This window comes from Leucopleurus acutus, assembly GCF_964270905.1.
Source record: "Leucopleurus acutus genome assembly, chromosome: 12".
Classification (NCBI taxonomy): Eukaryota; Metazoa; Chordata; class Mammalia; order Artiodactyla; family Delphinidae; genus Leucopleurus; species Leucopleurus acutus.
In genome coordinates this window covers 15,125,453-15,194,304 of record NC_139154.1, presented here as the reverse complement: position 1 = coordinate 15,194,304, position 68,852 = coordinate 15,125,453, and the positions used below count along the sequence as shown (strand labels likewise).

General features: G+C 48.6%; 1 protein-coding gene across 2 annotated transcripts; it reads left to right on the top strand.

Annotated features, from left to right (window-relative positions):
• Positions 1-12,942: 12,942 nt before the first annotated feature.
• FBLN7 (fibulin 7) lies at positions 12,943-56,794 on the top strand (the record flags this gene model as incomplete). Of its 2 annotated transcripts, XM_082852134.1 has the most annotated exons (8): positions 12,943-13,017; positions 33,642-33,801; positions 38,418-38,588; positions 50,663-50,788; positions 52,870-53,007; positions 54,016-54,153; positions 54,868-55,006; positions 56,422-56,794. In XM_082852134.1, 8 exons carry the CDS (start codon positions 12,943-12,945, stop codon positions 56,792-56,794), a joined length of 1,320 nt encoding a protein of 439 aa, XP_082708260.1. The 2 variants fall into 2 exon arrangements, with proteins under 2 accessions (XP_082708260.1, XP_082708261.1); XM_082852135.1 differs by lacking the exon at positions 52,870-53,007.
• Between the last annotated feature and the right edge of the window lie 12,058 nt (positions 56,795-68,852).

Here is a 68,852-nt window from a genome sequence, read left to right as displayed (position 1 = left end):
AGGGTTGTCCTCAAAGTCCTGGGGAGAAGGGAAATTTCATTTAACAAACATGTGATTGCTTGTTAGAGGATTAAGATATTGTATCTAAAGTGCCTGGTGCGGACTTCCCTGGTGTCGCTGTGGTTAAGAATCCGCCTGCCAATGCAGGGGACACAGGTTCGAGCCCTGGTCCGGGAAGATCCCACATGCCACGGAGCAACTAAGCCCGTGTGCCACAACTACTGAGCCTGCGTTCTAGAGCCCGCAAGCCACAACTACTGAGCCCACGTGCCACAACTACTGAAGCCCGTGTGCCTACAGCCCGTGCTCCACAGCAAGAGAAGCCACCACAGTGAGAAGCCCATGCACAAAGAGTAGCCCCACTCACCACAGCTAGAGAAAGCCCATGTGCAGCAACAAAGTCCCAACGCAGCCAAAAATAAATAAATAAATAAAATAAAATAAAGTGCCTGGTGTACAGGCCTTCCCAAGACAGATAAGGTTAGTATAAAAAAAAATGCAACAGTTAAAAAAAAAAAGCAACAGTGATTGTGGTAGATGCTACTGAGACTCAGTTGAAACAAACTCCATACGGAATTCAAACACATTCTAAGGTTTCTTTACGTGCATTAAAATGAAGTTACCCATGGTAGTGTATATATGTCAATCCTAATCTCCCAGTTCGCCCCACCTTCCCCTCCCTTCCCTGTGTCCACATGTCTGTTCTCTATGTCTCCCTTTCTATTCCTGCCCTGCAAATAGGTTCATCTGTACCATTTTTCTAGATTCCACATATATGTGTTAATATACGATATTTGTTTTTCTCTTTCTGGTTTACTTCACTCTGTATGACAGACTCTAGGTCCATCCACATCTCTACAAATGACCCAATTGCATTCCTTTTTATGGCTGAGTAATATTCCATTGTATATATGTACCATGCATAAAATAGCTAGCTAGTGGGGACATGCTATAAAGCACAGGAAGCTTAGCTCGGTGCTCTGTGACAACCTAGATGGGTGGGAGGGAGGTCCAAAAGGGAGGGGATATAGATATACATATAGCTGATTCACTTCATTGTACAGCAGAAACTAACACAACATTGTAAATCAATTATACTCCAATTAAAAAAAAAAAGATTGTTTCCCAACTGACTCAGAGAGAGATGTGACTACAGGACATGAGTCAGAGAGATGCGTTATGAAAAGCCCTGGAGCCACCATGGCTGGCTTTGAAGATGGAGGAAGGGGCCATGAGCTAAGGGTTGCAGGTGTCCTCGAGGAGCTGGAAAACTCAAGGAAACAGATTCTTCCCTGGGACCTCCAGAAGGAGCTCAGCCCTGCTCACACCTTAATTTTAGCTCAGGGAGACTCATATTGGACTTCTGACCTCCAGAACTGTAAGATAATAAGTTTGAATTGTTTCTGACACCAGTTTGTGATAACTTGTTACAGCAGCCATAGAAAACTAATACAGGTTCTGAGTCTCTCTGGCAGAGAAATGTGGGATGAAGGAAGCACACGGAAGTTTTGGTGCTCCAAAGCACAAGGGCGCATTTCCCTTTCACCTGACCTTCAAGGGAAGAGTGCACCCCTGGGAAATGTGGAAGAGTTGTGGTATTCCATGAGCAACCGTGGTCTCTGGCAAAATCATGTGACACCACTTTTGGCACATGGTGGACATACATTAATACTGAATAAAAGAATCAGCAACTAAATTTAAAACAATATGAAGTTACCCAAGGTATGTCCTGTGCCCCTTCAGTGATAGTGGATTGACAGCTAAATTCCTACTAACATAAGCTGGTATGGTACTGAATTCGGATGTAAATAATTTTGACAGTATTTCCTTTAAATCATTTGGGAAATAAGAAGAAGCTCCAGGCAAGGTTATGTACAGGAACGCTTTTAAACACTATCCAGCAGATGGTGCCAAAGTAATGTCTCTGAAGAAGGCTCATCTCTATTTTTGGCCTCTAATTCTTGCCTTCAAAATTTTTATTCATTTACTTTTACTTACCAAATGCCAATTTAGGGATAAAATTTTAAAAAAATTTTTAAATGTAAACAAAGAGTACCACCATCCCGGTAAAAAAAAAAAAAAGACTTTTCAGGTAAACTTTTCAGGTCTCCCTGGTGGCGTAGTGGTTAAGAATCCGCCTGCCAATGCAGGGGGCACAGGTTCGAGCCCTGGTCCGGGAAGATCCCACATGCCGTGGAGCAACTAAGCCCGAGCACCACAACTACTGAGCCTGCACTCTGGAGCCCGTGAGCCACAACTACTGAGGCCACGCGCCTAGAGCCCGTGCTCCGCAACAGGAGAAGCCACCGCAATGAGAAGCCCGCGCTCGGCAACGAAGAGTGGCCCCAGCTCGCGGCAACTAGAGAAAAGCCCATGTGCAGCAACGAAGACCCAACGCAGCCAAAACTAAATTAAAAAAAAAACCTTTTCCTTTAGGTATATTTCCAGTCTCTCTCAGAATTAGAACTTGAAAGCTCCAAGGGACCTCTGAGCTCATTACACAGATGAGAAAATAAGGAACCAGGAAAGCTTCCTTGGCCCCAGGTCTCAGGCCAGAGTGGGAGCCTGTCTCCTAGATTGCTCTTCTCAACTCTGGATCCTCAGGGTCAGAGGGAGGGAGGTGCCACAGGCAGGTTGAACTGCACATCAAAGCTTGAAATGTACTTTCTATGATTTGGTTATCCCTTGCTACGTCATTTTATAGTACTGTGCTGTCTTTCACTCTAGCCACCACATTCTTGTCTCTACATAAAGAGTCATAATTCTGATTCTCTGGTTCTTAATTTGATAAGTGGACATTTCCTTGAGGCATAGTAGACTCCAGAGAGTTAAAGACAGTGTCTATTTTATTTTTAATGCTACTGAACATACTGATAATAAAATATTCTATTCTAAATGTTATCTTCCTTTTTTGTTTTTTCAATTTATTTTTTATTTTTATTTTTTTGGCCGTACTGCATGGCATGCAAGATCTTTGTTCCCTGACCACGGATCAAACCCGCACCCCTTACAGTGGAAGCGCAGAGACTTCCGCCGCACGGGACTGCCAGGAAAGTCCCCTTTCTTTTTTAAAAAAAGAAAATTAAGCGGGGAATGAACAAGCTGGCCTTTTCACTAAGAAATTGCTTTTTAAATAATGGATTTATTATTATAAAATGTATTTGTGGATTTCAAGTTCTGATAATGGAGAATTACCTTCTGTTGAACCAACCTTACCCGCAGACAACAACTCTAGATAAAATTTAAATAACAGCTACTTTGAAGACATCGGAGAGAGACAGAAACAGGGAGACACTGGAAGGTACTCAACACTTGGATGAAGGGAATTGTACTGGGTGCATTTCCCATTTTTATGGCTTTTACACTCAGGGCAGGCCACAGTTTGTGCCGAGTGGAGATTAAACCCAGATATAAAACCTGAATTTTACTTGAGCTGGAAGACAGAAATTAGAAGAACCACAACAGCTGGAAAGTGAAAGAATTACTGAAAGAGAGAACCAAAGAAAGTAAGAACCATATTCTGTGTATAAACCTCCCAAATCACTGGCTTTCCCTCAACTATGCATATATGGTGGTACAGACTCCATGCACCCATCTAAGGCTAAAAAAAATGAAACTAAGATTTCTGCTAACATAAGAGACAAGTTTGGCTAGAGTCCAACCATGTAAACTGACTCCTTAAAAACATAATGTGGGGTGACATCAGAGAAAATGGGGACTAAGGACCTCTGAAAATGTATCATATAAACAATGGAAATCCTCATGAAAACTTTCAGAATTAACCTTTTTTGAACTTTGGAAATTGACCAGTCTTGCAGCAACCTAGGGAGCATTTATTCAATAAAAATTCCTGAATTTCAGTAAGAATATCAAGCTTGGTGGTGTTCTGGTTTGTCCTACTACCATACAGCTCAGCGGTAGCCTTCACAATTAAGGGTCTACTTTCCCAGTACTGCAGGGGGGCAGAATGGATTAAAGACCTAAGTTAAGACCTGAAACCATAAAACTCCTAGAAGAGAACACAGGCAGAACATTCTTTGGCATAAATTGTAGCAATATATTTTTTGGATCTGTCTCGGAAGGCAAAAAAAAAAAAAAAAAGGCAAATATAAACAAATGGGGCCTAATTAAACTTAAAAGCTTTTGCACAGCAAAGGAAACCATCAACAAAACGAAAAGACAACCTACTGAATGGGAGAAAATATTTGCAAATGATATGACCAATAAGGGGTTTGTATCCAGGATATATTAACAGCTCATACATCTCAATATCAAAAAAAAAAAAAAAGAAAAAAAAACCTGAGTAAAAAATGGGCAGAAGACCAGAACAGACACTTTTCCAAAGAAGACATGCAGATGGCCAACAGGCACATGAAAAGATGCTCAACATCACTAATCATCAGAGAAATGCAAATCAAAACCACAATGAGATATCGTTGTCAGAATGATAACCTGTCAGAATGGCTGTCATCAAAAATACCACAAATAGAAAATGTTGGTGAGGATGTGAAGAAAAGGGAACCCTAGTGCACTGTTGCTGGGAATGTAAGTTGGTGCAGCCACTATGGAAAATAGTACTGAGGCTCCTCAAAAAACTAAAAATAGAACTGCCATATTATCCAGCTCTTCCATTCCTGGATATACATTGGAAGAAAATGAAAACAATAATTCAAAAAGTTACATGCACTCCAATGTTCATAGCATTATTTACAATAACCAAGATACAGAAGCAACCTAAGTGTCCATCAACAGATGAATGGATAAAGAAGATGTGGTACATGTGTACAATGGAATACTACTCAGCCATAAAAAATGAAATTCTGCCATTTGCAACAACATGGATGGACCTAGAAGTGTAATATCAAGTCAAAGAAAGAGAAATGCTCTGTTGTCACTCACAGGTGGAATCCAAAAAATAAAACAAATGAAAGAATATAACAAAACAAAAATGGGCTCACAGTTATAGAGAACAAACAAGTGCTTATCAGTGGGGAGAGGGAAGGAGACAAGGGCAAGATAGAGGTAGGGGATTAAGAGATACAAACTCTTAATTATAAAACATAAGCAACACAAGGATATAGTGTACATCACAGGGAAATATAGTCATTTTATAATAATTTAAAATGGAATATAATCTGTAAAAATAATGAATCACTATGTTGTACACCTGAAACTAATATTGTAAATCAGCTATATGTCAAACTTTTTTTTAAAGGTTTTTTTGTTTTTTGCTTGCGCTGGGTCTTAGTTGCGGCAGGCAGGCTCCTTAGTTGTGGCATGTGAACTCTTAGTTGCGGCATGTGTGTGGGATCTAGTTCCCTGACCAGGGATTGAACCTGGGCACCCTGCATTGGGACCGTGGAGTCTTATCCACTGCGCTGCCAGGGAAGTCCCCTATACTTCAATTTTTTAAAAAATCCAAAACCCATGAAATTTAAACAAACAAAGTTAACAAAGCTAAAAGTTTGTACTTTGAAAAGATAAACAAAATCAATGAATGTCTACCTATACTAGTAAAAAAAAAAGAGAAAAGAGATTGATGGGCTTCCCTGGTGGCACAGTGGTTAAGAATCCACCTGCCAATGCAGGGGACACGGGTTCGAGCCCTGGTCCAGGAAGATCCCACATGCCGTGGAGCAACTAGGCCCGTGCGCCACAACTACTGAGCCTGAGCTCTAGAGCCCGCAAGCCACAACTACTGAGCCCGTGTGCCGAGAGCCCGTGCTCTGCAACAAGAGAAGCCACCGCAATGAGAAGCCCACGCACCGAAATGAGTAGCCCCCGCTCGCCACAACTAGAGAAAGCCCGCATGCAGCAATGAAGACCCAATGCAGCCAAAAAATAAATAAATAAAATAAACAAATTTATTTAAAAAAAAGAAAGAAAAGAGAGAGCCCTGATTACCAATATCAGGAATAAAAGAGGGGCTATCACTACATATCCAACAGATTTTTAAAAGATAAAAAGGGAATAATACCAATAATTTATGCTAATAAATTTGAAAAATTAGATAAAACGGGAAAAGTTCTTGAATATTCTCATTTACCATAATTGATATAAGATGAAATTTAAAAATCGAATTTTATAACATACAGACATGCTTCTTTATCCTTTTGAGGTAATTTTAAATTTACAGAAAAGTTGCAGAATTAGTCCAGTTCCCTTACTCCTTTCATCCAGCCTCCCCCTTTGTGAACATATAACCACAGAACACTTGTCAAAGCTGTGAATGAAACCTTGCTACGATACCTTTAGCTAAAGCACAGCATGTATGCATATTTCATCAGTTTTTCCACTCATGTCCATATTCCGTTCTGGAACCCACTCCAGGATCCCACACTGCGTTTACTACGTCTTCTTCGGCGCCTCTTATCTGGGGCAGTTCCTTGTCTTCCAGACCTTTCATTGCCTGATAATACCAGTTAGATATTTTGCAGTATGTCTCTCAATTGGGGTTTATCTCATTTTTTTCTCATGATTGGATTGATGCTATGCATTTTGGGCAAGAGTGTCCCAGAAGTGACGTACCTTTCTCTGTGCCTCAGATCAGAGGGTACATGATATTGATGTTGATATGCCCCATTGATCCACTGTAAATTTAAATTTTTCCCTTTCTAATATTTGTAAATATCTGGGGGGAGATACTTTGAAGCTATGCCAAACTCCTGTTTCTGCTTAAATATTTACCCACTAATTGTAGCATTCATCGGTGGATCTTACCTGCAGCAATTATTACTGTAGTGTTCTAAAGGTGACTTTTCTATTTTTTACATTTTTTCTACTTTTACTGATTGTAATTTTTCTGTAAGGAAGAGTTGTTGTCCCCCCCCTTTTATTTATTTAATCATTTATATATTTATAACCCAATGGACTCATAGATTTGGGTTCCACTGCATGAAACAGAACTCCAACTACCAGTGGCTTAACCAAACAGGGATTTACGTTTCTTAGCAAACAAGACATCTGGAAGTAAGAGGCCCAAGGACTGGCATGTCTCAAAGAAATCATTGAGGGAGCAAGCCCCCTCTGCCTTCTCTCTTTCTTTTTTTTTAGTTTATTTTATTGAACTATACTTGATTTACAATGTTGTGTTAATTTCTGCTGTGCAGCAAAGTGATTCAGTTTTATATATATATTCTTTTTCATTATGGTTTATCACAGGATGTTGCATATAGTTCTCTGGGCTATACAGTAGGACTTTCTTTATCCGTTCTCTATATAATAGTTGCATCTGCTAATGGCAAAATCCCAATCCATCCCTCCCCCTTGGCAACCACAAGTCTGTTCTCCATGTCTATGACTGTGTTTCTGGGTTTTTTTTGCGGTACACGGGCCTCTCACTGTTGTGGCCTCTCCCGTTGCAGAGCACAGGCGCTGGACGCGCAGGCTCAGCGGCTGTGGCTCACGGGCCCAGCCGCTCCACGGCATGTGGGATCTTCCTGGACCGGGGCACGAACCCGTGTCCCCTGCATCGGCAGGCGGACTCTCAACCACTGCGCCACCAGGGAAGCCCGTGTTTCTGTTTTGTAAATAAGCTCATTTACGTCACGTTTTAGATTCCACATATAAGTGATACTATATGGTATTTGTCTTTCTCCTTCTGACTCACGTCACTTAGTATGATAATCTCTAGGTCCATCCATGTTGCTGCAAATAGCATTAATTTATTTTTTATGGCTGAGTAATATTCCATTGTATATATGTACCACATCTTCTTTATCCATTCATCTGTCGATGGACATTTAGGTTGTGTCCATGTCTTGGCTATTGTGAATACTGCTGCTATGAACATAGGCCTTTTCTCTTTCTAAACTTCCATCTGGTCCTCATGGTCATGGGGTGGCTACCGCACCTCCAGGCATTGGGCCCATGCTCCAGGCAAGAGGAAGAAGGACACACACCCGTTGAGTCTGTTTCTATTTATCAAGAAAGTGGCTTTCCTGGAAGCCCCACTCACCAGACTTCACTTATATCCCATCAGTCAGAACTGGGTCACGCAGCCAAGGGAGTCTGTATTTAGGGAGTCTGAAGAGGTGGTATAGGGGTATTTTTAACTGGGTATATTACAACCTTAGACAAAAATAGTATTGTATTACCAAGGGGAAAGATTGTCAGGAACCTCTTCGTGCCTCGCCCAGAGAGTGTGTGTGCACAAGCTTGATCGTGTGTGTGTATGTCACCTCATTTCCTGTTAGAGCCACAATTCTGGAGAAAAAAGATATTTTCAACGTATTGCCAATGGTCACTCTATCGGTCAAAAGCCGAGAGATGGCTCGCTCAAGTTAGTATTATGTGCAGATGATTTATTAACAGGATATGAACAAGATGTACAAACGCCAACCAGGGGAGTGCCCTATCCCAGAGCTTCTAATGCAGGTGCTCTTCCTATCTCTGGACCCCGGAGGATGAGAGGGAGAGGGGCTGCTGGAATCCCAGAGAAAGAGAGGGATGGAGAACAGATCGCCTTGAAAAGAGCGGTGATCTTCTATCAAGGGACACAGCCAGCTTGAGTCAAGCTCAGGACCTCACCGTTCTCTGTCTGACCTCCCACTGAGCACCTCCACCTGCTACACACAGCCAGAGGACAGAGCACCCAAGGGTGTTGATGCAGTCCCTACAGGTTGGCATCGAGGCAGAGGGTAGGGTGGGAACGAGTGCGGAGTGCATCTGGAGGGATAAATAGAGTCATCTGGCAAAGCCGTCCTGTTTTGAAGAATATTAAGTATGAAATTCTAGACCCAGGAATTAATTTCAACAATTTCTTGGAGGTTATTGTAATCAGGCCTAATCGTATAGGTGTAATCTCAGTTTGCAGTAAAATTGTATCCCTGAAAAATTACTCCTGAAGCTAATTTTGATAAATCTGCCTTAGAAGATATCAAACATGGGCTGAGGAGAACGGTGAGCAAATTCTTGCGTTTAGTTTCTAAGGCAGCGGAAAGCATGCTCCTCGGGACCGGACACACCCACGTGTAAATCCTGTTTCTCCCGATTACTAACCTGATGTGGATCTTGGGTGATCAGGCATTCTAAGCCTCAGTTTCCCAATCTGCAAAATGGGAATAATAATAGGACCTATTTTGCTGGGTTGTGAGGGAATAAATGAGAACATTCATGAAACGCTTAACGGAGGGCCTGGCACACAGCAGGTGCTAGGGAAATGTTGGTTCCCTTCTTATGTTGTCCCCGTGTGGAGGACCGTGAGTCCGTTTAGGCAGAGACTCTTTAACTAAGCCCCACTATACGCTAGGCACTGTGTCAGGCACTTTATATTCATCATTTTGAAATCCCTCAATAATTCTTCAGATAAATGCTGTTTCCATACATAGTTGAGGAAACTGAGACCTGCCAAGCTTAGGAGAGCTGCAAGGTCACACTGGCAACATGTAGTGGGTAAGATCCGGCCCAGGTGTGTCTGATTTCAAGGGCTGTGTGTCCTTGGCTGCGTCCATGTTCTGCCTCTCCCACAGGGACTTGGACTTCACTGGGGGACGGCATTCATGGATTTGCAGCACTTCCTCCTTTTGGCAGATGTTAACTAGTGTTTGGTCTTTAATCAAGGCACAATTGAATCTGTTTTCCTACAGATTTTCATTTTATAAAATTGGAAACGGTTTTGTAGGGAGGAACGTCTCTTCTAGCTGTCATGACATCACACATAAGCGGACAGTCTTTGAAGTTCAACACAGGAGTACACGATCTGGTTGGCTGGGGCTCGAGATTTAGTGTGAAAGCCTCCCGTAGCCCCTCACAAAAGGGCCGTGCTCAGAGCTAGCACCTGATAGATATTTGTGTAAAGAGTAAATTAGACTAAGTCACTGCTCCTGCTAGACCATCCTCCCCCTGTTCCTACCGTTATCCTGGCTCGGGCTCACATGCTGGGCTGCGTTCCTGGGCCCCTTTGCAGGTGCTTAGTGGGGGTCAATTACACTTAGAATCACAGATAGAGGTGAGTGAAGGAGACAAAGAGGGAGAAGCAGCTCAGAATGAGATGACAGAGAAGATTCAGCCACAGAGATGCCCGAGAAACCCGAAAGAGAAAAAGTGGCGTGTCAGTCACTGTGAGGGTCCCAGGAAACCGCGCTGGAATGGCTGATTTAGACTGGGTACTGCTTCTGATCGGGTCTTTTTTTTTTTTTTTTTTTTTTTTTTTTTTTTGCGGTACGCGGGCCTCTCCCTGTTGTGGCCTCTCCCGTTGCAGAGCACAGGCTCTTGGACGCGCAGGCTCAGCGGCCATGGCTCACGGGCCCAGCCGCTCCGCTCCTCCCCCATTTTGTATTCCCACTTTACACAGGGAATGTGAGTGTATCAGAGAGACAGCACTGAGCCCAGGAGATGGCAACCGATTCTGCCGAAAGGCTTTACCAATATTTTCTTTAGACATCTAGACCCCCTTCATCCCCTGACATTTCAGAATAGTCTCTTGAAAATGAGATAGAGAGGAAACAGAAGAAACAATATCGAGGTAGGCCCGTCTTATTAAGTCAAAGGTTGGTTTCCGGAGCCCTGAATAGAGGGCGCTTGGCTTCTTCTCACAGTCTGTCTGCTCTTCGCAGCCTTGGCAGGTCAGGCTGTGGAGGGTGTGCCTTGATGACCACAGGTCAAGGGCAGCTGAGGACAGAGAGAGAAGGGACGGTACTGCTGGGGCAGTGGGACCTTAGAAGGTTAACTCGGAGCAGATGCCAGAGCACTAGATAGAAGTCAGCCATAGGACAAGGGAAACAAATGGAAATTGATAATAGGAAAAAAAACTGTGTTGAAACTTAGAAATGCTTGAAAAGTAAAAGAAGAAGAAAAGAAAGAGAAGAAGAAGAAACCAAAAAAAAAAAAAAAAAGAAAAGAAACAGGAAAAACTCTGTTCCTGTAAATAAAGTTCCTGAAATCCTATGATCGCATTATTTAAGTAAAATGTGGGATAAGGTAGCCTGTGCTGGAAGCAGCCCTGCTCTGGAGACCTTTGGGTTTGCAAACCATGGGCAAGTCACTCAGCCATTCCCGGCTTCAGTTTCTTCACTGGCGAAATCGGGAGTGCCTTCCAGCTTTACGAATCCATTCAGAGGGCTGAAGAGAACAATAGGTCTTGTGCACATCTGGCTGGTTCCAGCGCACATCTGTCTGGTTCCAGCACACAGCCGGAACACGCCTGAGAAGGCTTGGCTTTGGGGGCTGCCATGTAAACACAAGGTAGGATAAAATACAAAATAAACACAGCCACGGTGACCAGAAGGAATCCTTCCTTGGGGGTAGGGGTGGGGAGAGTGCAGGCAGAGAGGGGGACGCTGGGCTTTGGCACAGAGAGCAAAGGCAGAAAACCACTATTCCCACAGGCCGCCCGGGCTCAGGTCACTGCTGCCCAGCGCCCTCCACCTGGACAGGGAAAAGCAATCTTCTGCCCAGGTCTCTCTCAAGCCGTCTCCACAGGAATGCAGATAGGAGTACCAGACCTGCTCTCCTTCCTCCGGCAGGAAGGTGGAGGGGGCAGCCCAGCAGGATTTCCTGGGTGACTCCTGCCCAGGTGGCCAGGCTGCACCAGGCGCCACCGGTCCCCTTTCCAGGGGTCTCCAACTTTCCTTTCCAAAGGAAAACGGTTCCTGCTTTGAGGCTGCAGCCTTCTGAGCTCTGTGCCTTGAACTCTGAGAGGGCTCTGCTAAGTGAAATTCGGAAAAGGAAAAATAGATTTGAGGCTTGGCCAGACTTGGTGTGCACCATGACATCTGCAGTGTTGCCTTCTGAAAACATTCTTCCAGTAAGAACTTAAATAATGTTTTCCAGGAGCTTGGGGCTGAGGCCATCTGGTTCCTCCCACAGCCCCTGGATGCTCAGACTGCTCATGTCTGCCCTTCCCAGCGGCATTTCCCACCCGACCTTAGCAAAGCATCCAGTGTTCCCATAACCCGGCCTCCAGTCCAAACTGAGTTTCTCCTTCCGTTTGGGGAACGGAGGACAGCAAATGAGGAGGGCTGTCGATTCTGAGTCACCGTGCGTGTGTGTTCTTGTACCCCGATAGCATTGTTTAAAAAGACACTAGTCTGGGCTTCCCTGGTGGCGCAGTTGTTGAGAGTCCGCCTGCCGGTGCAGGGGACACGGGTTCGTGCCCCGGTCCGGGAGAGTCTCGCCTGCCGCGGGGCGGCTGGGCCCGTGGGCCGTGGCCGCTAAGCCTGCGCGTCCGGAGCCTGTGCTCCGCAACGGGAGAGGCCGCAGCGGTGAGAGGCCCGCGTACCGCGAAAAACAAAAAACAAACAAAAAAAAGACACTAGTCTACTCGGGTGGAGAACTTGGTCTGAGTTCATGAAGCCCATCTCCTGGCCAGTCTAGTCCTGTCTTCCGAGGGCCGTGGAGGAAGATGTCCTCACGTGAGCTCTGAAGTTGGACACACCTGGGTTTGAAGCTCCACTTTCTGCTGAGTGATGTCAGCCTCAGTATCCCCAGCCGGGAAAGGGGCGGGTCAGGAGCGGCCCGGCGCGGGGTGGGCTCCCGGGATCCCGCACGCACGTGCGCGCCGCCTCGGCCGCCTCCCCCGCCAGGGCGCTGAAGATGCCCGCGCTCGTCCTCGGCGTCGCGCCCGGCCTCCTCGGGGAGCCGCGCGGGTTGGGCGCGCTCCCAGGCGCATTCCTGGCCGGGCAGCCCCTCCTCCTCGGCCTTGGCCAAGGGGCTGGCGCCTCCCCGCCTCGCTGCGATTGTCTCGTGCGGGCGGCTGCGGACGCTCCTGGACGCTGCGGCTGCAGGTCTGCGCGCGGCGCACCTGGACCCAGGACTGCGCCTCCCGAGCGCGGCGGGCCCGGCTGCGCTCCGGGGCTCCCGCCTCCCTCCCTGCCCGAGCCGCTCGGGGCCGCGCGGAGCCCCGCTCCCCGCAGGGGCGGCTGCGGCATCGGCTTGGGACAACCTCGGCAGGGAAGGCAAAGTTATTTCCCCTTCCCAAGCAGAAAGGTTCCGATTGGCAAGATGGTGCCCAACTGTCCCCGCGCGCTCTTCCTCCTGCTGCTTTTCCTCGCCTGCCCCGAATCGCGGGCTTCCCAGGTCAGTGTCCCTCCCGCCCCTCCCCTGTCCCGCTTGCAGGGGAGGCCACGCCAAGGCCGGAGGACCTGGGCTCGCCACATTCCACCGGAATGCTCGGGCTGGGGGCTTGGAGCGAGGCTGGAGCTGGGGTTCAGTTTTAAGAGGGAAGCGTGAGATCCCCCCCCATCTGTCATCGGATGCATCGCGGGCCGGGCGTCTGGGAGAACCCGGGCTGGTCTAGCCGAGCAGTTTGTGCGAAAGCCTCGGTCCGCTGCGGGGAGGGAGAGAGAGGGCTCCGCGTGAGAACCGTGCGTTGCAGAAAGATTGCCCTGGGATTTATGAGACATTGGTCTTCCTCAGGTCTCCAGAAGAGCTCCCTGCTCGCCCAATTAGGGTAGAGGTTGTCCCCTCCCCTCCAACTTCCAACATTTAAATTTCTAACTGAAATATCATTCTTACCACCACCAACTTTTAAATTTACTTATTTAATTTATTTTTGGCTGCGTTGGGTCTTCGTTGCTGCGCACGGGCTTTCTCTAGTTGTGGCGAGCGGGGGCTACTCTTCGTTGCGGTGCGCAGGCTTCTCATTGCGGTGGCTTCTCTTGTTGCGGAGCACGGGCTCTAGGCGCACGGGCTTCAGTAGATGCGGCGGTGGGCTCAGTAGTTGTGGCTCACGGGCTTAGTTGCTCCCTCGGCATGCGGGATCGTCCCGGACCAGGGCTCGAACCGGTGTCCCCTGCATTGGCAGGCGGATTCTTAACCACTGCGCCACCAGGGAAGGCCCACCACCAACTTTTAAAGGCTCAGAACTTTCTTAGCAGTTCGCCACGTTTCCCAGGCAGAGACAGGTGGGAGGTTTCTGAAGCAGCCTCACCTGAGCCTAGGGGACCTTAGATTTGGGACTGCATTTCTTTCCCACACTTGCAGGCAGCTCGCCGTTTAATTTTTCTCTCCCTGACGTTTGTGTCTGTTGGAGTCCCACTGGATTTATGTGCTTGACCAGGTTCACTTTTACATTAAGCAGTAAAAACTCATGGTTAAAATTAAGATAAGAATGCAGATAAAAATGTGTCTTCCAAAGGTGAGACTGGAATTGCTCGATTCAGAGCCAGCTATCACCAGACTGGCTCTGGAAACTGGAGACCCCTCCCTCTGTGATGGCGTGTCCCGTGGGCTGTGGGGCAGCTACCCCAAGAATACCGTCCATAACAACAATAGTAACGGCAGATGGAAAGAAAGCTCACTGAGTGATGAGTGCTGTATTCTTTGCTAAGCATCTTGCAGGCTCTTTATTCTCAGAGCAGCGCTGTGAGTCGGGAACTATTGTCATCCCCATTTTGCAGATGAGGGAGCTGAGACCCAGGGAGATTCTGACTTACTCAAGTTTCACATGGCCAGGAAGGAGTGGAGTAAATTTAATCTCTCTCCTTGGTCTCCAAGCCTTTTCCCTTCCCCACAGACTCTCACCCATGGACTGAATACCTGACAGGCACAACCGTGGCCACCTAGAAGCCCTTGGGGCACAGGAAGGGGTTCCAGGCAGGCAGAACTCAGTTCAGACCAAACACGGCCCGTGTGAGTGCAGAATGCGGTGAGTTGCCACTGCAGGAAGTCACTCAGCCACCAGGCAGCAGAAGCCTGGTCTAGGGCCACAATCAACCCACCCAACAGAACAGTGGGGTGCCCCACGCACGATGCAGATTACATAACAGAACCTGAGGCCCAGAGCTCAAAGCCAGAAGCACAGGTAGGTGCATCCCTAAGCCGGCTCCCCACCCAGGCCAGGAGAGGGGGCAGGGTGGATAGGAAGTACCAGAGGAAGCTGAGGGGCTCTGCACTGCCATTATCCGATCTCTGAAGGTTACCTGGAAAAGTGGTGACACCTTGGCAGTTCTCAGATGTCTGCAGCTGCTGTTCAAGCAGGGAAGTAAGCTCTCTCAGGCTCTGTTCCGGGGGGAGATCTGGGTCCCATCCCTGCCCTGCCACGTCCAGGCTTTCTCAAATTCCTTCTCCTCTAAACCTTGGTTTCTTTACCTGCGAGAGCACCTGCCTCACTGGGCTTTGTGAAGGGGAAAGGGAGCAGAAGGGATTCTCCATAGAAGTTAGTTTAAAAATTCTAGTGAAACTGTCCTTCACCCAAAGTCCTATGTAGTCGGGGGAATCTCACCCCTAATCCTTGTCTGACTTTTCAGCACATCTGTCCTGGGTCACTTTGCAAGATTTCTGTGACCTGCTGTTGGAGAGCCAGTGGTCCTGGGGAAGGAGGGAGGTTGAGCAATGTGGGGATCCCGTAAGTGGGAGCCCTTTCCCAACACTACTGCCCACTCTGTGTGGCCTTCCCCCAGGAAGAGAAACAGCCTTGCTGGGGAGACAGGAAAGGGAGAACATTTAACACACCCCACGCCTCACCCTCTTCCCCCACAATGGCTCTCGGCCTCCTTGTTGCCTGTGGGGAGGGGGGGCTATGGTATTTCAGAACGTTTCCCCTTCTCCAAAACCCCTCCTTGTGATCACATGTCACAGGGTTCCAAATTCCACCATTAGAGATTCATTCTTTTGGTTGTCTACTCCCAGTTGATACATTGCTTTTTACAGTGTAATGGGAAAGAAATGTTTTTGGTGTACATTTCCATGATTTTAACCATAGAACTATGTTCTATATGTGGTACTCACCACCACAGTCAGGAGACAGAAGAGTTCCACCACCCCAAAATAACATCATCATGCCGTATGTAGTCACACCCTCGGGCACCCTAGCGCCTGGCAACACTGATCCGTTCTTCATCATTATGGTTTTTTCATCTTCACAGTGTAATATAAATGGAAGCAAAAAGTACATAGACTTTTCACTCTTACTTCTTTAACTTAGCATAAAGCATTTAAGATTCTTCCATGTCGTTCTGGGGATGCACAGTTCCTTCCTATTGCTGGGTAGTATTCCATTGTGTGGACGTATCACAGCTTTGTTTTTAATCAATTCAGCCACTGAACTGAGTGACACCCATGGTATCAGTTCCAGTTTTTGGTGATTATGACTAGAGCTGCCGTAAACATTCCCATACAGCTTTTGTGTGAATGTAAAAACACTCATTTCTCTTGGGTAAATATCTAGGAGTGGGATTGCTGGGTTATATGGTAAGTGTATCTTTAACTTTGTCAGAAGCAGCCAAACTGTATTCCATATCAGTTGTATCATTTTGCATTCCCACCAGCAATACATAAAAGACCCAGTTGCCCTGCATCCTCACCAGCACTTAATATTATCGGGTTTGTCTGTTTGTTTCTAAGTCACTCTAATAGGTATGGAATGGTATCTCATTGTGGTTTTAATTTCCATTTCTCTAATAACTGATAATATTGACATCTTTTCATGTGCTTATTTGCCATTTGAATAGTTTACTGGGTGAAGTGTCTGTTCAGGCCCTCTGCCCATTTTCCAAATGGGTGATTTGTTTTCTTATTGTTAAGTTTTGAGTATTCTTTATACATTCTAAATAGAAATCCTTTATCAGATGTGTGAGTTGCCAATATTTTCTCCCTATCTGCAGCTTGTCTTTAAAAAAGTTTTTTTTTTATTTTATATTGGAGTATAGTTGATTTACAATGTTGTGTTAGTTTCAGGTGTACAGCAAAGTGAGTTAGTTATACATATTCCTATATCTATTCTTTTTCAGATTCTTTTCCCATATAGGTTATTACAGAGTATTAAGTATAGTTCCCTGTGCTCTACAGTAGATCCTTGTTGATTATCTATTTTATATATAGTAGTGTGTATATGTTAATCCCAAACTTGTAATTTATTCTTCTCCCTACCCCACCTTTCCCCTTTGGTAACCATAAATTTGTTTTCTAAGCCTGTGAGTCTATTTCTGTTTTGTAAATAAGTTCATTTGTATCATTTTTTTCTAGATTCCACATAAGTGATGTCATATGATGTTTGTCTTTCTCTGACTTACTTTGACAATCTCCAGGTCCATCCACGTGGCTGCAAATGGCAGGATTTCATTCACTGCAGCTTGTCTAAGCAGTGTCTTTCCCAGACCAAAGATTTTAAATTTTGATGAAGTCCAATTGATCGATTTTTAATTTTTATAGATCGTGGTTTTGGTGTCAAGTCTAAGAACTCTTTGACCCCAGATCATGAAAATTTTCTTGTATGTTTTCTTCTAAAATTTTTGTAGTTTTGCATTTTTACATTTTGATCTGTAATGTATTTTGAGTTAATTTTTGTGTGAAGTGTGAGGTTTATGTTGAGATAAACACTTTGCATGTAGATATCCACTTGTTCCAACAGCATTTGTAGAAAAGACTGTTGAATTGCCGTTGAATTGTCTGAGCAACTTTGTCAAAAATCAGTGCGTCATATGGGTTTATTTCTGCCAGTAACACACTATCTTGATTACTGTAATTTTATTTATTTATTTAGTTAGTTAGTTATTTGGCTGCATTGGGTCTTCGTTGCACACGGGCTTTCTCTAGTTGTGGCGAGCAGGCGTCTACTCTTTGTTGCCATGCACGGGCTTCTCATTGCAGTGGCGTTTCGTTGCAGAGCACGAGCTCTAGGCGCACGGGCTTCAGTAGTTGTAGTGCGCGGGCTCAGTAGTTGTGGTTTGCGGGCTCTAGAGCGCAGACTCAGCAGTTGTGGCGCACAGGCTCAGTTGCTCCAGAGGCATGTGGGATCTTCCCAGACCAGGGATCGAACCCGTGTCCCCTGCATTGGCAGGAGGATTCTTAACCACTGCACCACCAGGGAAGTCCCGTTACTGTAATTTTATATAAGACTTAAAATTGGATAGATTTTGAGACTTTATTATTCTTTTTCAAAATTGTTTCGGTTATTATAGCTTGTATTTCCATTAAAATTTTAGAATCGGCTTGTCCCTATCCACAGAATTCCACTGGAATTTTGACTGAAACTGCATTAAACCTACTGATCAATTAGGGGCGAATTGGCATCTTAACAATATTGAGTCTTCCAATCTGTGAAAACAATATGTCTTTCCATTTATTTAGATCTTCCTTGATTTCCCTCATCAGCATTTTTTAGTTACCAACAGAAACATGTTTTGTTAGATTTATATCTAAGTATTTCATCTTTGGAGCTATTTTAAGTGGTATTAGGTTTTAAATTTTTTCATTTCCAATGCTATATTCCTTGTGTATGGAAATTCAGTGGGCTTTTCTGTGTTGACATGGTGTCCTGTGACTTTGTGGAACACACGTATTAGTTATAAGGCTTTTTTTTTTTTGTAGATTCCCTCAGATTTTTTTTACATAAACAATCATGTTATCTGTGAATAGGGGCCATTTTATTTCTTCCTTTCTAATCCATGCGCCATTTATTTATTTATTTAGCCTTATTACACTTATTAAAACTTCCAGTACTGTGTTGAGTAAGCGAGTGGACATTCTTGCCTTGTTCTAGAACTTGCGAAGAATGCATTCCGTTTTTTAATATTAAGTGGGATGCTAGGTTGTGGGTTTTTGCAGATGCCATTTGTCAGGTTAAGGTTCTCTTCTGGCCATAGTTTGATGGAGTATTCATTATGAATGGGTGTTGAATTTTATCACATGCTTTTATTGATGTGATCCTGTGGTTTTTCTTCAGTCTGTTATTAAAGTGGATGACTTTGACTGAATTTTTAAATTTATTTTTAATTTTTTAAAATTGAAGTACAGTTGATTTACAATGCTGTGTGATTGATTTTCTAATCTTGAAACCAGCCTTGCATTCCCAGATAAACCCTAATTGATTATGGCATCGTATACATCGTCTATATTTCTGGATTCTACTTGCTAATGTTTTGTGAGAATTCTTGTATCTTGTTCATGAGGGATATTGGTGTATAGCAGGGGTCAGCAAACTATGGTCCATGACCCACATCCAGTACACTGCTGGTCAAATCTGTCCACACTGATCACTTACATGTCATCCATACCTGCCTTTTGCACTGCAATTGCGGAGGTGAGCAGTTGGAACAGAGACCCTATGGGCTGCAAAGATGAAAACTTTGACTCTCTGGCCCTCTTTCTACAGACACAGTTTGCTATCCCTCATTTATGGATTTCTTCTACTTTCTTTACCTGGTTTTGTTACCAGGGTAATACTGGCTTCCTAAAATGAGTTGTGAGCTGTCCCCTTCTCTTCTGTTTTCTGGATGAAACTGTGTAGAGGTGGTGTCAGTTCCTCTTATAATGTTTGGTAGAATTGACCAGTGAAACCCTGTGGGCTTGGAGATTTCTTTTCTGGAAGGTTTTTAACTATGAATTCAATTTCTCTGACAGATACAGAACTACTTAGGGTAGGCTTTTTCCTTTGGGTGACTTTTGGTAGCTTGTGGCTTTCAAGAAATTGTTCCACAGTCCTCACTGTCTCTTGAGGTAACTGATTTTAAATGCCCTGGAAATTACTCCCCATTTCTCAACAATTGATCTCCTGTAACGACAGATGAGTACTTTGTTCCATTGTTCGCTGCAGAGCCAAATAGTCTACTATGATTAATTTCCTTTCTTGTGTAACTTTTTGGTTTTCCTCAAGATTTTTCACTTTTGCCCGGTTCGTCCTCTACATAAGCACAGTTGTTTCCAATAATCTCTTTCCTAGTCCATATTCTGTCGGGCTGCTTTCCCCCTGGATCCCAGTCATGCTGACCTTCTCTGGGCTCATGGCCCTGTGGCTACACAGGGACTTTGGCCTGCGCTGGAGTTTATGTTTTCTAGATCATATGTCTTCCTCTTTCTTGGCTTATTCCCTTGTTTTTTTGAACACGTTCTCAGGAAAAATGATGTTTTAATCTGCGATCCTTAGCCCTTCCCAGATCACTTTCCTATTGTGGATGTCACCATTTTTCTACCCTGAAACTTTAAAGCAGGCAACGGTAGCACCATTATCCCCACGCTGGAGATGGGGAGCCTGATGTGCCTGAGGAAGTGGCAGCTGAATCCTCATATTGGGAACAAAGCCAGAGGAAGGAGCGAGGGGGGGGGAAATGCCCCCATCCAGTGTCCCCCCACTGACTGAGTCGGGAGGGAAGGAGGTGGGGAGGGTTTGAGACCTATTCCCTGGTCTGAGAACAAATGAGATGAAGAAGGGTGGAAATATGAAAACCCAAGTATGTTCCTTGCCGGTGCAGTATGGTCAGCTTATCGATGTCAATTCTACTGCCAGTTTCGACGGAGTGGCTGGACTCCAGGTTGAGATGGATTGCTGTTTGCTTGAGAACTCAGCACAAAAGGATACCATGCTCGATTAAAGGTATCTGCCGTGCTCGCAGCACCAGGAGTATTTGCTACCCTGCAGCGGGGTTTTATACACCGGCGCCTGTATTATAAGAATACATGGGGGTGAGCGGAAGCTACGGGGACATGGGAATCATCCATTTTGAAAATGGGGCATTTCATCAAACAAATACTTGGTGACTGCCGTGGCCCAGGCCGGGAACAAAACAGACAAGGACCGTGCATTTGGTTTCGAAAGGGCCGCTCTAGATCTGGAGTTGGCTGATCAGGGTGGCAGTCTGAGCTGGGCTCAGCTCGACTGTTCTGCTCAATGGCTCCAGGCTCCGCTTTTCGGGTCTGGGCTCCTCTTCACCTGTGGACGGCTGCCAGGTTAGCTGCGGCTGGTTGGTCCAGGGTGGCTCTGCTCCATGCAGCCTCTCATCCTCCAGCAGGCTAGCTGGGTTTTTCACATGGTAGAAAGTGGTCAAGGGCCAGGACGAGCAGAATGCCCAAGACTTCTTGAGACGCTGTTCTAAAATGAAGCTGGGATTTTGGCGTCCTCCAAGTGTGGTGAGGCCAACAGATAGGAGACACTGCCGGAAAAGATAGTGTGTTACTCTCACTATCGAGGAGGGAGAATGTCATACCAAGTTGGGCTACAGAGAGAACAGCAGGCAGAAAGAGAGGGAGGGAAACTTCTGGAAAGCCTTTACTGGGGGTTTTGAGGGAAGAAATGGGTGAGACAGGTTAAGGGGACTGACCGGGTTAAGATTGGCTAGTTGGGATAATTGTAGCAGGATGGTGGTATAGGGCTGCCCCTAGTCGTCTGATGCCGAACCCCAGGTTTGTTGGTGGGGACTGGGCGGGTGTTAGTGTCTCACAAGCTTCGGAGCCAGATAAGCAGGCGGATGGGCTCTGGTTCAGTTGGTTTGCTACCAAAGGTGTGCTGGGCATGGGCAGGGAGGGTGTTGTGTTGTTTGCTGTCTCTAGGAATTTGCTGGCCCTGCCACAGAGGGGCAGTCTGTGCCAAGTCAGCGTGGCCCCAGATGTCAAAACATCACATACAGAAACTAGACAATGTGGTTAATCCAGAGCCAGCCTTGGAACTGGTATATCGCTTCCAGTGCATTCTGTTGGCCAAAGCAAGTCACAAGACCCGCCCATATCCGGAGATGGGAAAACAGACCTCCCTCTGGATGGGAAGACTGGCAGAGCCTCCTTGCAGATGGCGTGGGTGTGGGGAGGAAGAGATTGCCATTCTGCAAACCTTCATCAGTAGTGATCCAGGGCTTTACTGCCCCCAGAGACAGTGTTCAGATGAATGGGTGGGGTCAGGGTGAGGATGGGTGACCGGGAGGCTGTCCTGGTGTCTTCCACTTTCTCCAGCAGCCTCCACCTTTCCCTGGCAACTTCAGGAGGGGGACTCTTTCCAAGTCCTGTCGAGGACGGCCCTGATTACAGAGAAGAGTGGAGACCCCTTTGCTCCGTGGGGCAGTTTCTGGCCCCCCGGGGCATTGGGCAACGAGTGCTGAGGGTGTGGACTGGATGTGAACAGCTGGGGAAGGAGGCAGTGCCCTGGGTTCTCGGGTTGGCTTGGAGTCTTTCAGGCAGGAACTGATGCCCTCCCAGGCCTGCTCCCCCTGGAGGATTCTGTTTGACACTGGACTTGATTCCAGGCAGACCAAGCCAGATGCCTGTGGAGCTGCTCACCCCACCATCTGGGCACCGGCCCCTCCCTCCATGTGCCCACCTCCACCTGCCTCCCAGCCAGCTGCCCCAGGAGGAGTGTCCATCCCCTGACTGTTGACAGAGGCCTGACGGTGCCCCTGATCTATAGGGGCAATGGTGGGCTGCCATGCTTCTACCAACTTTCCCAAGGCTTGTGCAGCCCTGGGGCCCTGGGGACAACGGGGCAGACTCCCTGAGTGGGCAGAACTTTCTATGTCCTCTCAAACCCTCTACCTGAGTCTTCCCTGCTTCTCTGGAGTTGCCTGGAACCTAAAATAAGGATGTCACAGACATCTTCATTTAAGAAAACAATAGGCACCTACCATTTGACAGGACTCAAACCTACCCATTTCAGTAAGTAAACCTCTATCTCGAGGAAGTAACCATTGATTTTCCCTGTATGCGGGAAAACACGTGTCCCTCTGGCGGTCTGGGCGCCAGACTCTGCAGAGGGAAGCAGCTTAAATGGGAAGCAAAGCCCAGGGAGCTCACCTTGGGGCTGCGTTTCCAGGTAAGACTGAGACGTGACATCATTCACATCAAAGACTGGAGGTGTGGGGGTGGGATGGCAACGCCAGGGACTCAGGAGACCCTAGGCTGCCCCCTGACCTCGCCGTTGTCACCTGGTTGGCTCCTGACTCAGACATGTCTCTTTATGCCGGGGATCAGGTTACCTCTAGACCCTCAACAGAAGTGGCGCGCTGCCGGCTCAGGAGATGCCCTTCCCTCTGCTCCCCTAGGCTGGACCTCCCGTCTCTGCAGGAGGGGTTGGGGGCAGAGTGTGATCGGTAACTGGGTGCGCGGCCCAGGGAGCCGAGAGAATCAGAGGATTCTTGGTTGATCTGAAGAAAGGGAAAGCGCCGGGGGTGTCTGTAGGCAGAAAAAGACAAAAAGAAAAGCTTCTTCCAGGGAAGCATCAGACGCCATCAGTCATTTACACTGTGGTGTGAAAAACACATAAACTTGTCAGTATTACCTCCCAGCGCCTTCTCTGATGGCATAATTAAAGATTTTATCTTCCCAGAAGGAATCTAACTAGTAAGGTTCGATTCTACAGCTATTCTACAACTGTGTCCTGAGAGCCTTTCCTGCCAGGTGATTCTCTGGGTCTGGTGAGGCAGCAGGGCCCCAGGCAGTGTAGCAAGTGGAGAAGACCCTGAGTGCCTGGTCTGTGTTCTGGCTCTGATGCTTCCCGGCTGAGTGACCCGGGGCAAGTTCCTGTCTCTGTGAGTCAGTCTCCTCCTCTGAGATGCCTGTCTCGTGGGGTTGTAGGAAGGAGAAAATGAGTGACATTCAGAGAACAGGTCCAAGGTAAGGGCTCAGTACGTGTTAGGGTAGAGAACGATGAGGTGGACACAGACCCTGTTGTCACGTGGCTCACCAAGCAGGCAGAGAAAAACAAGACAAACCTGAACGTATCTGGAGGCAGAGCGTGGAAGTGGGGTGTTGTGTTGGAGGGTGGCCAGGAGGCTGCTTAGTACTCAGTAGGCAGGTAAGGGCTCTTTGAGAAGGGGTCTTCTACATGAAAATGGAAAGACAAGAGCCTGGCTTTCAACGACCAGGGGCAGAATCTGGGCAGAGGAAACAGCCAGTGCAAAGGCCCTGAGGTAGAAGTAATCTTGCTGAGGTGTGTGGAGAAACACAGAGGAGGTCTGAATATTGGGACACAGAAGGTGCCTGATCTGGACACAGTTGGAGGTGGCAGGGCTTGATCACATACGGCTCTGTAAGCAGAATAATGCCCTCCGCTCAAAGATATCTATGTTCTTATCCCAGAAACCTGAGACTCTTACCCTGATTTTAGCCCAGTGAGTCCTGTGTTGGGGTTCTGACCTCTGTCTTTTGGGAAGCTTCGATTGCAGGAGGGCCCGGGAGGATGCAGGGAGAGCAGGTGGCACGCAGGTGCAGGTGCAGGACAGGGTAGTTTCTGTCGCACCGTTGCCTGCTCACGGAGAAACGCTTGGGATTTTTCGCTAGCGAAGGTAGGAAGATCTGAAAGTGTACCACGTGTGTCATTCAGCCTTCACAACCATCCAGGTGAGTTACTTTAAGAGTGAGGACTCCAAGGCTCCACCTCTCATGCATGGCCATGCCTACCGCACTCACCTCATCAGTCCCCTTCATTCCGCCCACGCTGCCCGCCAGGACCGGGCCCCCCAGCGCCCTCCGCCTCCTTGGCGTCAGCCCCAGGAGACCGGTCAGATCCAGATGTCCACTTGCACAAGTCGCAGAAATCTTGGATCATGTGTGAATGTGCACACGTGTGGGCTGACGTTCCCTGAAGGGTCCATGCGTGTGTTGGGGGGGACAGTGGGGGGACTGAGAGGGTCGGCTAGCAAACTGGGGCCTCTGAGCCCCTCGTCCTGGTTCCCTCGGGCTGAAGAGAGAAGAAGAATGTACTTTCCCAGTGGGTGGACTGGGCACAGTGTGAGTGGTAAGGTAGCCTTGCCATTGACCAACCAGATGCCCTGAGCCTCAGTTTCTCTAGCTGTGAAATGGGGATAACCATGCCTGCCTGGGGGGCTGCAAGGAGGACTAATGAGATAATGATGGCTCCGTTTCTTACGTCAGTACCTGGCACAAAGTGGGGTGCTTAGTGAATATTTGTGGAATAATGAATAAGTGAATGAATTATGGAATCATTCAGTTGCACATGTGAAACTAACAGAATGTTGTATGTCAATTATGCCTCAATAAAAAATGTAATATAAAAAAGAAGAAAACTCAAACAAAAAATGAGTAAGTGAGGAGAAGATGCGATATACTGTTTCTTTTTCCTCTTCTTTTCCTCTTTATTTTCTCAACTTCCTCTCTCCTTCTCTACTTATATTGGGTCAAGTCCCAAAAGGAAGTAAGCAAAACATGCCCCATTTCTGCAGCCAGGAGGTCCTCAAGTTATGGAGAGAGGTGAAGGGAAGGCCAGTACCAGGGGGCTCCACAGGGGACTGTGGCTGGTTTTATATGTGTGTGTGTATGTGTGTATGTGGCACGTATATGTGTATTGTGTGTATGTGGTATGTGTGTGTATATGTGTATTGTGTATGTGTGTGTGTGCACGGAGCTCCCCACTGGGCTGGGCGTTAGGGGAGATATTTGCTGGATGTAAAGTGATAGTGTTAAAGGCACAACCAAGTCTGCAGGTGAATGTGGCCACGGGAAGCTTGGCCGGGCAGCAAGCAGGTGAAAGAATATGGTGGATTTGGGGAGTAAGATGAGGAAGACTGCCCTGGGCTCACACTTACATCTTCCTTCGCTCCTCATTCATCTGTTTTGTCGGTTCGCTGAAATGAGCATCTCGTGTGCACTCAGGTCCTGTCCTCAGTGATGAGGATTCCAAGTTGTCTGTAACTTGTTCCCCGCCCCCAGGCATGCAAAGGGGCCAGGAGAGAGGTGACCAGAGCTGCCTGTCAAGGGGGTGCTAGAAAAGGAGAGGAGTCGGGAGACGGACAGAGGAGGGCTCCTGGGGGGTCTCCATGGACCCCTCTCTGAAGTTTCACATCAGGGTCTGGAGGAGGCCTGCTGGGATTTCAATACTGGATGCGTCACCGTGGCCAAGTGGCGACTTGGCTTCCTTGCCTGTAAAGTGGGTGTAATAATGGTGCCCATATCCCGGGGCTGTTGTGGGCATCTAACGAGTCTGCTTGTGTGCAGTGTGGCGGCAGTGCTGCCTCTTGGCTTCCACTGTTGTCATTGCTCCCGTGGCCATTTCAAAAAGTAGACAAGAATTGAGTTGGGGCGAAAATATAGAATTTTGGGCAGCCGGCATCGTAAGAAACCAAAATGCCCTGAGTACACAAAGGGAGACTCTGCTGGAGGGTTGTGATAGCTAATTTTATTTGTCCACTTGGCTAGATCAGATATTTAGTGAAACACCAGTCTCGATGTTGCTGTGAAGGTTTTTTTCTTTTTTTTGGCCACACGGTGCGGCATGCAGGATCTTAGTTCCCTGACCAGGGATTGAACCTGCAGCTCCTGCAGTAGAAGCATGGAGTCTTAACCACTGGATTGTCAGGGAAGTCTCTGTGAAGGTATTTTTTTAGACTTGATTAGCATTAAATGGTAGACTTTGAGTAAAGCAGGTTGCTATCCATAATGTGGGTGGGCTTCATCCCAAAGACTGAGGTCCCCAGAGAAGGAGGGCTTTGTGCCTCCAGACGGCCTTTGGAGCTACAATACCAACTCTTCCCTGGGTCTCCAGCCCACACTTTGCATGAGCCAATTCCTTAAAATAAATCTCTCTCCTTCTCTCTCCCTCTCTACAGGGTGTGTACAGATACAATTGGTTCTTCTTGGTTCTGTTTCTCTGGAGAACCCTAAAACAAGGGCCTTGGGCACCTCCCCAAGTAAAATTCCCTCACTTCCCCCAGAAGTGTCCTTCCTTTACTCTTCTGTGTGGGTGCTGGGTCAAGGTCACTGGAATGAGAGAAGTTGAGGAGTTCTAACCCGCTTCTGATTTGGCCTAAAATTAAAAAAACAAAACAGAACAAAACAAAAAAACTTTCGGAGAAAAAAAAATCCTGTGCAAATTCTACATGACTCAGATGCAGAGAGCCTCGAGCCTTGGCTAGCAGGCACACACTTGGCAAGTGTGCTCCGTCCTTTCATAGATCTAAAGGCATCAAAACATCTGTGTTCCCATTAACAACATGCTGACATGACACATAGCTGTGGCTTAGAAGAAACCAGCGTGAGAGGGCCCTTCCGAGGTCCAAGGGGTCATCCGTGGCTGCCTGGAGGGGTCTGGGGCTCTATTATCCTCGAGGTGGCTCTCAGAAATAGCCACTGTGCCGAGACTGTCGCTGTCAGGATGACCATCGAGCCAGGTCACGTGAGAATGGAGCCTCCAGGACCCCCCATCCTTGTGCCCCCCCATGCCTGGGCCCTTCAGGGCTTTGAGAGCTGGGCTTCACTTGTAAACGGAGCCCAGATGGCAAGGAAGCCTGGATGGGGTGGGAAGGTCCGCCTACCGGGTTCTGGCACGGGCATGGGGTGAGCTGGGGGACACACAGCATCTTTGTCTGTGTCCACCCCTGGGCCAGCAGGTGGGGCGTCGGGAGCTGGTCAGCCTCTCAGGAAAAGGGGCGTTGTCAGCCCCGAGGCGTCTCCATTAGATCCATGTGAGAGGGTGGGTTGGAGAGAAGATGGACAAGACTTTCCCTGGAGGAGCGGTGGGGTGGCTGGAGGGTAGTTCTGTGACCTCCTTGCTCCCAGGAGCCTGACCTCATCCCAGCTCAGGAAGAGCTGGCTGGGGTGACTGCTGTTGCTACTTCTGTCTCTGCTTCTGCTCGTCTCTGCAAACACTGCCCTTGGTGTTGAGTTCAGGGAAGCAACCAGCCCTCTGCGGCAGAGTTTCATACCAGAAGCGGTAAATCTTGATCTTTTTCCTACTCAAGGATGGAAGAGTTTCACTGCATGTCTTTTCTTGATTCCATTACAAATACGTTATTAACTCTAAGAAATGGAAACGAATTTTCATTATTTATTGTCAATGGCGTAGCCAGGTTTGGAGCCAGGTATTGAAAGGATGCAAACTTAGACCATTTGAGGGTCTCTTCTTTGAAAAAATATTAAAAATGAGAGTCCTGGAAGGGATTTCCATGGGGGCACAGTGGTTAAGAATCTGCCTGCGAATGCAGGGGACACAGGTTCGAGCCCTGGTACGGGAGGATCCCAAGTGCCGCGGAGCAACTAAGCCCGTGCACCACAATTACTGAGCCTGCGCTCTAGAGCCTGTGAGCCACAACTACTGAGCCCATGTGCCACAACTACTGAGCCCGTGTGCCACAACTGCTGAAGCCCATGTGCCACAACTACTGAAGCCCACACGCCTATGGGCTTGTGGAGCCCATGCTCCACAACAAGAGAAGCCACTGCAACGAGAAGCCCGCGCACCGCAATGAAGAGTAGCCCCTGCTCGCCGCAACTAGAGAAAGCCCGTGTGCAGCAACAAAGACCCAATGCAGCCAAAAATAAATAAATTAATTAATTTAAAAAAGAGTCCTGGAAGAGACCTTGGCAGGTGGGGGCCCTGGTTTGGCAGCTTCCTCTGAGATACGCCCTCCTTCCCCCTGGTATGGAGCCTTCCTCTTCCCAGCCCTTCCCCCCACCCCCCCCCACCCCCCTGCATGGATTTGACCTTTGCCCAGTCACAGCCTTTGTGAGCCTTCCTGCCCAAGTGGACAGTTGCTTTTTACAGTTGGGGTCTGGGACCCTGAGATGGGAATCCAGCTTTCACTGTGGCAGGGCCAGGCTGAAATTCAGATGGGTGACACCTGAGGGTCCAGGCTGTTTCCTGTCCCCCAGCCTCTGAGACCCTGGCAGCCCCTCAAAGCCCCCTCAGGCCGACCTCATTGACGAGCTATGTTTATAAAGAAGGAAATGATCCGTTCCCATGTGTGGCTTCTCTTGGCCCAGAGCAGATGGTGGGTGTGGGAGGGGAAGTGGGCAGACGAATGGAGGGGGGCAAGGAGACCCCCTTCTTGGACAGAAAAGAACACAGAGGAACAGAAGTGAAATTGAGGCTCAGGGTCCAACTTTTGCTCTGCTCGTTGACATGGAAATGATGCCACAACCCAGAGTGGAGAGTAAAGAGTTAATGTAGGACCTGCGTCCCTTGGTCCAGCACCTGCAAGGTGATGCCTGTGTGTGTGTGTGCATGTGTATCTAATCCAAAAGTTAAAACCTCACAAAAAATGAACAGTGGTTGTCTTTGGTCATGGGACTTGTCCTTTGTTCTGATGTGTTTTTCTGCGTTTTGAATGGTTTTGCAGGAAGCATGCTTTATTTTTATGATCAAGCAAAACGATAAAGCTTTCTCAGTTTGAAAAGGGCAAACACTTGGGTTCTCAGTCCCCCTCCTATGACGTGATTTGTCTCCATGATGCCCCCTAATGTCCCCAAGGTGCAAGACCCCTTGAGCATTTGACTTGGTGCGAAGCTTTCTGGCCTGTCATCCGTCTCTGCAGATAAACTCAGTTATGCCTCTGAGGCATAAGCTGAGGTCCACTGCAGGTGATGGGTTCTGAGCGTGGCTCCTGCGGACTCCATTTCCAGCACTTTGGGATCAAGGGGCTGCCCTGTTAGTAGCAGCTGCTGCACAGACCCATCAAACCTCATGTCGAGAGGCAGTCATTCTTTTCACTGCCCTGGCACCCTGGCTCTGCCCCGCCATGCTGGCTTGCCAGGAAGACAAGGATCTTCCTTTTTTTTTTTCCTTGCAAACTTTATGTCTCCCCCCACTGAGTTTTATTGAGATATAATTGTATAATATAATATAAATGTGTAATAGCCTTGTATTAGTCCAAGGTATACAACATAGTGATTTGCTCTATGTATATATTGTGAAATGATCACCACAGTAAGTCTAGTTAACATCCATCAACTCACACAGTTGCAATTTTTTTCTCGTGATAAGAACTTTTAAAATCTACTCTCTTAGGCTTCCCTGGTGGCGCAGTGGTTGAGAGTCTGCCTGCTGATGCAGGGGACACCGGTTCGTGCCCCGGTCCGGGAAGATCCCACATGCCGCGGAGCGGCTGGGCCCGTGAGCCATGGCCGCTGAGCCTGCGCGTCCGGAGCCTGTGCGCCGCAACAGGAGAGGCCGCAGCAGTGAGAGGCCCGCGTACCACAAAAAAAAAAAAAAAAAAAAAAAAAAATCTACTCTCTTAGCAACTCTTACATATGCAATATATTGTTGTTAACTATAGTCACCATGCTGTACATTACATGCCCAGACTTATTTAACCTAAAACCAAAAGTTTTTTTTTTTATAAATTTATTAATTTAATTTATTTATTTTTGGCTGTGTTGGGTCTTCATTGCTGTGCATGGGCTTTCTCTAGTTGTGGCGAGTGGGAGCTACTCTTCATTGTGGTGCGTGGGCTTCTCATTGTGGTGGCTTCTCTTTGTTGTGGAGCATGGACTCTAGGAGCATGGGCTTCAGTAGTTGTGGCACGCAGGCTCAGTAGTTGTGGCTCACGGGCCTAGTTGCTCCATGGCATGTGGGATCCTCCCAGACCAGGGCTCGAACCCGTGTCTCCTGCATTAGCAGGCAGATTCTCAACCACTGCACCACCAGGGAAGCCCCTGCCCATTTTTAAATCAGATTTTTGTTTGTTTGTTTGTTTCTTATTTTTTGTTATCGAGTTGTATGAGTTCTTTGTATATTTTTAGATATTAACCCCTTATCAGATATTTTGCAGATGACTTGCAAATATTTTCTCCCATTCTGTAGGTTGCCTTTTCATTTTGCTGATGGTTTCCTTCGCTATATAGAAGCTTTTCAGTTTGATTTAGTTTCACTTGTTTATTTTCTCTTTTGTTGCCTTTGCTCTTGGTGTCAAATCCAAAAAATCATTGCCAAGACTGAAGTCAGAGATCTTACTGCCTATGTTTTCTTCTAGGAGTTTTATGGTTTCAGGTCTTATGTTCAAGTCTTCCATCTAATTTGAGTGGATTTTTGTATGATGTGAAGAGAGAGGTCTAGTTTCATTCTTTTGCCTGTTACTGTCCACTTTTTCCCAGCACCATTTATTGAAGAGACTGTCCTTTTGCCACTGTATATTCTTGGCTCCTTGGTCATAAATTAATTGACCATATATGCATGGGTTTATTTCTGGGCTCACAAGGATTTTCTAACACTTTGTTCGGTTAGAATCACTCCAGTGAGGTCAGAGGCAAGGATGGAGATCTCCTGACTTTCCCTCAGCAAGTCCGCCCACCCCCCTCCCCCCTCCTTCCCCGCCTGCATGTGGCCTTAGTGTGCTTGGTCTGGAAGGTTTTTCCACTGTGATTGGAGAGATGAGCACATCTCACCTGTAACGAGCACCTTGAGGAAAAGCCACTGGTGCCTGCCATCCACGGTGCAGGGCTAAGCGGGGCTCGGGGGCAGTGCCACCACACGCAGAAGACAGTTTGCCCAGACCCAGGAGCTCTGGGGTTCGACTCACTTGACTGCCCAGAGGCCCCATTCACTCCACTCCCGCTGCCCTTCTTTCTGTGCTGACTGGAGCCCCATGTCCCCAACCCCAGTTTCCCGGCAGAGGCCTCGGCATTGATCTCTTGTCCCCTACTTCAAAACTCAGCCCTTCCCTGTCCCCTGGAACAGCCCTCTCCCAGCTATCACACCCTGGGGGCAACTGCCGGCCTGGTTCAGTGTGTGAGATTGTCTCCTCCACCCCTCCCCGCTTCCTGTCCCCACTGCCCTTGCTCCCCGACCGGAGGTCTGGACGGGAGTTAGAAACCCACTCCTGTGGGATATTTTGCTTGGGTCACAGAGTTATCAGTCCCTAGTGCAGATTAATCAATAAGACCATTCACCACACAGGGGCGGTTGTGAAATGTGCTAGGGCATAAGGCAGCCACTGGGGCAAGGACTGCTTGGGGGGGGCACTGGGGCGGTAGTCAGCAGGCCCCCAGCCTGGCTCTACCGCTCATGAGCCACATGCTTTGGGACAAGTCACCCGACTCTCAGCCTCTGTATCTTGACTGTGAAATAGAGACAGTCCCAGGCCTTCTTCACGCAGGGTTGCTGCGAGCCAGTAGTCCTCTTAGAAGTAGGAAGTAGCTTTCTAAACTATGAGGAACTGCAGAAATGTGAATCACACATGAGCCACGAAGCCATCTCTGAAAGCGGCTCTTTTTTTTTTTTTTTTTTTTTAACGGAAGGGAGGGACTTCCCTGGCGGTCCAGTGGTTAAGACTTCACCTTCCAATGCAGGGGGTGCGGGTTCAATTCCTGGTCAGGGAGGTAAGATCCCGCATGCCTCAGGGCCAGAAAACCGAAACATAAAACAGAAGCAATATTGTAACAAATTCAATAAAGACTTGAAAAATAGTCTACATCAAAAAAAAAAAAAAAGGAATCTTTAAAAAAGAATTAAATAAATAAAGGGAAGGGAGATGGGTGTGGGAAATCAGGACTGGGTGGATGGCTGTGCTGGGCAGGTAGGGGACTGCAGGAGGTCACTACCCAGGTGCCCAGAACCTGTGTGGGAAGGGCCACAACAAGGGAAGGAGAAGGAAAACAAACAGAACTTCCCAGAAATGGCGTTCGGGGCCAGGCGCAGTCAGGCCCTGCTTAGGGTGGAGGCCAAGGAGCCCCCATGGATTAACGAGCTCCAGGGGCAACTGGGGATTCAGCTTTGTCAAAAGCATCCATTGAACCAGGCCAGTGAGTCATCTGTTTGGTGAAATCTCCAAGGTGCAGCGGCCTGGCAGCCTCCCTGGGAGAGAGGCTGCAGCTCTGTTTCCACCGCGGTGGCAGCGCTCCATTGGCGAAGCTGGAAGCCATCCAGGCTGCAGAGGCCACATGCCTGCCTGCCGCCTGCTGACTTTTAGACATTTTTTTCTAATTATAAAACTAATAATCGTTGTAGAAAAACATAAGTATAAAAAATAAAATGAAAAGTGATCCCCAAGCCTATCCCTAGAGAAAGCCATCTTTCTGCTCTCCTTTGTTCCGTGCAGGTCGTATGAGTCAGGTTGGAACAGGCTATGCTGAGGTAACACACGACGCCCGTGTGAGCCACGGCCATGGTCCTATAACTGCCCACTGTATTCATCTCTCCTTTCCTCCTGTTCACTCCCTGGCTCTTAAAGGCAATTAGGATCAGAAACCTTCAGATTTTTATCACTACGCACGATGCTGGGTATTGCTTTAAGTTAGTCTTTATCAGAATAAACACAAGCCTCCTTTTTCTATTTTTTAAGGTTTTTAAAAATTGTCAGAACTCGGTGTTGACTTCTAGTGAATGCTTCTTTAACTCTATTGGGTTTTTTCTTATTTGCCCTGTTAGATTTTTGAAAGTATAAGAACCACTGGGGGGCTTCCCTGGTGGCGCAATGGTTAAGAATCCGCCTGCCGGTTCAGGGGACACGGGTTCGAGCCCTGGTCCGGGAAGATCCCACATGCCAGGGAGCAACTAAGCCCCTGCGCTACAACTACTGAGCTTGCGCTCTAGAGCCCGCGAGCCACAACTACTGAGCCTGTGTGCCACAACTATTGAAGCCCACGCGCCTAGAGCCCGTGCTCCACAACAAGAGAAGCCACCGCAATGAGAAGCCTGCGCACCGCAACGAAGAGTAGCCCCCGCTTGCCACAACTAGAGAAAAGCCCGTGCAGCAACGAAGACCCAACGCAGCCATAAATAAAATAATAAATAAATAAATGTACATATAAAAGAACCATTGGGGATCCCTGTTTTGCCTGTTTTATACGTTTTATCATCCATCTGCTGTTAAAAATACCCAAGGGAGAAAAAAAAATTCAAGGGAGAAAGAAAGCAAAGGTTCCCTGAGGCCCAGATTTCAGAGCATTAACTTAGAGTGAAGAATTGGGGGGCGGGGCGCTGGGGGTTCTTTGGGGTACGACCGCTGATACAAGGCACATTTGCGTTCAGGTAACTGTTCCACCACCCAATCACTTAGACTCATCGCTTCTGCCCTGCGCTCTGAAAACGGGACTTCTGTTTTCGCTGAGGGGTGAACTGGGCCTCCGTTAACGTGCACTTGAGGCCGCCTTTTGGTGACCTAACCCGACAGATGTCGGGACGCCTGCCGGGGCCACTTTTACCTTGTGCTCAGTGACCCTTCGGGGTATTTGGGCCCAAGGGTCGGGTGATTTCTGGAAGCCCACGGGAGGAGGATGGGACTGAACCAGCCCCCATACTGCTGGTGGTGGTGATTTTTTTCTCTCCCCAGAACTGTCTCAACAAACAGCAGCTCCTCTCGGCCATCCGCCAGCTGCAGCAGCTGCTCAAGGGCCAGGAGACACGCTTCGCCGAGGGCGTCCGTCACATGAAGAGCCGGCTGGTGGCGCTGCAGAGCTCTGTGAGCAGAGCGGGCCCGGACACGCCCCCAGGTGGGTCCCCACGTCACCACCCCGGGCCCCGGGGGCCTCTCCCCGCCCTGATCTCCCTTGCCTGGCCAGGGTTCACAGTGGATTGAGTCTCGGGCCTTCCCCTGCCTCCCCTTCTGTCTGGGGCTGGACGGTAGGAGTGTGTGAAGACGGCATCTGTCAGCCGTCTCCCCTCATCATCTGAGTGGTACCCATTTCCTCTTAGACCTTTTCATTCCAGGCTCAGCAACCCTCACGTCTGCACAGCGTCCCCAGAGAATTGTCGACAGGTACCACTTTCAGAGCATCAGCTGCTCTCCCTTCCCTGTCCTTATGCAGGTGGACCCTAGGTAGTTCCTTTCTTTTTTTTTTTTAATTTAATAGACTATTTTTTTGAGTTGTCAGTTCATGGCAACACTGAATGCAAAGCACAGAGAGGTCCCACGTACACCCTCCCGAACACACACGGCCTTCCCACCATCAACACCCTGCACTCGTGTGACCCACGGGTACAGCCTGTGAACCAACATTGGCTTCCGTTTTCCAGGCATGAAAACAAGTCCTCGCTCCTCCATGAGTCCCCCGTTAGTGCGGTGGGGTGGGATGGAGGGGCTGCTGAGGGCAAGTCCCGTTTGTCTGGTGAGGTTACTGGGGGCCCCCCAGACCCCTTCCCCTGGGGGGTAGGACACTGACAGACACTGGGCCTTTTCCTGGTTGTCCCAGTGACAAGCTTCCATGCTGTCAAGGCCCGAGGGTGGGGGGCTGGATTTCCTCTGGCCTCTCCTCAGGATGATTGATGGGGGTCAGGGGGAAGGTTGTATGTTTGTTCTGAGTCGTGAACCTATGGAATATCTGACATCATTTACTCACTTAAGACACATTTCTCAAGGGCCTTCTTTGTGGTGTGAGGTGAAGTTTCCTGAGTTGGATTTCCTACCTTTTCAGAGACTGTGGTAGCAGATCCAGAGTCACCACAGCCCTGAGTTGACTCCTGTTTTCCTTGGCTCCAGGGGTGCAGAACTAGACCTGCCGGCCAAACCCCTCACACTTTCCAAGGCGCCGAGAGTCCCCAGCCTTTGGTGGGGCTCATCACAGCCGGACTCCGAGAGGCAGGCAGGGCAACCTTCCCTCCTCCTGCAGATGGGGAAACTGAGGCCAAGAGAAGTGAGTTAGCAGTAGTGGGTCCCAGCTCTGGTGATTTTGTTTTCTGCTAGAGGTTCACCCACACAGACCCTTTCGGTTTTCATGGGATCAGAGCTCCTGCCGTTTCTGGGAGTTTCCAAGAAGAACCTGCAGGAGATAATTTCTACAACTGCTCTGTCCATGTTAGGGGTCCCTGTCCACGAGTATATACAGAAAGGTAGCTATGGTTAAATTGCTAATCCTCTTGTCACCAGGTTCAAGGTCTTTCTCCTCTGAACCATACAAGATTTTTCAAAGTGGCCAATTCTCTTTTTAAAGAGTTGCTGTCATGCGTTCTGTCTCTTTTGTGTTGGACATGGGGCTGGCAGCTGTCAGGACTGCCTGCAGGGGAGGGGGTGCCACACAGGTGACGGGGGAAGGCAGAAGCTTGCTCCAAATCAAACTGCACATAGTGGGAAAATCATCTTTTCCTTTTTTTTAGAAGGGCATTTGCAGGCAGTCAGGAAGAATAATTTCTAGTCCTGGAAAATTCTTGGCCTTCCTCTTTCTGGCTTGTGTTCTAAGTATCTCCCTCCTGTCTTCCTAGAAACATCACAATCCATCAGCTTTAGGGCTTATCTCGGCCCCTCCTTCCCATCATGTTCCCAAATCACCAGTCATTTAACCATAGCTACCTTCACTGCCAAGCTCATTCTTACATGTTATCCTCCTTCGGGAAGGTGTAGGCAGCTTCCCTGTGGCCCTGCAGACTCACCAAGACACCATCATGATGAAATGAACCAGCCAAGGGGCACGTCTTTCCACCCGACAGAAACCTTTGGCTCCCATTTGGGAAGTCCTTGCTATTCTTTTTTTTTAAGACTTTTTGATGTGGACCATTTTTAAAGTCTTTATTGAATTTGTTACGATACTGCTTCTGTTTTATGTTTTGGTTTTTTTGGCCACGAGGCACGTGGGATCTTAGCTCCCCGACCAGGAATCAAACCCACACGCCCTGCATTGGAAGGCGAAGTCTTAACCACTGGACTGCCAGGGAAGTCCCTGCAAATCGATTTTTAATTAATATGTAACCATTCATTAAGTCTACTGACGTTTATGGAGCTGTGTGGAGATACTGACTCCATCCAGTCTGGTACCATTCACCTGTGAGTTGCTCCAGCAGGTAGGTTTTCTTTTTTGAGGGTTTTAACGATTTCTCTTCCCCAAAGAGACCCTACTCCTTTCCCCCAAAGCATTTTGAATCCTTTTCAGCACAAGGCAGTAGTAGATTTTTCAGGGAGAAATATAAAGTCGCGTATTTACAGGGACTGAGAGAGCGAGCTGGGAGCGCCCAAGCATTGGGTTGTGGGCTCATCCTGGCCTCCTGCTCACAAGGTCATTACCATGGGTGCCCACTTGGAGGTTCATAAAGGAAGGTGACACAGCATGGTCAGGTGTTCCCCAGTAACCGAAGGGCACTGAGAGTCCTCGGGGGATGGGCCAGCTCCTGCCCTTCTCCCGGGACACAGGTGGGATTTGGGGCAGAGCCACAGGTGGCTGCCCAGTGTCCCCAGAGTGACGTGTGGGCAGATGCTCCCCTCGAGGGAGATGCTGAGCGATTCTCCATCACGCACTACAACCTACACAGCTGAAGCAATAGCTTCATTTTCATCTGTCTAAAACCCTGAAAATATTTTTACAAATGACATTTGGAACCTACTTTAAAACGTGTTAGAAGTGGCTCTGAATTTCCAGCTCAGCTAAATCCAAACCCAACCTGTCACAACTCGGGACACTCCTTTTAGACAAGCGTGGACCAAGCATGGCACTCTGCTGCAGGTGGAGGAAGAACGGGGAGCGTCTCCCCTCTCTCTCCAGCCCACGGTGGTCCTTCAGGAAATCCAGTTGCTTCTGCCTTCACAGCACAGCCAGGGTTGAAGCCATCGCTCCTGGCTCCCTGCTCCCACCCTGGGCTGAGCCACCTTCATCCTGCCCCTGGCTTTACCTCCCTCTCTGTCCTCTCTCGCACTGGACGTTGCACTCAACCTGCAGCCAGAGTGATGCTGTTCGCGTACAGGTCGGTCACTTCCCGCCTCTCCTCAGACCCTCCAGCGGCCCCACCTCATGCCAGGAGCCAGTTACGTGGCCTTTTCTTTCCTTTTCTGTGCCATGTGACACTGCTCTATGTCGCTCCCTGACGCTTCTCTGGCTTCATCCCCAGCTACTGTCCAGCTCGTCCTCTCCACGGCAGCCACGGTGGTCTCCTGGACATTCCTCAGACCTGCCAGGCACACACCCACCTCAGGGCCTTTGCACCGGCTTGATCCCTCTGTCCTCCGCAGATATCTGCGTGGTCATGTCTTCACCTCATTCAACTTTTTGTCCCAGGGAGACCTCCCCGGCCACCATACCCAAATTGAGCCGTCCTCTGGCATCCCCAGCACTATTCCCCACTTCATTTTCTACATGACACTTGTCACCTCTCGTCACTCCTTGCTATTTGCTTGTAGATCTTGCTTATCACGTGTCTCCCCTGCTAGAAGGGCGCTTCCCGAGAGCTGGGTTTCATCTGTTTCGTTCACTAAGTGTCAGACTCCTAATATGGTGCCTGGCAGATGGTAGGAACCCAATAGACAATTTTTCACTCATTCATTTGGTCAAGAATTATTTACTGGGCACTCATTATGTGCCAGACACTGGGCTGGTGCCGGGATACAGCAGGGACAGGAGGCTGGGCAAGGTCCCCGCCCTCTGGAGCTGCGTTCTGAGGGAGAAACTGACAACAACTGTGGAAACAAACGCGTCAATGAGATAACGCCCACAGTTACACGTGCTAGAAGAAAGCAAAGTGAGCTCACAGGGGAGGTTTTAGCAGAACGTGGTGGTTAGAGAACACTCTGGGAGGTGGAGGGCATTCAGGTCAAGACTTGGAGAGTGGGAAGCAGCCAGAGGTGGGCAGCTCTGGGGAAAGAACATTCCAGGCAGAGAGAAGGGCTAAAGCCAAGGCCTGGAGGTGGGGCTGAGCCCAGCCTGTTCAGGAGAACCAAGGAAACCCCGGGTACAGCTGGGGCTCTGAGAGAGCAGAGCGAGAGGGTGGGCCCTGTTGGGGGGGGTGTCCCAGCTCCCACCCTCCCAGGCTGCCAGGCCCTGCCCACGACCCTGGGAGTCTCTGAGCTGCGGTCTCCTCATCTTTCACCAAGCGGGCATGCGTTACCTGTGCCCAAGAGTGCTTGGAGGGTTCAGTGACACGTGGTATGTAAAATGTGCAGCCCAGGGAATTCCCTGGCAGTTCACTGGTTAGGACTCTGTGCTTCCACTGCTGAGGGCCCGGGTTCGATCCCCGCTTGGGGAACTAAGATCCCGCAAGCTGCGCGGTGCAGCCAGAAAATAAGAAAAAATGAAATGTGCAGCTCAGTGCGCAGCCCGGAGCGGGCACTCAACCTCAGGGCACTGAGGGTGAGAAGCCTTGTAATCCAGGGATGTCTAAACGGCCGTGGGCCTTCTTTTCTTCCTTACAGTGTCCTGCCCTGCTCTGAGCACCCCTCCAGATGGCACAAAGTTTGGGAGCAAGTACTTCGTGGATCACGAAGTCCATTTTACCTGCAACGCTGGCTTCCGGCTGGTTGGGCCCAGCAGCGTGGTGTGTCTTCCCAACGGCACCTGGACGGGAGAGCAGCCCCGCTGTAGAGGTACGGTCCTTCCTTCCCGGGGGCCTGCCAGATGGGAAGGGTCATTCCGGGGGACGCTTTGCTGCCTGATTCCTCACCCGCAGAAGAGCAGCCAGCTTGTCTGATGACCACAGCCTGGCCTGGGCCGGCATCTATCTACATAAGGCCTCGCCAGACCCTCCCAACGATTGAGTCTTCTTATTTTGCGTATGGGGAAATGGAGGCACAGAGAGGTGAAGGAACTTGCCCAAGGCCACACAGCTGGGGCTGAACTGATTCATACCATACACTCTGACCCCAGAGTTGGGGGTTAGGGGAGGGGCAAGAAGAGGTACTGCAGGGAAATGTGCCTCCTTGGGGCTGCAGCTTACTGGCGAGCCTCTTGGTGATCTGTAGGGTGGAGGAACTTTCTCAGGTGTCCTTTGTGACTGCTTTGGGACTTGGTGTAGACAGGCTCCAGGAGAGACCATTGGGATGAGAGGGGGGCATGAAAAGGCTTCTTTTCTCTGTGCTAAGCTTGAAAACAGTACTTTCTTGGCACGCATAATTTGTTGGTTTCTTAAAAGTATGTGGTCAAAATATCACGGATATCCTGTTCGTTTTCAGAACAGGATTCACGGGACATCTGCTGGGGCAGAATGTCCATGATTTTAGCCCAAGCATTGAAGGGGAAAATGCAAATATTACATAAATAAGTCCGTTGTCAAGAGTAGCATGGAGAGGACTTCAAATGCATAAATAACTTGAAAATATAAAGGAACATCAGAAAACAGACTCCCCTCGTGGTGCAGTGGTTAAGACTCCACGCTCCCAAGGCACGGGGCCCGAGTTCGTTCCCCGGTCAGGGAACTAGATCCTACATGCATGCTGTACCTAAGAGTTCACATGCCGCGACGAAGGAGCCCGCCTGCCGCAACTAAGACCTGGGCCAGCCAAATAAATAAATAAAAAAAATATTTTTTTAAATGTTAAAAAAAAAAAAAGAGGCCATCTCTGAAGACGGGTGTAGGTTGACATGAGAGGCACAGGGCAACAGCACCACATTCGTGGACCTAGACTTCTGTTTCCCCCTCCTGGGAAGAACAGTGATTCAGAGGTTGATGACAGGTACCAGCTCTCAGACTTATCTGGGAGCCAGCCAGGAAATGAAGCCACATGACCTGCAAACACACGGGGGGAAATGCCAGTATCTGGATTTACCCTTGACCCTGAAAGATCTCCATCCAGGAAAAGCACCTTATGTCTGCTAAACTATGGTAGCAGAGGTGGGACCACAACAGCATTTCATTGTCATTGCTTTGGGTGTCTGTATTTTTAACTTACAGACTGAGTTACTGACCCCAGTTGGTTTCTTCCTCCGAGCATCCAGGTGCCTCTGATGGCCCCACCAACTTCCATGAGGTGCGGGCACATCTCACCTGTTGGTACTCCTGTCATGGACACCCAGATGGTCATCTCCCCACCACCACCACAAACGGTGCTGACGAGGTCTTCTGATCCCCTCTCTTTGTCTCCGGGCCCTGTATATGGGGCTGGAGTTGGGGGGCAGTTGGTTGCACGCTCACTTCCTTTGAACCGAGTGCTGCCATGCTGCTCTACACAAGGGCGGCACCAGCCCATGCTCCCCCGGCAGTGCTGTAGGCAAGCACATTTTACCCAAGTGCAAGTTTTCTTTCTTGCTCAGGTCTTATCCATATTCAGCCCACAGTGGTGATACGCATTTACAGTGAGCATCCTGTGGTTTAAATGAAAAGATGGGTTTGAAGGAGGAGACAGCTGAAAAATGCATATGTAGGCAGATAAGGAAGGAACACCAGAGGCTCAGGAACAAAGGAATACGTTGTTGCTTGACCAAGTTGGGACCCAAAGCAGCCCAGTGTCATCTTACCAGCCTGACTAGGAGGCCTTCCCAGAGGATCCTGGGCGTGTCTGCCAGCTGCCCTGTTGACCTTGCACGTGTTGATTATGTATTAGCACCTCACCTCCCTGCAGCAGGACCCCCTTAATGGAAAACAGAGCCCTACGGCATTGTGGCCTGTGTGCTGTGGTTCCCAAACTTTCAGATGCTCCAGAGTCACCCAGAAAGCTTGTAAAACACAGGCTCTGAGGCCTCAACAGGTCTACCGAGTTGGGTGAGATCTTCATGGATGAGACTTGGGAAATCTGCATTTTTCTTACGATTCTGACGTGAACCGGCTTTTGAGACACACCACTTTATTGGTTTTTGCCACTGCCAGAAACAAAAAAGGATATTGAACGTTTTGAAGCACTGATGTATTGGGGCCCTAACCAATCAGAAGGGCTGCCAGGTGTAAGCCAACAGTAGGGCATGACCAGGTGAGATACCTTCACCAGCGCTGACATTTTGGGAAGGTCGAGCCAGCCCTGACAAACATTAGGGCACACAGTCTCACTGAGCAGTCCCTCTCCTGAGATGTGGAGGTCACCTTCCCTGGAGGACCACTGCCAAGCGTGACCAGCAAGTCTACTGGTCTTTCCCATTGCCCAACATGGTGCTCCTCATTCACATGGAACTGCCCAGCTCATTCCAGATTCGCCATGTGTTCTTGGTCTCCCCTCTCCCCCAGCCTCCTCTCTGCCCACTGGTCCTTCTTCCCTGACCTCCGTGCCGGAGGACGGCTTGCTGTAGCCCACCCTGGACTTCTACGAGGGCCACGTCTACTATCTAAAACCCTGAGAAGCACGGGCTCAGGGAACAAGGCGGTGGCCAGTCCACACCGAGATCTTAGAGGGATGTTTTTCATCTTACAGTTTAAGTGTAAACTGGGCATGGAGTTCACCCTCGCGTGGTGATGAAACAAAAACACTCATATGTCACGACCAAGGTGCCCAACCAGCTGTTGGACATGACCCCTCTCCAAGTGAGTGGACGGTGCCTGACTGACAGTTCTGTTCTGGGCAGGAATTTATTCGATTAATGGAGGCTGTCTCTAGCAGGAACCTCAAAGGGGGGGGCACCCGAGCCTGTCAAGAAGGAGAAGTAGGGGCTTCCCTGGTGGCGCAGTGGCTGAGAGTCCGCCTGCCGATGCAGGGGACACGGGTTCGTGCCCCGGTCCGGGAAGATCCCACATGCCGCGGAGCGGCTGGGCCCGTGAGCCACGGCCGCTGAGCCTGCGCGTCCGGAGCCTGTGCTCCGCAGCGGGAGAGGCCACAGCAGTGAGAGGCCTGCGTACCACAAAAAAAAAAAAAAAACGCAGTGGGCAGAGGTAGGCTCCAAAACTCCAGGATGGAAAACAGCCATTTAGCTTCCTGGATTAGTTCCCTTTTTCCCTTCTTACTCAGAAGAGCAAGTTTTTGAGATTTGAAGCTTCCTGAATTGAGGAAATCATAGCCACAGACCTTGTCCCTTTGACAACATGGGTAACCAAAAAACAACACGAGAGAAATAAATACCCTTGTCCCTTACCGCCATGCTGGGAAAAAAGAATTGTCTTCATTCGTCATCCCCACCCTCCCTTTTTTTAAACCTTCATTCATCCATTCATTCAACCAGTTTTCACTGGGTACCAGCTATGCACAAAGCATCGTGCTAGGGATTCAATGCTGAATCTAACAGACACTGCCCAACCTCGCAGGGCTCACACTCCAAGGTGTAGGCAAGACAGGTCACCAAACACGAAGGTCAACAAATCGACATTTGTGGTCGGTGCTTCGAAAGGATCTAACAAGGAACTGGGAATAAATCCCATGGGGTGAGGGACAGTTGAGGGTCGCTCTAAGGCGGTGACAAAAACTGAAAGGATGAGCGGGACCCAGCCATGTGATGTTGGTGACTAACGGGCGGCATGAGGAGGATGCCGTTCCGGGAAGAGGGAGTGACACATGCAAAGGCCCTGACAAAGGGAAGAATTTGGCATGTTTGAAGAAACAAAAATATAGAACCTTGTTGCTGGAGCAGCGTGTGAGCTGAGAGTGAGTGAGTCCAGGTGGAGAGACTCGTAAGCCAGCTCTTGTAGCCATAGGGGCCGTGCTGTCGGTGGGGTGTTAGATCTGAGCACAATAAGCAGGTTTAAGAAGAGGAGTGTGCCGATTGGACGGGCACGCTGCTGTTGTGTAGACATGCACTGGAGGTGACTAGAAGAGATGGACGCTGGGAAACCACTTAGGTGGCTGTTGGCAGGTGCAGGGGAGAGATACAGCAGGGGAGCCTGAACGTAAACTTGGAGACAGAACTGATGGAACTTATCCCACGTGGGATGTGAGCAGGAAAGGAAGGTCAGGCTCCCAGGCTCCCAGACAGGGTGCATGAGACAATGAAGACCCAGTGACACATGTAGGTTTGTTTTTGGTTGTTGTGTTTATTTCACTATAGTTGATTTATAATACTGTGTTCGTTTCAGATGTACGGCTTCAGATTCTTTTCCGTTACAGGTTATTGCAAGGTACTGAATATAGTTCCCTGTGTCACACAGTAAATCCTTCTTGTTTATCTATTTTATATATACTAATGTGTATCTGCTAAGCCCAAAGTCCTCATTTATCCCTTTCCTTCCCGTATCACCTTTCGTAATCATAATTTTGTTTTCTATGTCTGTGAGTCTGTTTCTGTTTTGTGAGTTGATGTGTATTATCTTTTCAGATTCCACATATAAGTGATATCATGTGATATTGGTCTTTGTCTGACTTACTTCACTTTGTATGATCATCTCTAGGTCCATCCATGTGGCTGCAACTGGCATTATTTCATTCTTCTTTCTCTTGGTGGCAATGTAAATCAGTAGGTTTGTTTTAAACAACCTGTGTGTGGGTCGTTGACCCGAATTCCATTTTGGTCATGTTAACATGTCTGTGCAACATCCCAGTAGAGATCCGTACATTCAACCCACAGAGACCATCGGGCCCAGTACCGTGCCCTGGTCACCAGTCTCAGTGAGGCTCCAAGCACTTTCTGCCCACTGCATCTCGGTGTTGGCATCGCCAAGGAAAACACAAAGCAGTCGGGCCCTGGCTGGAGCAACGCTGTCCTCACACAGAGCAGACAGAGCAAGATGAGCTCCAGCCGTGGGTGTCCGTCGCCCAGGGCGGGTGGGTCTCTCTCAGCAGTAGTTGCACGGGGCAGCTCACCTGCGTGCAGTGGAAGGACCCTCCTCCCCGCCCCTCCACTTCCCCAAGGAAGCTGAAACACTGGAGCTGAGGGCGTGCCTGAGGGCCATCAACATACAACTTCAGCAGAACAAAAGAGCACTTGTGGAGCAGGAAGCACGGAAAGCTATGGCCACACGAGGTGGTAAACCCAGCACAGGCCGTGGGGATGCTTTATCTCATGTTGAGGGAGTGTGCCAGGCCCAGTAGGGGGCCAAAGACTTCCTTTCCCAATAGAGTTAGGTGGTGGACAGTTGGACGTAAAGTCTGGTGTCAAGGGCGAAGGAGGGTCAGAGAGACGCAGTTGGGAAATGTTAGCATAATGATGGTGTTTAAATCCATGGACAGTGATAAGAGCACCCAGAGAAGAGGGTAGAGAGAGAAAAGAAGTAGCTCAGGGGACTTCCCTGGTGGTACAGTGGTTAAGAATCCACCTGCCAATGCAGGGGACATGGGTTCGAGCCCTGGTCCGGGAAGATCCCACGTGCCACGGAGCAACTAAGCCCGTGCGCCACAACTACGGAGCCTGTGCTCTAGAGCCCACAAGCCACAACTACTGAGCCCATGTGCCACAACTACTGAAGCCCACGTGCCTAGAGCCCATGCTCCACAACAAGAGAAGCCACCGCAATGAGAAGCCTGCGCACCGCAACAAAGAGTAGACCCCGCTCGCCACAACTAGAGAAAGCCCGTGTGCAGCAATGAAGACCCAACGCAGCCAAAAATAAATAAGTAAATAAACTCATATCAGATCCTGCCTCTCCAAAAAAACAAAGAAGAAGTAGCTCAGGACCCAGACAAAGGAGGGCAAAGGAGACAGGAAGAGCCTGTAGGGGCAAACCACAGGGAGACTGCGGAAAAGCAGGGTCGTGCACTGGATTTGGTGTCTGGAAGGTTATATTGGAGTTAGAATAGAGCACAGCTTCAGTTCCCTTGCCTTCATATCATGAGGCCCTTCCTCAGAGACCTTTAAACAGCAATTGAAAGACCTTTGATATAGTAGCCACTTGATAATTAGTTACTGTGAAACTGACTGGCTGGCTGATTTACCGAAAGCTTGAGTGAGTGAATGAATGAATGGGGGATTATATTTAGAAACTATGAATTTCCTTCCAGACTTTTATCTAAGCAGATATATGCAAAGTTTACATATTCAACATCTTCTGTGGGTAGATATTAACACAAGTTAATCTCCATTAACTCTTCTTTCTAAACATAACTTTTTTTTTTTTCTAAACATAACTTTTAATGATTATGAAGCATTTCCTCATAAGGGCTATTCTATACTTAACTCTTCCTCTGTTGCTTCTATAATCATAACCAATGCTGAGACAAGCAAGCTTTTTTTCTTTTCCATTATGGTTTATTACAGGATATTGAATATAGTTCCCTGTGCTCTACAGTAGGACCATGTTGTTTATCCCTTCTATATGTAATAGTTTGCATCTGCTAATTCCAACCTCTCATTCCATCCCCGCCACCGCCCAGCCACAGTGTGGTATTTGCCTTTCTCTGTCTGACTTACTTCCCTTAGTGTGATAATCTCTGGGTCCATCCATGTAGCTGCAAATGGCATTATTTCATTCTTTTTCATGGTTGAGTAATATTCCATTGTGTGCATATATATGTACCACATCTTCTTTATCCATTCATCAAGACAAGCAATCTTAAAGCATTTTTCATTATGAAAAAATTCAAACATTCAGAAGTAGAAAGAATAGTTTAATGGTTCTCAGCTACTCATAGCCCAGTAATTATCAACACAGCAAATCCCTTAATATCTTGAAATATCTAGTCAGGGTAAACGTTTCTCCAATTGTCTCTCATATTTTTAACACTTTGTTTGAACCAGGGTCCAAATAAGTTCCATACATTGCAGTTGGTTGATGCGTCTCCTGCACCTTTTTTAATCCATAGTCGTCTTGAAGAAGACCACTGCTCTTCCCTGTCTCCCATTCCTTTGCAGTTTACTTGTTGAAGAAAATGGGTTGTTTCCCACAGCCTTGATCTTGCACACTGCATCCCTGTAGGGTCATTTAACATGACCTGCATTTCTTTTGTCTGTGTGTCCAGTTTTACTGAGATATAATGACATAGAGCACTGTGTAAGTTTAAGGTGTACAGCATAACTACTTGACTTCCATATATTGTGAAATGATTACCACAAGAAGTTTAGTTAACATTCATCATCTCGTACAGATACAAAAGAAAATGTGTTTTTTTTTCCCTTGTGATGAGAACTCTTAGGGTTTACTCCCTTTCAAATATACTACACAGCAGAGTTAACCACAGTCATCACGTTGTACATTATATGCCTGGTACTTATGACTGGAAGTTTGTAAGTTTTTGGTCTCTGTATTTCTTATAAACTGGTAGCTAACTCCAGAGGCTTGATCAGATTCTGGTGAGATTTTTGTACTGTTTGGGCAGAGCGGCGGTACATACTTGTGCTGGGAAGTCCCTGCTGTCCGTCATCTCTCTTCCATCACTGCCCTCATGCTGACCTCTCTCCAGTAGTTCCTTGAAGAGGGACTCAGAGGGGGCAATTCCCCGAGTTCTTACACTTTCAAAAAGTGTACAGCTTTACCAGCCAACGACTGTTGGATTGGACATAAAATACCTGTCTCACATTTTCTTGAGTATCTTAAATGTGTTCTTCCACGTCTCCTGTTTTAACTGATACTGTTGTTGCTATCATAAGTCTTTGTGCCTGGATGCCCAAAGGATTTTTAAATTTTTCTTGAAAATCCAATAATTGTATTGGGATTCGGGTCAGTTCTCGCCTTTCTGGGTCAATTTTCTCAGGTGTGGGGTTTATCTTTGCATTAAGAAGTTTCAGTGGCTGGAGCAATCTGGCCCCGAGGATCTCTGGAAACTTCTCACAACAAAGCTCCAGTGTGGAGGAGACTCGAATAGGAGGAGAATCCAAATTGAGCCCAAAAAGGAAAATCGGCACAAAAAAATGAAAGGGATGGTCCAGGTGAAAGTAAGAGAGAGGATGGGGCAGAGCAGAGAAGGCATGAGCCACCCTGAGAAACAACTAAAGGGGGAGATTAAGAGTCAGGAAGTCAGAAAAGCTATGCGGGAAAACTTATTTCCCCTCAGTATGAGTAACAGAAAAGGACTCTTGCCAAATTCCATACAAATTATTATAAGAAAACAGAGAATGAACTCTCTACAGTCAATGAAGAAATCCCAGAAAGACATGACCATAAAAAAAGATGAAAACTGTAACCTAGTATTTCCAAACAAGTGGAAAGAAACTTTAGAAAGATTAAAAACTATGAAAGGACAATATAAGTAAAAATCAGAAAACCTTAGAAATGAGGTGATTGGAGAAATGGAAAATCTGAAGCAAGATGATAAAACAACAGGAAACCGAAATCAAAGAGGAAAGATCAGCTCATGCATGTAAAACACTTAGCTTAGTTCCAGGGAAACAGTAAGTGCTCAGTAAACAGATTAAAATGGAATTATCATCCATGCTTCTGGCTTTCCAGCCTCTCCATAGTCTCTGCCAGTACCCTCTTTTTTTTTAAATTGAAGTAGGGTTGATTTACAATATTGTATTAGTTTCAGGTGTGCAGCAAAGTGATTCGGATATATATATATGTATATATATACATATATACATATACTTTTTCAGATTCTTTTCCATTATAGCTTATTACAAGATATTGAGTATAGTTCCCCTGTGCTATACAGAAGGGCCTTGTTGTTTATCTATTTTATACATAGTAGTGTGTCTCCGTTAATCCCAAACTCCTAATTTATCCCTCCTCTGTCCCTTTCCCCTTTGGTAACCATAATTTTGTTTTCTATGTCTGTGAGTCTGTTTCTGTTTTGTAAATGAGTTGATGTGTATTATTTTTTTAGATTCCACATATAAATGATATCCTATAATGTTTGTCTTTCTCTGACTTACTTCACTTAGTATGATAATCTCTAGGTCCATCCATATTGCTGCAAATGGCAATATTTCATTCTTTATGGTTGAGTAATACTCCATCGTTTATATACCACATGTTCTTGATCAGTTCATCTGTTGATGGACATTTAGGTTGTTTCCATGCCTTGGCTTTTGTCAATAGTGCTGTTATGGGGACTTCCCTGGTGGCACAGTGGTTGGGAATCCTCCTGCCAATGCACGGGACACGGGTTCGAGCCCTGCTCTGGGTAGATCCCACATGCCGCGGAGCAACTAAGCCCGTGAGCCACAACTACTGAGCCTGTGCTGTAGAGCCTGTGCGCCACAACTACTGAGCCTGCATACCACAACTACTGAAGCCTGCGCACCTAGAGCCCGTGCTCCGCAACAAGAGAAGCCACCACAATGAGAAGGCTGCGCACGGCAACGAAGAGTAGCCCACGCTCACCACAACTAGAGAAAGCCCGCGTGCAGCAACAAAGACCCGACGCAGCCAAAAATTTTAAAAGTAAAAATAAATTAAAAAAAAAATAGTGCTGCTGTGAACATTGGGGTGCATGTATCTTTACAAATTAGAGTTTTCGTCCAGGAGTGGGATAGCTGATCATCTAACTGTACCATAAGGAACCTCCATACTGTTTTCCGTAACGGCTTCACCAATTTACATTCCCACCAAAAGTGTAGGAGGGTTCGCTTTTCTCCACACCCTCTCAAACATTTGTTATTTGTAGACTTTTTTGTTTGTTTGTTTGTTTGTTTTGCTGTACACGGGCCTCTCACTGTTGTGGCCTCTCCCATTGCGGAGCACAGGCTCCGGACGCGCAGGCTCAGCGGCCGCGGCTCACGGGCCCAGCCGCTCCGCGGCATGTGGGATCTTCCCGGACCGGGGCACGAACCCGTGTCCCCCATATCGGCAGGCGGACTCTCAACCACTGCGCCACCAGGGAAGCCCCTGTAGGCTTTTTAATGATGGCCGTTCTGACCGGTGTGAGGTGGGACCTCATGGTAGTTTTGATCTGCATTTCTCTAATTATTAGCGATGTTGAACACCTTTTCACGTGCCTGTTGGCCATCTGTATGCTTTCCTTGGAGAAATGTCTATTTAGGTCTGCCAGTGCCCTCTTTATAGCTCTGACATGCATTTAGCTAAATGCCACCGCTCGGACAGATAAGAATGTGATGACAACTGTACCTCAATCAGGTCACAGATGGGGTGCCAGAACTGGACATCAGACAATGGAATGCCTGACATTGTATCAAGATAAGAATTAAAGAGAGTCGAATGGAGCCTGTCTAGAAATGAAAATCCTGGGGAACAAGATCCACACGGGAGCGGGGCACCTCTGCATTTCTCTGTCAAGCCAATGATTCCATCCCACCCTACGCACACCCACACCCACACCCGCCAGGTGCAGCTAGACTCAGTGCCTTCCACTGGAAGCCCAGCAGGGGACAGACAATGGCGCTGGTCTCTGCCCGGGGCCCAACCGAAAGATTCTCCGGTTCACAGTGTTTGGCTCTCTGCCCGTAACTTCCCAGCCTAGTGATCTGCCCACTTTCAGACTTTGCTGGGGAGCAATGATGGTGCTGGACAATGGACAGAAACAGGAATTCCAAGCTCTGGGGCATCTGTGTCGTTCCAGACACATTCCTGGAAAACCGAACATAGAGGGGGCGATCGCTGAGTTTCCCCTCCCCAGGCTGAGGTTACTGCGGAATCGGAATAGCTCCTTCTCCAGGGATAAGCAGCATTTGGATGGTCTGGGTCCTTTCACGATGAATAGAATCCATGGAATCGTCTACATAACATCCCAATTACGAGGAGGCTGAAGAGAAGCCAAAGTCCCTGCCAACCCACCCACAGGAAGGCTGTTGTTCTCATCAGGAGCAAAGCACCTTTTCCTCCCTCTTGATAGACACAGCAGGAAAGGATGCTCTTATGCCAACAAGAAGGTGCTTCCAGTTTTCTTTCCCAAGATACTGTGGTCCAGTCAGTGAACTGACAAACCTTTCCTCTCTGGTGGAAACAGCCTGTGCTCTGTGCATTAAAACTGGGCTTAAGGAACTCACAACAAGCAGGTGTGGGCCGAGGGTCTTAAAAAATCATTTTTTCTCATTAGAAAATTTATTGTGGAAAGACGGAAGAGTATAAAAAATTGTCAGTAAGCAAAAATTACCTGTAATCTACCACACAGAGAAAAATCTATTAAAACCTATTAAACCTATTAAATTTTAATTTTATTATCATATTTTTTGGCCACGCCACTCGGCCTGCAGGATCCTAGTTCCCCGACCAGGGATTGAACCTGGGCCCCCGTCAGTGAAAGCGACGAGTCCTGACCACTGGACCGCCAGGGAAGTCCCTAAACCTATTAAAATTTTAAACACGTTTAATATATCTCTCTATATATTTTCCACAGGACCATTGTGTATATAAGCAAAGAACATTTCCCTTTTCCGACATTAAGGAAACGTCAAGGTTAAGATTAACTCCTCCCTGGTCGCACAGGAAATAATGAGCACAGGAGGGCGTCCGGGCGGGAATTTGGAAAGAGTTCATTTTCCCCATCTCTGGACATTCTGATGGGCCACCCCTCCCTCTTATAAGCCTCTGTATTGAGTTCTTGTTCAGAAGGTGTTCTACCTGGGTGCTGGTTGATAGGGGCAGAGTTGCGGGGCTGTAAGGCTCGACGCAAAGGCAACGTGGGCACAGGCCACAGGTAGTTGCCTCTGCCCCGCTACAGCGTCTGCACTGCAAATTAGAAAATGGTGCCTCTGGGTGGAACACAGCTGGGTGACGGGCCAGCTCCCACAGGTAGAGCTCCAGGTGGGCGCAGCGTGTGCCAGGGTCCATGGCCTGCTGAATGGAGGGTAGGCTACATCTCAGCCCCGCTGGCCCCCTCCCAGCTCTTGCTCTTGCTGGGAGGGGCCGTGGCATGGGCAGAGTGGGCAGGCCACAAACTGGAATCATCCTGCCATGGAAAGAGAGTGACCCCATCTTTGTTTTCTGTTTGTTCATTTTAGAACTCACATACCTGTATCTGAAACTTATTTATTTTCCTAGATATCAGCGAATGCTCCAGCCAGCCTTGTCAGAATGGTGGCACATGTGTGGAAGGTGTCAACCAGTACAAATGCATTTGTCCTCCGGGAAGGACGGGGAGCCGCTGTCAGCATCACGCCCAGACCGGTACGTAGCGGCTGTGGGGCTGGGGGAGGACGGTCTGCTGCAGAGAGAGAAGTAGGACCCTGGTCATGGGTCACCAAAGGCAGACCAGGCGGGATGTCCTCTCTTTTACATCCAAGGATCCCTCTGGTTCCCTGAAGTGGTTATTTGGGATGGCGTTTAGTTCTTTTGTGGAACCAGAGTTTTGATCCTTCTTATGGAAGAAAATGCAAGTGGAAGGATTGACCCCACCCTGAAAACCCTCCAGATTGGGAACTTGGCCTGAGAAGCTTTCTTGCTGCCACCTTCACATGGTTGACCTTTCCTCTGCACGTCAGCAAAACAGCTTCTCCTGCAGATGCTCTCATCACATCCTGCAAAATTCGTAGTTACTGACACAGGCCAAAGTATTTTCAGAGCTGGATGAACTAGACGTTCGACTGGTGATGAGGTTATGATCCACACTTGAGTCTGTTTGTCCAGCCTGAAGGTCTAGCTGTCACACTGTGGCTGATTTTGCAGGTGCCAAGAAAATTCAGTGATAAGGAATCTGTGGCGGATGGGTGGCGGTTCTACACCATGCTGCAGCCAACATTTCTTATATAAGAAAATCAAAACCAGGACTTCCCTGGCGGTCCAGCGGTTGAGACTCCATGCTTCCACTTCAGGGGGTGCAGGTTCGATCCCTGGTCAGGGAACTAAGAGCCTGCATGCCATGAAGTAAAAAAAGTCAAAACCTAAAGATGTCTTATTCCTTTGCCAGAAAAGCCTGAAGTGTCCTGTCTGACCGTCTTGATTTCTGAGTGGAATCTTGGTTCGGGGGGTAGGAATTGGTGTCCAGAGAGCACAAGCTTTGTCAATACTTGATATCCTTGCATTGGACCCAGCTCAAGGTCAGGTTTAAATGTTGTGTGCTACCATCACCACCATTCACCTCCAGAACTCTTTTCATCTTGCAAAACTGAAACTCTGTGCCCGTGAAACAGTAACTCCTCCCCTCCCTTCCCCCAACAACCATCCTATTGTCTGTCTGGATGATTCTGACCACTAAGAACCTCATGTAAGTGGGATCATACAGGAAGAGTCCTCTTGTGCGTCACATTACATTTACCACCGATTCCTTTGCAGTCTCTTCTGACCATATGAGAGCTCTCGATCCTTTGAAAACTTTCAAAAACTAACACTTTTTTTCTGATAAGAAAATTGATTTATGTCCTTAGTTACAACAAACAAAAAGCTTAGACACTTTAGGAAAGTATTTTAAAAATACAAAAAAGAACCCTTTAAAAGAAGTAGTGTTTTAAGCTCCATAGTTTTTTTTTTTTTTAATTTTTACTGGAGTATAGTTGATTTACAATGTTGTGTTAGTTTCTGCTGTACAGCAAACTGTATCAGTTATACATATACATATATCCACTCTTTTTTAGATTCTTTTCCCATATAGGCCATTACAGAGTATTGAGTAGAGTTTCCTGTGCTATACAGCAGGTCCTGTGCTATACAGTAGGTACTATATATTTTATATATAGTAGTGTGTATATGTTAATCCCAATCTCCCAGTTTATCCCTCCCTCGTACCCCCTTGGTAACCAGAAGTTTGTTTTCTACATCTGTCACTCTATTTCTGTTTTGTAAACAAGTTCATTTGCACCCTCATTTTAGATTCCACATATAAGCGATACCATATGATATTTGTCTCTCGGTGTCTGACTTACTTCACTCAGTATGACAATCTCGAGGTCCATCCGTGTGGCTGCAAATGGCATTATTTCGATAAGCTGCATAGTTTTAAACTACAGTGATCACGGCTAGAATTTTGGTGTTTTAAGCCTTTGTAAGTGAAACGCGGATTTAACGTCACGGTGGTCCTCAGGGTGCAGTTGTGTGGCCTGCTTTTCGTGCGTCGTTCTATTCGGGTGCGTCCCCTGTCCTTCGCCCCTTCCGGTGGGCCCTGGACCGACGGCTGGGTTTCGGTTAATTCCGTGCCTTTCCTTTCCCTACTCCAGAGTAAGCTCTGAGAAGGGGCCACGCCCCGATCTCGGGGCTCCTCCAAGGTCAGGCCCAGGTGCGCCGGGCCCGGCCCTAAGGGTGTCTTCTCCCCGCAGTCGCCCTCGAGGGCAGCGAAGCGGGGGACCCTGCCTTCAGCCGCGCGCCGCGATGCGCGCAGGTGGAGCGGACGCAGCACTGCAGCTGCGAGGCCGGATTCCACCTGAGCGGCGCCGCCGGGGACAGCGTCTGCCAGGGTAGGCGCGGGCTCGGCCGGGGGAGGGAGGCGGAGAGGGGGACGCTGGGGTTGCCGGGAGAGGGGCTCCAACCTGCAGTCCCCCCGGGCGCTCCCCGCCCCCGCCCAGGGGCCGGGTGCGCGCGGGCGAGCGGCTTCCCGGGCGTGGTCTCAGAAAGGCCCGCCCACCTTGCGGCTTAGGTAAGTGTGGCGCAGATGGTTGCTAGGATACAGCTAGTGCGGAGACATCAGGGGCGGTCCTAAGAAAGCCAGACTGTAGAGAAAGCAGCCAGGGGTCCCCGGTCTCCCCCCAGTCACGCACACTCGTCTAGGAGAGGCTTCAGGCCCCTTATCCGCTCCCTCTTGGCTGGGATCGCAGGGCAGGTGGCAGGGAGGAGCTAGAGTCGCTGTGACCGTAGACAGACCCTCGCTCCCCGCACTCCGCCCCCCGGAGCTGTGCAGGGGCCTGGGATCATTCTCTGGTTCCTTCTCGGCTTAGCTTTACTGACTGGCCCACTTTTTCAAATCTCTCCCGATTATTGAAGTCCCTTCTGAAAACAACTCAAACCATTGGTTCAAACCTAAGAACTGGCCGTTTGGTGCTAACAGCCTCATTTTAGAGCAGCAGGAACCCTCTTACACCACTCCTAAAGATGAGGAGGGTTAAGGTGGGGCTGGGAACCAGGGTGGGAGTCTGGGTCTGCAGCCCCACGCCTTCCTCCCTGGGCTGCTGGGCCTGACTTGACAGCCTCTGCAGGGTCTCCCCAGGTAGACATCAGCCTTAGAGGAGCTGGCCTAAGGTCGACCACATCAGACCCCCGACTCCTCCCTTCAGCCCTCGGGGTCCTTGGCTTGGGAGAAGGGGGAGCGCTCCTGCAGGCTCTGCCGGGGATAGGGCCTGGTGGCCACACCCCACCCAGCCAGTTAGCCACAGCTGCCAGAGATGGTGACACAGCAGCCATCCTGGGTCACTGTTAGTGGCCGCCCGCCTGGGGGTTCCTGGAGTCATACTGGGCATTTCTGTCCCCAGATGTGAATGAATGCGAGCTCTACGGACAGGAGGGGCGCTCCCGGCTCTGCATGCACGCCTGCGTGAACACCCCCGGCTCCTACCGCTGTGCCTGCCCCAGCGGATACAGGACCCTGGCCGATGGCAAGAGCTGTGAGGGTGAGTGAGGTCGTGGCAGAGGCAGGTGGTCCCAGACGATGGCTCTGAACTACTGGGGGAGGAGGAGAGGGCAGAGGGCTCCTCCATGGGCTGACATGGAACCTGAGAGAACAGGCAGCTCCCCAGTGACGTCCTAGTGGGGCTCCACTGCGGGGCTCAGAGGAGTGGGTCACCTGGGACTAGAGGGAGAAAGCATCCAGACAGCCATCACCCATCATCCATCCATCCATCCATCCATCCATCCTTCCATCCCACAAGTATTCACGAAGGCCCACGTAGGATTATGCGGAGGCTGGGAAGAAAACCAGCCGCCAGCCCGGGAACTCACGTGTGAAGGGAGCAGAGAACATATAAAGGGCATGATATGAGCCATGGAGGGCAGACTCCTGGGCCCTCTGGCTGAGGAGGCAGGTCTGAGAGAAGTGTTGTGACCAGTAACACTCGTCCGTGCCCTCCAGCACCTCTGTAACCTGTCATGGCGGGGGGAGGATGGGATCCAGGGAGGGGAGTTCCCCAGCACTTCCACCAGATCTGGATTTCAAATGGTTAAGGACGACCGGGCTTCCAGTTTTGAGAATCAGCATTGGGTATTTGGAAAGTTCACTGCGTGTGGAGCATCTGATTCCAGTGCCCGTCGGGCCGTTCATGTAGTCCCGTCAGTGATGGAGGGGGTGTCGGGGGATCTTCACCCTCACTGGGTGTCCGGTATTTCAGATGTCGATGAGTGTGTGAGCCCGCAGCACGTGTGCCCCCGGGGTACCGTGTGCATCAATACGGGTGGAGGCTTCCAGTGCGTCAGCCCCGAGTGCCCCGAGGGCAGCGGCAACGTGAGCTACGTGAAGACCTCTCCGTTGTGAGTATAGCCAGGGGCCACCCATGGCTGAGCACGTACATCCCTCACCCAGGCCTCCTGCGGGCTGGGCTGCATTCTTCCTTCTGCGTTCTTGGGAGAAGGTACAGTTATGTCTGATGAAAGGCATGGAGCTGGGAGTCTGGCTTCTCAGAGCTCCCATCTCCCTTTAGAGGTTGCATTGAATGCACTGCGCACTTAAGAATGATGTTCTGAGCACTCCCCTGCTGACAGGGAGGCCACTGGAGGGAAGAGGGCCATGATGAGGTGGCCAGGAGGCAGGTATATGTTACACAGGTTCAGGAGAGGATCATTTCCTGTGTTCACATGGTAAGTGTACACTCTGCAATATATTACTCTGCTTTTCCACTGCTACTAGGAAGTTCGATTTCTAGTAACCTCAGCACCTAACAGACTTTTTTTTTTTTTCAAAAGGTGGGAGACAGGCTTTTAAGGAGAATAACTGCAGCTATCACAAAGTACACATGTTTTCTTCTGAGAAGGAGATCACAGGAGCCTTAGATTGTCTTTAGAATGCACTGGCCTCGCTCGTTTAGCTGCCTGAATTGCTTTTAAGGCTAAAGCAGATGAGAACCAGCAAGAAAGTCGGTGGCGCTGAAGAGTGGCAGCTACTCACTGAGAGTGTCACGTAGTGAAGGGACAGAGAGACCTGTATGTCAGAGCCTTTGGGGACATCCCCGATTAACATCTGGAAGGGCTGGCTGACCTCCTTAATGGTGACGATCTGAGTCACCAAAATCGCTAAATTGCATCTGTCTCTTGCGTTGGACAAGGTAGAAAACTATCAAAGCACTTCCACACCACCCCTGGCTCCACATGCCTGAGGAAGACAGGGTGTCCTGCTTTAAGAGTGAACAGTGGGGGAACTCCCTGGTGGTCCAGTGGTTAGGACTTGGCGCTTTCACTACCGTGACCCGGGTTTGATCCCTGGTCAGGGAGCTAAGATCCCAAAAGCCCTGGGGCGCGCACCCCCCCCCCAAAAAAAGAACAGACACTGGGTGTTTAGAAAGCCCACCACATGTGGAGAGCCACATTCCAGGATGTTGCCAGCTAACTGCTGGGGTCTCAGCACGTGTAGAAGGGGCACCTGCTTTGAATGCCAGCACCGTTGTTATTTAGTCTTCCCCGGCTTTATTTTTCTGTAAAAACGGTAGTAATAGCATATATAAACATGCATGCACACCCGGACGTACATATACAGGTGAGTCATGGCCAGGCCTGACGCCAGCCACACTCACTGGCCTGTGGCTCTGGAGTGCCCGTGGCGAGGGACCCGTGGCTGGGTCACTCTGGTGGCCTCTGCAGGAGGGCGGGTGGGCAGACAAGCCCGGTCAGAGCAGCCCCTCCTGACTTCCCCCAAGGCTGACGGCTCCCTACATTTTGCCTCTCTGCTCCAGCCAGTGTGAACGGAACCCCTGCCCCATGGACAGCAGGCCCTGCCGCCACATGCCCAAGACCATCTCCTTCCATTACCTCTCTCTGCCCTCCAACCTGAAGACGCCCATCACGCTCTTCCGCATGGCCACGGCCTCGGCCCCCGGCCGGCCTGGACCCAACAGCCTGCGATTTGGGATCGTGGGTGGGAACAGCCGCGGCCACTTTGTAATGCAGCGCTCGGACCGCCAGACAGGGGAGCTGATCCTGGTCCAGACCCTGGAGGGACCTCAGACACTGGAGGTGGATGTTGACATGTCCGAATACCTGGACCGCTCCTTCCAGGCCAACCACGTGTCCAAGGTCACCATCTTTGTGTCCCCTTATGACTTCTGAGGGTGCCATGGGGTCACGGTGTGCAGCAATCTGGGCTCATTTCTCTTCCTCAAAGACTCAGCTGCGGGCGTTGACTGCGACAGACATCTCTCCCCACCCTGCCCACCGCCCATCTGCCTGTCCCCCACGTTCCTAGGGCAGCGCCGCACTCTGTCCCAGGAAGTGGCACCAAAGCGCAGCCCCAAACCCAAGCTGCTGCCATCACACGTTTTTCTGCTTTAAGGCCCTCGCCTTAGGTTATGCACTTTCGCAAATTGGTTTTTGTTTTTTTTTTACAGAGGAATGGGCAGCGTTTCAAAATGCTGTGTTGAGTGGCATTGTGAGCTTGAACTAGCTAGGGAGGGAAGAGCTTACGGCATGTGTCTGAGATGACTGTCCAGCCTCCTGTATTGCTATAGTCGAGCCTTGTTATGAAGTAGTTCTGGTCATGCTGAGGGTCAAATCATGCCCCTGTGCACGTGGCATGGGATGGGGGGCAGGGTTCCCTCCCGCGACCCAGCGCGTTCTTGTCTGCATTCCCCTCTGGGACACGCCTGCCAGCCTTCGCATCAGAGGGCCGCGGCAGGGCCTGGTCCCCAGCGCAGATTCATCCAGATCGAGAAACCAACGTTCACCTGTAGATTTTGCCTGAATTAACTCCCTTTCGAGAAATCATATCTCAAAACGCAACCTGCTATTATAACTGAAGAAGTCAGTCTGTGGCTCATCCCTGCCCACCCGGCCTGTCCCTGACCGTGAGCTAGCCCAGTTCCTCCTAGGAGGGGGTACCTGGTCCTCTTCCTGTCTAGGCTGGACCCACTGGGATAAATGAATAAGAAAACACAGCCCTTTCCAAGGAATACAGCTTCATGTTATTTGGCAAGGGGCTTCTAAAACTTTTTATAAGGTAGCACTGCAAACATATACCAAAGTACAGACAATAGAAGGAACCCCACGTCCAAATCACCAGCTTCAACAATCAACTCACGGCCAATCTTGCTTCATCTCTGCTCTCACCCCACCCCACGATGATTTTGAAGCAGATCCTGGACCTCACATCATTTCATCCGTAAATATTTCAGCATTCTCTCTAAACCATAAGAACTTTAAAAAAGCATAACCTCAATATCAATGACACCTAAAAAATCAGCAATAATTCCTTAATACCTTCAAGTATTTAGTCATGGTTCAAGTTTCTGAGTGGCTCGTGATTTTTTTTGTTTGAATTAGGTCCATGCTCCGTAATTTGTTGGTTCACTTCTTAAATCTCTAATCTGTAGCGGTGGTTCTCACGCTTTATTGAGATAACCTGGAGGCTTGTTGGAAGAAGCCTCCTTTGTCCTTGTTAGAAGGTCCTTTGTCCTATAGAATTTCTCACAGTCTGGGTTTTCCTGAGTCTGTCTCTCTAGTGTCTTCTTTTTTTTTTTTTAACATCTTTATTGGAGTATAATTGCTTTACATTGTCTGTAGTGTCTTTTAGCATGGTCCTCTGTCCTATTTATTTCTTATATATCAGTAGTTATATCTAGAAATTCAATCAGACTCCAGTTAGGTTTATTTTCGCAAGACTACTTTATTGGTGGTGATAGGTTCTTCCAGGGGGAGCTATTCCACAGCTAGCCCACCCACCTGTCCTGGGCTTCATCTCTAGTTGCCTCTCTTTTCTGATGTTAACAACTATTGATGATTATTCCATAGATCCCACTACTTCTTTAGGGGTTGCAAATAATATTCTAGTGCTACTGTTTCTTCGTTTATTAGCTGGCATACCTTATAAGGAGAAACTTCCTTTCATCAGTTATTTGGTTGCCCTGAGGTTTGGTTTGTACAGGAAAGACTGGATACATTTTTTACTTCTTCCCCTTTGTCAGTTTCCAAGGTGGTTCCCTGGCATCTTTCCAAGCTGTCCAGGGAGAGTTGTTTTCTTACTGGAAACATTACATTACATCATGAACTCATGGTTTAAACATATTTGATATGTACGTTTCAATCCATTGCAGTTCTTATCTTTCCTGTCACTCAGATTGTCCTCTTTGGCTCTTGTGAACTGCTTCAAGTTGGCTGATTCTTTTTGACGTGACCCGAGTGGTCTCTAATAAGAGTTTTGTAGTTATCTTGTATGACAAGACGTTTCAAGCTCATCTTGTATATGCTCCAGCCCTGAAGTTATCGATTTTTTTACCCAGGGATCCCTGGTTCCTTTCAGTGGGGAATGGTCATTAGAGATCAAAATCTGAGTGTAAGGAGGGCTCATTGGTAGTGGTTTGGTCATTGTTTCTTGGTTTTAGTGGAAAGAGCTAGGAAATAAGTACTATTCATTTTGTTTTAAGAAGAAACACTACATGAGTTTATACTGATACTTCCAACCCAGCTCAGGAGTACAGGGTTTTTCATGTAACCTCATTGATCTTACATCTGCTCTTCTCTCTCTCATTCTGAAGACCTCCTTCTCAAAATCACCAAAATAATTATACATTGTTTTAAATCCTCAGAATAACAATGCAATGATAACAAAATTATCATCCAAAAATTACTGAAAACAGTTAAGATTTTTCTTTCTCAGTTCTTTTTGTCCTTAGGGTTTATGCTCTTAGGGACGTACAATCAAATAACTTGGAATAGTTCCTCTCTCTGTGGTTATGCCCCAAGCTTGAATCAGGGTTATGGTTATTCACTTTGTTTTGCTTAAATTTTTAGAGATTGCTTTTTTATTTTAATTTTTAAAAGTAATTGTGTAAACTGTTTACATGGTTCCAAAGTCAAATTCACAAAATGAGCTGTAATCAGAGAAGTCTATATACTAACCCAGTCCCCTCCACCCTACGTCCTCCTTCTACCATAGATAATCAAGTTTTTTCCATTTTACCCTTCCATTTAAAAACATATAAACACATGATAAATGATAGCATACTAATTCATTTCACACTTTCCTTGATCTTGCTTTTTTTCCTTAACAATATATTGAATATTATCCCATAGAACCAGATAGAATGTTCTCCTATAAAATGCTCCATTATGAGGACATACCATTGTTTATTCAACCAGTCACCCTTGATTGACATTTGGGTTGTTTCCGGTCCTTTGCTATTAAAATACTGCAACGATATGCACTTGCCTTTTTGCATTTTTGCCTCTCTATCTCTAGGGACGATTTTTCCTCCATAAGGATTATACTACTTTCTATCCCCACGAACAGTGTATGAAAGTTTGTGTCCCTAAAACCAAAGAAGGCCCCACTGGTGTCCCCAGTTCTCACATCTGTGCATCCACCCGACTCCGCTTTGGAAGGACGGAGAAGCCTGAATGGAGGGCTGTTCCACAGCTAGCCCACCCACCGGTCCTGGACTTCTGAGTAGCAATCAGCATTCACTAGGAAGACAAGAGGGACAAGCCAACTGGATCACAGGCTCCTGAGGGATGGAAAGTTAGCTAGGTTTTAAAAAATCATCTTGTTTTTAAAATGTCATACTTACAACACTAGCAAACTAAAAGGAAAATAAGCCGAAAACAGAATATCACTGCATGGTCACAATAAACTGCATGGTCATGGTCACTGCTTGGTTTATTGGGCATCTGAGCATGTGCCCCAAGGAGACACATGGTCAGCCTTGAATGGGTCCACCAGCCACTGACTCAGCTTTCACCAAGCTCACAGTGCAAGGAGAGAAAAGTGGACTTCTACGACTTTTACCTTGAACGATGAAAATCTGTAGGTGTTTATAAGCTGCATAAATATTCCTGGATATCTACAGTGTTCCAGGCACTGTTTTAGTTGTTCAGAATACAATGGATGAGAAGATGGACAGAGACCCTGACCTCATGGTACCCTTACACTATAGCAAGCAAGAAGATAATATATATACACAAGAAAAGTGTGTGATTTCAAAGAGAGATGAGTGCTATGAAAATAAAGGCAGCAAAAGAGGGTGGTCAGTATATACTAACTGTATGCGTAAGTATACATAGATATATCATCCACGTAGCCTAGGTGTTGCAAACACTGTGATCGTGTGTGGTGACAATCAGATTTCATTTCCTGGTGTTTGGAATTAGGACTCAGAATCTCAAGGGTCTGAAGGAAGTCGTGATGTAAAGCAAGGCCTGGGTCATATGACCACCTTGGGCTCACCTACACAGAGAGGACGACGATGCTACGTGGGCAGAAAGGAAACTTGCAGGAAGGGAGCCTAGTTTTGTGTTCTGGTTATTACTGCTGTATAACATATCCCCAAACTGAGCAGCTTAAAACAATTACTTTATCATGCTCATAAATTCTGTGGGTCAGGAATTCAGAGAGAGCACAGTGGGGTGGTTTATATTTACTCCACAATGTCTGTGCCTCCCTCAGCTGGGAAGACTCCTTGGCTGGGGGCTGGGCTTACCTGAAGGGGTCATTCACTCACTTGCATGTCTGGCCTGGGCTGGGATGACAATGGGAAAACTATCCTTGGACTCTCCTTGTGGGTTGGCTTTCTCAGAGCATGGTGGCCTCGGAGTAGGCAGACTTCTGACATGGCGGCTCAGGGCTCTTAGAGTGCATGTCCCAGAAAACAAGGTAGAAGCTGCATGGCCTTTATGCCCCAGCCTCGGAAGTCACGTAGGGTCACCTCTGCCACACTGCTGGCTGACGCAGTCACAGGCAGCCACTGGGTCAAGGGAAGTGGACATGGGCCCGTGACCTCACGGAGTTGAGTTGATCTGAGAGGTTTCAAAGGATTTTAGGGCCATGTTCTAACCGTGCCACTCCTGCTTTCCTGCTTAGGGCTCCAGTGCCTCCGGAAATCTGGCTTCTGACCTGTGGGTTTCATCAGACAGTCCTTTTGGGTGTTCTTTGCAAACAGATGATCCCTGCGTAAGACAGGGTTTATACTCAGGCTGGGAGATGAGATCTTCACATATCTCACCAGGGACAACGGGAGAAACAGAGTTAAAGTCCCCATGCGTGGTGCTGCAGGTTCACCAAGCTCAGAGGTCGAGGGAAGGGCTGGGACCAGTTCATGGAGGAGCTGGCATTGAAATGGTTCTTACTAGGGAACTCTAGTGGGACATGCAAGCCATCTCCCAGTATACTCACTCTCACAAGGAGCATTTCCAACAAAATCCAGCATCAGCAAAGCCGTGCGAAGGTCAGCTGACATGCACACAGGAGAGTATGACTTGGTGAAAACTGGGTTTGGGCTGACAGAATTTTCTGAGTCTCACCACCACCTCCAGATGAAAAATCAGATTTTCTCCATCTAGTTCTTAACCTCCAGGAAGCTCTTTAGATATACTTTTTAGAGGAAAAACAGGCTCCATGGTATGTATACCTTGCTGACCTGAGCCAGGATCCACAACCGCCATGTGGTGGCACTTGGACAGTATCTCGCCTTCCTTCCCTTTACAGTTGGCCGAGTGGTCACACGTGGTGCTGGCGATAAAGATCTCTGTTTCTTAGACTCGTCTGTCCTCCCCACACAAGCCATCAAGTTCCATCACAGGGAGAGTTTGTTTTGTTCCTCAGCCCTTGCCAGAGTCCTGTGGGCTAAGATGAGCTATGCACTCATTCCTCCCTTCCTGCCTTCAGCTGGTAGGCAGTGCCAAACTTGGTTGGGGACTGGGCCTGGGAAGCTGGAGAAAGAGCACCATCCTCTAAGGGGTCTTTCTCACTCCAATGCTGGTTGTACAGTGGTTTGGAGTCTGCCCACGGGACAGATGTATCTCTGCAGAGTCACTTGGCCACGTGGAAATTCAACACACTCCATGTTCAGTCATGACCACTGTTTCCCTGAGTGCAGCCGGACCTTAGTGGGCAACCCCAAATCCCAGAGCCCTGAGTGAGCTGGCCCCCGCCGACCTCCTGGACCACTGCTTGGGATGCTTCCAAATGCACCAGCCTCCTTCCTTGCCCTGGACTCTGCCAAGCTCCTTCCCACCCTGGGGCTTCCGGATCTGCCGTTTCCTCCTTGCTCTGCCCCTCATTCTGTTCTCTGCTTGGGTGGGTTCAAAAGTCCCCTCCCCAGAGCGGCCGTCCCAGCTGCCCTTGCCAATGCTGCTACCCATCGGCCATCCCTCTTGATTACCTTTCCCTGTTTCGCTTTCTTCAGAAGTACTTTTCACTATCTGAAATGCTATTTGTTTACTGTTTTCTGTCTCTCCCCACAGCATGAAGCCTGTTGGATGCCCATCCGATATCCATTTCCCTTTTCCACCTTCCATAAAGAAACCTGTTTTGCTCAGAGCCCCTTCCCTCCTTGTTATGAGCTGAACTGTGTACCCACACCCCAATTCTGATGTTGAAATCCTAACCCCTAGTACCTCAATGTGACTGTATTGGGAAATAGGGTCTTTAAAGAGGTAATTAAGTTTAAATGACGCCATTAGGGTGGACTCTAATCCAACAGGACTGGTGTCTTTATAAAAAGAGATTAGGCAACAGACACACACAGAGGGAAGACCGTGTGAAGACCCAGGGAGGAGAAGACAGCCATCTGCAAGCCAAGGAGAGAGGCCACAGAACTCAGCCCTGCTGACACCTTGATCTCAGACTTCTAGCCTCCATAATTGTGTCTTGGGTCCTTTGTGATGGCAGCCCTAGTAAACCAATACACTCCTCATTCCAGCCTGTGACTCAGGGGTAGGCGATCACCCACCACCCACCCTCCAGGCTCCAAGGCAACCACAGTGAATGAGGGGAACGGCTTTCTTATTACATGGTTGGAAAGGTCTCTATCTTTTCCACTGAATAAGAGGGAATATGTCATCATGGTTGCTGCTGGAAACCATTTTACGGACAATGAAAGAAGCTAGTATAAGGATAAAGCCTCCTGGTGAAAGGCAGAGCCAGATGGAGCTGGGGTCCCAATCGAAATACCCCTGGACACTTTCCTGCCTCTGGACTTCCTGTTACATATGATAATGGGGTTATGGTTTAAATGGGTTTGAGATGGAATTCTTGTTGTTTGTAGCCCAAAGCATCCTGGATCTAACTGGCTGGAATCCCAGCTCCATGAGAGCAGGCATCTTTTTTTTTTGGCCGCGCCGGGTCTTTGTTCCAGCATGAGTGCTTCTCTACTTGTGGTGCGTGGGCTCCAGAGCACACGCGCTCGGTAGTTGCGGCTCGAGGGCTTAGCTACCCCGCGGCACGTGGGATCTCAGTTCCCCGACCAGGGCTGCAACCTGCGTTCCCTGCACTGGAAGGTGAATTCTTAACCACTGGACCACCAGAGAAGTCTCTTGTCTGCACACCTGCTGATGTAGCCCCAGCACCCGCTCTCCCCGGCAGGTGCTCAACACTTGCCTAGAGACTGATGACTGGAGAACCTTAAATCATGAGGACCAACGTGAATGCATTAAGAGGGGCCACCCATCGCACCCACAAACAACTTGGCTTTAATTTAGTTTGTAAAGATCAGGGCCCTGAGGCAGTGGATTGGGGAAGGGACTATTAGAAAGATGAGTAGGAAGGAAACAGTAGTGAGAGCCTCCTGAAGATGGAAATCCTTAATGGAAACCCATGGACAAGGTGACGGACAAGCCGCAAAATGTTGGGTTGGCCAAAAAGTTCATTCCAGTTTTTCCCAATTGGCCAACCCAATAAAAGAGCTGGCCATCAGGGCAAACATTGGCAAATCTGGCCAAATCGCTCCTATTCTCCCACCTCTGGGCACTTCTGCCCCCTTGTGGTTCGGTCACACTATTGCAGAGTTCTTTCCCTTCCCTGATGGCATCTGGCCCCACTCAGGTGGAGGCTGCGCTGACAGCTTAGGTGCCTACCTGTGTGACACAGTGAACTGCTGGCCCACGATGTGCGCAGCATGGGCAAAATATCATCCTTGGCTGTTTCAAGCCACAGAGATTTGAGAGCTGTTTGTCACTCCAGCATAACTATCCTGACTGACGCAGGGCAGAAAGGGAAAAAAATAAAATAAGGGAGAATCCCTCCATCACTGATGATGAGATCGTGCTATGGACTGAGGGGTGGGATGAACTCAACTCCTTATACGTGCTTAACACCAAACAAACAAAAAAGCCACACACACAAGTGATACCTTAAATTGCAAAACTGGGCTACGGTGGTATGTCTCAAAGGTTGAGGTAGGCTTCCCAGGAACACGGAGGAGTTTTAGGAGGCCCCAAAGGCCCAACCTCAGTTCTACTGCAACCTCTTGCCTCGGGAGCAGAACAGGCCTTGTGTTTTGGCGGGACTGTGTCCGACAAAAAGGTATGTTCGAGTCCTAACACCTGGTACCTGTGAATGTGACCTTGCTTGGAAATAGGGATTTTGCAGATGTAAATAGTTAATTAAAATGAGGTCATACTGGATTGGGGTGGGCCTTAACCCAATGTCCAGTATCCTCATAAGAAGAGAAAACAGATGCAGACATACACAGGGAGAGAAGACAGAGGTAGAGATTGGAGTTAGGCTGTCACAGCCAAGAAATGCCAAGGATCGCCAGTCACCACCAGAAACTAGATAGAGGCAAGGAAGGACCATCCCTTAGAGCCTTCAGAGTGTGGCCATGCCTACCCCTTGACTTTAGACTTCTAGCCTCCAGAACTGAGAGAATACATTTCCATTGTTCTAGGTACCGAGTTTGTGGTCCTCTGTTACAGCAAATGAACACACCTTGTATCCTGGCCTCCTCTGCAGAGCATCTGCTGAGGGTCAACCATCCCACCTCACCGAGGGAGGGGGCACCTCCATTCTGGGGAACTTGGACAGCCACCCAGTGCCAAGCACACTCTTCTCTTCAAAAGCCCACATCCCAGCCTGGTCATCCTTTTCTTTGTCAATAACCTTGGAGCACTTAAAAGTGATAAAAAACAATCACCTTATTTGTGTAATTCCTGCTCAGTTGAGAGTCAGAGAAGACCATTTTGCAATGAGTGCAGAGTCACGTTGGGGACATTCAGGAGGCTAATTTTCAAACATTGTGGCCTTTTTTCTTTTTTTTGAAAGAGAAGTTGACTAATTTTATAACCAGCAGTGACATAATTCTACTTATTTCAGCAGTAAGAGCTGAAACAAGGGGCTCAATCAGCATATTTCATAAAGAGATTCACTGAGTCCAGGGATAAGGAAGGACTTATGGACTCTTAATCCCAACCCTGGATTATGAGCCTAGAAGACTGGACATGAAATCAAAACCATTCTCCCCTCAGGGTCTGCAGGATCAAAAGCTTCCTCTCGCAGGGCTCCTCCCCTCCCCACAGCCCCTACCCTGGGTCCCCCGCACCCCTACCGCCTCTCCAGCAACATTCCTGCAGCAGCAGGAGATGCGGCTCTCCCCCCTCCACCCACCAGGACAGTGCAGCCTCAGAAGTCCCCTCCCCCATGGTCTACAGTGTATGAAAATGCTGTCGTTCACAGCAGGGGACATCGTGGAGCAAGTGAAGTACCAGATAAAGTCAGGTTCTGCCCTAAAAACCGGAATGCAAGGCCTGCATTTCCTTTTCCTCTGACACACACAGAAGGGGAACACAATTTATAAGCTAGATCAATAGTGAGTCAAGGGACTTCCCTGCCGGTCCAGTGGTCACGACTCTGCACTAACACTGCAGGAAGCACTGGTTCCATCCCTGGTGGGGGAACTAAGATCTCCCATGCGGTGGGACGCGGCCAAAAAAAAATTGAGTCAAAAGAAATGGACAGGGGACTTCCCTGGTGGCGCAGTGGTTGAGAATCTGCCTGCCAATGCAGGGGACACGGGTTTGAGCCCTGGTCCGGGAAGATCCCACATGCCGCGGAGCAACTAATCCCGTGCGCCACAACTACTGAGCCTGTGCTCTAGAGCCCGCGAGCCACAACTACTGAGCCCGTGCACCACAACTACTGAGCCTGCGCACCACAACTACTGAGCCTGCGCTCTAGAGCCCGCGAGCCACAACTACTGAACCTGTGTACCACAACTACTGAAGCCTGCGCACCTAGAGCCCATGCTCCACGGCAAGAGGAGCCACCGCAGTGAGAAGCCCGCACAACCGCAACGAAGAGCAGCCCCCCCACCCTGACTTGTGTAGAAATCAGCGATTTTTTAGAACATGGCTGCTCTCATCTGCCGATGCTGGACTTCGGCTGCAACATGTCCAGCCTCCAGCCAACCCTGCTCGCTTCAGACTGGCCCCCGCAATTTGAATTGGCCCTGGCCAGTCCATCCTGTTACTGAAGGCAGTGGTTTTTGTGTACTGACAGGCTCCCTCGGTTTGTCTCAAGTCTGAAGTCAAGGGGAGATTCCATTGGCAACCAAGGGCCTCTGTGCAGTCCTGAATGGCGGGTTTTTCCTCCAGTTCCAGGGCTTGTTCCTATACTTGGTGCTCCAAAGTGTATAGTTATCCCGCCCCTTAGATTGTCTAGTTGGTGAATATATTGTGCAGTGTTAAGTACATCACACCCTCAAAGCTGTTTGCCCATTTTGTCTTTATTACAAAAATCTGAACAAATGACTAGCATATGCTTGAACTCTTGGTGAAATTTAAATGTTAATAAAATAATATACACCCCCCCCAAAAAAAGAGTAGCCCCTGCTTGCCGGAAATAGAGAAAGCCCACGCACAGCAACAAAGACCCAACACAGCCAAAAATAAAAATATATATATATATATAAAATAGATAAATTTATAAAAAAAAAAAGGACAGGAATTCCGCAGAAGTTCCTTCAGAGTCGGGGCCTTTCCTGAATCTGAGAAACCATCCTGCCCTGTCCTCAGGCATCATGCACGCAACGCCCTCCCACTGCTGCACAGGAAGGTCATTTCCTAGCATCCCTCCATCTCTTACTTGCCACACTTTGATAAGAGCGAAAAACTGCTCGGCTGCCAGCCAAGCTTAGGGGGAAACCGAAAATTGAAATAGAAGCCACAGCTTTTCAAACCAGGCTGCTCTGGGACTCACACCACCCAGAAACTGCACCCATTCAGAGTGTGAGCTTCGCAAACTCTTAAGTGTAAACTCCTAACACCAGCTCACTCACAGGGACAAGACCACCGGCTCTTCCAGCAACTCTGTACTTGACAAATTCTGCCCCACTCCCGCCAAGGCCATCCCAGGACTGACTCAAAAACTCTGTTTATCTTTCCCTCACTCCCTCCTGTTGAGCTGCCCCCAGTCCCCAGAAATGCAATCTCTGTCTTGATGCAGCAAATTATAAACCTGCTTTGTGGACCCTAAGGGGGTGCCGGGTGGTCTCTGACTGATGGGCACCAACCTCCAACGTGAGCAACCAGGGATCCACCTGCTCCCCAGATCCACACACACCGGTAGGTGGTGACCAGCTGGGAGGCGTGTGCTAGGTAGCTGGCGGCTGGTAGTAGTTAAGAGGCCCAAGTGTGGAAATGAGAAGGAACCGTGCCAAGCGTGGAGGGCCCCTCACCCGTGCACACGCACATGCGAATGTCACACAGAGGGAGGTGTGTGCACGCCGGGCTGACACACAGGGGAACCTTGCTGTCAGCCACCCTCCTTCCTTTCTGCCTGTCTGGGGATTTACTTGAGCAGAAGGACCCATCATCCCCATCTGCGCTGTTTCATGGTTTGGCCTCTACCACTTCAAGTCTTAAACATTTTAAGACATCACTTTCATTCTTTTCACCTACAGGGCCACCCTTCTTCCTATGGTTGGGGGAAATATTTTAATGATTAACGACTAGTGAGTGAGGGCCTTTTATGTGCCTGACCCTTGCAGGGAATACAGCCTTCAACAAGACAGAGACACCGCACACCCCCTGTGACAGTTCCAGAATATCAGGGTGGGCAATTTAAGGGGTGTGAGGGCTGCTGAGCCCAACGGAGGGTGGAGGGCGAGGGATGCCCTTGCCTTAAGTTCGCTAAAGCTGCCCCCGACACGGAGAAAATGTGGGTGAGGCCTCAGAGGAAAGAGGGAAGGCCAGTGAGGGCCTGAGGCCATGGACACAACTGCTGGCCTGAACCCCCATTCCCCACTCCTGTAATTTGACCTGGACGGTTCTGAACAGACCCTCGCTAATTCGTGGGTGGGCCCAGGAGGCCGGTTCCATGGTCCTTCATGCAGCTGCAGCACCTCAGCCACGGTATCTTGCTGAAATTTGACAGAACAAAGGCCGAGGGCAGCAGCAGCGTCTC